The 72,089-nt window shown below is 40.6% G+C and overlaps 2 long non-coding RNA genes across 2 annotated transcripts; one reads left to right on the top strand and one right to left on the bottom strand.

Moving 5' to 3' along the window:
• Positions 1–20,232: 20,232 nt before the first annotated feature.
• On the bottom strand, positions 20,233–21,658 carry LOC149753635 (uncharacterized). Its single transcript, XR_016400202.1, has 2 exons — positions 20,496–21,658; positions 20,233–20,284 (listed from the first exon to the last, which is right to left on the bottom strand). It is a non-coding gene; the product is annotated as an uncharacterized LOC149753635 (long non-coding RNA).
• An 18,044-nt stretch (positions 21,659–39,702) lies between these two features.
• LOC149753634 (uncharacterized) lies at positions 39,703–45,727 on the top strand. The gene is made up of 2 exons (XR_016400201.1): positions 39,703–42,337; positions 44,786–45,727. It is a non-coding gene; the product is annotated as an uncharacterized LOC149753634 (long non-coding RNA).
• The last annotated feature ends 26,362 nt before the right edge of the window (positions 45,728–72,089 follow it).

Below are 72,089 nucleotides of genomic sequence, written 5' to 3'. Positions count from 1 at the left end.
TTAGGGCTCCTCCTAATCTTATTAGGAGTATGGAAATATAACCCACCCTTGGATTAATGCCAAGTGTCCAATTCTTGTGCTCATAGATGCATGACATGTGTCTATTTAATCAATTGATTAATTTTCTAATCATATTAGGATTCCTAATCTCATTAGAAGAATTAATTGATTTGGGAGCATGCATCCTACGACGCCATGTGGACTTTAAAGTCCGCATAGTGTGAACATGACTTAAGTCATATTCATCCTACAACGACATGTGGTCTTTAAAATCCGCACAAATCTTGGTTTAATCAAATTGACCCAATCATGAACCCAAATCAATTTGGGTCGAACCCAATTTGATTTGGCTCATTAAATCAGCCCAATTGCAATCCAATTGCAATCAATTCCACTTAATTCTTCTTCCATTAACTCACTAACACTTAGTGGGTTAATTCAATCACCAATCATATTGATGATTGATTTCTATTATGATTCCAAATCATAATTATGATAGTCTGAGTAATTAAATCCTCTATGTGTGTGTCCCCGTAGGTTCTATTTTGACTGGTAGTAAGAAATATTGAGATCTCCATCTCAATATCACTGAAACTCCTTTCAGTAGACTGAAACGATTTCAGTTCTACTCTTAGAGTTCACTGATCACCAGTAAATGCCTTCGAGTCTCACAATCCACTAGTGACACCTAGCAGTATGTGATGGCAATCCAGCAGAATGGAATATCTGAACCTCTTGGGGTAGTTAGCGTATGATACAGTCCCTCTATCATGGATCCCGACGTGACGGAGGTTATGGATATCTCGTCAAACCCCATCGTCTGTCATATGTCAAATTTATACGACTTCCAGTTTGAGATATGGAAAACTCTTTTTCAAAAATATCTGGCCAGGAATTTATCAAACTCAGTTTCATAAATCACATAGGATCACTCCTAATCTATCAAGGTCGATAGATCCCATCTAGATGCAACCCTATTCCAAAATGAACCTACTGCAGCCAATTCGCACTACAAGAACCCGAATGACTAGGGCCCAAGTTCACATGCTCGTCAAACTATAGCAACCTCACAGTGAATAGCTGAGGCATCGCAGGTCAAAGAACCAGTCATACAACTGCAGCAGAAGTAGTCACTGACGGATGGATAGATATCCATGTGACTACTATCTTTGGTCACGCTCAGTACCTTGTTCTCTAACAAGTACTTGCATAATCACTCCAGTATCTCTACACCGTGGACTTGAGACTCGTCCATCTGACTAAGTGATCTGTGCACTAATCTCAGCGGATCGATCACCGTCCCTCATGATGGATCCATCGATCAGGAGCATTTAGAAATTAATCCCCAATGACACATGCCTTAAATTCTCAACTTCTTGAAATTATGTGTCATCATCTATTAATTTTTTGGATGATTCATGGACACATACAAACATGAATGAAAAATAAATTGCCCAATCTTATTTATTAATAAGTGTCAAATTATAAATTTATGCCCCAGATTACAAATATGCGTCAACCACGTTGGCTTCTAGGGCATACTTCTAACAATCTCCCAATTGCACTAAAGCCAATCAGACATATATTTAAGTTCCATTTTTTCAAGATGGACTTCTAATTTCTTCTGACTCAGCTGCTTAGTGAATGGGTCCGCCACGTTATCAGTGGAGTCTACTCTCTGCACCTCTACATATTTCTTTTCGAGGTAGTCGCGAATTTGATGAAATCGCCACTCTATGTGCTTGGACTTCTGGTGAGACCTTGGCTCCTTAGCCAGTGCTATGGCGTCGTTGTTGTCGCAGAAAAAGGTTATGGCATCTGATGACATGACTCCTAGCTCTTCGACAAACTTCTTGTACCAGAATGCTTCCTTCGCAGCATCCGATGCAGCAATGTACTCTGCTTCCATGATAGAATCTGCAATAATCGGTTGCTTGGAACTTTTTCAATTTACCGATCCTCCATTGCATAAGAATACATATCCAGATGTAGACTTTCTATCATCAGGGTCAGTCATGAAGTCTGAATCAGTATATCCTTCTACCTTTAACTCTGTGCCTCCCTCAAAGACCAAAAACAGATCCTTAGTCCTTCTCAAGTACTTAAGGATATTTTTCACAGCTATCCAGTGCTCCTAGCCTGGATTTGACTGATATCTGCTCGTGACACTCACAGCATGTGCTATATCAGGTCCAGTACATAGCATGGCATACATGAAGCTCCCTATTACCGATGCATAAGAGATCCTACTCATGCGCTGAATCTCTTCAGATGTTTTGGGGCACATCTTTTTGGAGAGATTTATCCCATGCCTTAGGGGTAACAATCTCCTCTTAGAGTTTTTCATGCTAAACCTTTTCAGCACTTCCTCTATGTACATTTTCTGTGATAGGCCAAGCATCCTCTTAGATCTATCTCTATAGACCTTAATCCCCAAAATATAAGATGCTTCACCTAGATCTTTCATGGAGAACTTCTTAGACAGCCATAACTTGACCGATGTGAGCATGGAAATATCATTCCCAATTAGGAGTATATAATCCACGTACAATACGAGAAATATTGTAGCCCTCCCACTGATCCTTTTGTACACACATGGTTTCTCTTCGTTCTTGATGAAATCAAACGATTTGATCACATCATCGAAACGAGTGTTCCAATTCCGAGATGCTTGCTTTAGTCCATAAATGGATCTTTGCAGCTTGCAGACCTTGTGATCACCATCACTGGAAGTGAAACCCTGAGGCTGTTCTATATACATATCTTCCTCAAGATATCCGTTAAGAAAAGCAGTTTTCACATCCATCTGCCATATCTCATATGACCCTGAGGCAGTTTTCACCATCACTGGAAGTGAAACCCTGAGGCTGTTCTATATCCATCTTCCTCAAAACCTGTCAGCGAGTCGACTCCTGAAGTGCGCGAGTCGACTCCGATGGTTGGCAGGTCGACTCTCAGTGGTACACAAGGCAAAAGTCAGAGAGCAGTTTTCGGACTCTGAGATCCGAGTCGACTCCCGCAATGCGCGAGTCGACTCCGAGACAGCGCGACCCCAAAAAGACAGAAGACCGAATTATTGTCTCTGGGAGCCGAGTCGACTCCCAGACAGCTCGAGTCGACTCCAAGGCAGCGCTACATCAAAAAGGCAGAAGGCTGTGTTTCGGAAACTGAGAGCCGAGTCGACTCCGGAACAGTTCGAGTCGACTCCAAGACTGGACGAGCCAAAAGACAGAAGATTGGGAGTTCGGGCTCTGAGCGCCGAGTCGACTCCCAGGATTGTCGAGTCGACTCGAGTGGGCCAAGTTGAAAAATTAGCTCCATGGACTTCATGGGATGAGCCGACTCCGAAAATGGTAAGTCAGCTCCAGAAGTTGGCGAGTCGACTCCGGGTTAAGTCGAGTCGACTCCCAGTCACGGAGGTCACTTTAATTCAAATCCGGAACAGTTGCCGAGCCGACTCCAGAAAAGCATGAGTCGACTCCCGCTACAGCCGAATCGACTCCAGATCGCGCGAGTCGACTCCGACCCCAACGGACATATTGTCAGAATGTGCAGAGTGTGCAGAACGGGCAGAAAAAGGTGTCTAATGGCTAGTTTCCGTGGGGGATGGCTTAAATAGCCACAGAGGACTGTAGCAAGGCAGAGAAGCACTATTCCACTCAAAGAAATCAAGCATCCTATCTCTGCCAACTGGTTTTCAACAGAAAAGAAGGAAGAGCGCCATTAACTCCATCCAGCTACCTCTTTCCAGCATTGAAAGAAGTCTCCTCCTGCCTTCAAGTGGACCAGACATTCAAGAGGAGACTCACAGTTCAAGAAGCCCTACTCTACTCCAACTCAAACGTGTTTGAGGGCTCTTAACTTCTCTCTAGTTTATATTGCTGTATATCTGTTTTTTAGAAGCTCTGTTTTTCTGTTTGTCCTTGTTCTTTCCATCTTGTCTTTGCTTGATTCAATCAGGGGATTGAATCAAGAGTGTAGAGGTTGGTTGGTGAGCCGAGGGTAAAACCAACGTGTAAGGGTTCGATTGTGATCCCGGAAAAACAATCGGGGTGGTTCTAGTCGGTGAGCCTGGGAAAACCGACCGAGTTCGTTGTGAGCTCGTAAAACAACAAGTTGGGTTGTGAGCTTGTAAAACAACCGGCTGTAATCCAAGGGGTTATAGTGAATTCCCAAGTGAGACTTGGGGAGTGGACGTAGGAGCAAGGGTTAGCTCCGAACCACTATAAACATTGTGTTTGTGATTGCTTGTGTGTCTCTCTCTCACTCTCATTTCACTCACAGCACATAGCAACTAATTAATCATGTTGCAAAAGTATTAATTAGTCATCCACAAACGTTTTAATTGCAAAATTATTTTAAAACCCAATTCATCCCCCCCTCTTGGGTTGTCTATCTGGGCAACATAGGTGAATAGGTTTTGTTGGTTAAGATTGTATCTAATCATTATTTGCCACCACCAAACCCCGATCTCCCTCTCTCTCCGTGTATGCATGAACTCGTGAGACTATACTTGCAATCTTGCAAACCGGCTTCGTTTCTGCACTTCTTTGGAGAGAGTTGCACTCTAGAAGTTCTAGATAGGGATGCTGCTTAGTGTCTTATACCTTAAGTATGTAGTTGTTTATTGCACCATTGTTAAGTACCACGTACTTTGCATTGAACGATTATTTGTTTCCAGGGAGGAGAAATAGAATGAAGGTAAATTCCTAGAGAAAAACGTTATTACTTAAGTTTTCAGAGAAAAAAACATTAAAATATTTTTCTGATTATTATTGTGTTTTATCAGTCATTTTTTACATTCACTTTAATTAGAGCCCGCTGCGTTGCACGGGTTACTTGCTAGTTGATCACTAACTTTGCTCGGAACATTTACATCGGTATTCAGAATCTAACTTTTACACTCCTCCCTCATTCAAAAAAAAACCACGGTAAAACTGCTGAAGATGACTTTCAATAGATCTTCATCGGTTCTCTTTCAGAAATTGTCTCCTTCCTTGCCATTGGAAGTTTTCATCATTTTGTTGTTCTGAACTCAAGAAACCAATCGCCAAAATGTGATGCAAGAAAAGATGTTTGACATCTATTAGCGCTATGCGATCTCCTACAAGCAAGCGCTTCCCTGCCATCGTCTCTTCTTACAAGAAGAGATCTCCGGCTCATATTTGGCTCTCGGTCTCTCCAGGACGATCATCTTAGGTACGGATGGTATGAGACTACTCACAAAAGAATGCCTTCCTTTATCCTCCAGTGGCATACTATATTGAGGACCAAATTTAACTCACTCTGCTTCTTATCTTTCTGTATTCCGGATACACTTCACTATCAGTCCAAGAACTTCAAGAACCATGAATAACTACTTCAACCGTTGTACCTGTTTTTAGTTAATCAGTTATCATATCTGTTAGTTGGTTATTCCGTCAATGTAATGTTATAAATAGGACATATCATGTAAGAAAGAAAGTTAGTTAATAAAGTCTTGAGTTCTTTCTCAAGCTTCCTCTGTTTTTCCCACAGCCTTCTTGCCTGTTTCTTTACATGGTATCAGAGCAATTGAGATCGTTCCTCCATGGCTGCTTCCACTCGCAGCGATGCCGGTTCAGCCCCTTCGCCAACCTTGAGTGTGATCGAGGATCCGGCAAGCCCGTATTATTTGCATTACGGTGACAACACAGGTTTGTTACTCACCTCCTTGATCTTGAATGAGGAGAATTACTCAACTTGGAGCAGGTCAATGTTCATGGCCTTAAGTGTCAAGAACAAAGAAGGGTTTGTCGATGGAAGCATTCCTCAACCTCCACAAAATCACCCTCATCATGTGGCCTGGAGGAGGTGTAATATAGTAGTTTCTACATGGATTTTGAATTCGATCCGAAAGGAGATGAGCACCAGCGTAATATACATGGAAACACCTAGGAAAATCTGGCTGGACTTGAAAGAGAGATTCAGTCAAAGTAATGGTCCAAGAATTTATCAACTGCAGAAAACAATCTCGTCTCTCTCCCAAAACCATGGAAGTGTGATCTCCTACTTCACCCGCTTGAAGGGACTTTGGGAAGAGTTGGCAAATTACAGACCCCGACAGCCAAATGAATATCAATCTGAAGAATATGTTATCCAATTCTTGATGTGATTGGATGACTCCTACTCGAATGTTCGTGGACAAATCCTCTTAATGGACCCTCTGCCACCAGTTAACAGGGTGTTTGCTCTTGTGCTTCAAGAGGAAAGACAACGTGAGGTTGCCATGAATCAAAATCCTGAAGCTGCTGCATTTGTTAGCCACTTTAATGACAGGTCGGTCAACTCCTTTCTCAATCAAAAGCAACCTCAAAAACAAAATACCATGGGTCAACTTCACAAGAAGGATAGACCCATCTGCAGTCATTGTGGAAAACAAGGTCACACAAAGGATAAATGTTATAAGCTTCATGGGTTTCCGCCCGGTTTTAATTTCACAAAAGGCAAAGTCTCTGCAGTGAACCAAGCTTCCAGCTGCGTTGTAACACCAGATCTCCTATGTGATTACTCTAAACTAACCATCACTCCGGATCAGTGTCAGAGGATCCTTTCGATCCAACAACCTCAACTGCTATCTCAAGGGATGACCTCTGTCACGAAGGAAGTGCCAGAGCCTTCGGTGAATCAGGTTGGGAACTACAACTGGCAACAAATAGGATCCGAGTACCATCCATTCCAAATTTTTCAGGTAATACTATCTGCTCAATGACTGCTATTGCTCCAAATCAATGCCATGTTCCTTGGATTATAGACACCGGAGCTACAGACCATATGGTGTGCTCCATTTCTCACTTATCAACAATTACGGGAAGTATAAACACTACTATCAGACTCCCTACTGGTGAACGAACATCTGCAATGCATGTGGGAATAGTGAAGATCTCCGAGTTGCTCACCTTAAGAGATGTTCTCTGCGTCCCAAATTTTTCATTCAACCTTATTTCTGCCAGCAAGCTCATAAACTCGTATAACTGTTGCCTGATATTCCTACCAAAATGCTGTGTCATACAGGACCTGTTGAACTGGAAGACGATTGGAATGGGGAGGCTTGTGGATGGTTTATATCATCTTCAAGTAAATAACACACAAGCTACAGCTGGTACTATAAATCCTCCACTATCTCCCTCATTGTGTTCCTCTGCAAATTCAACTGACAGTGCTCATAAGTTTGATCTTTGGCATCGTAGACTAGGCCATTTGTCTTTCCCTCGTCTTTGTCTTTTAAACAAATCTATATCTGAAATGGACATTAGTCTGAATAATCATTGTCAAGTTTGCCCACTTGCTAAACAACAAAGGTTGAGTTTTGCTCACAGTTCCCGTGTCTCAAGTTCAATTTTTGAGTTAGTTCATTGTGATATATGGGGTCCATTCTCCACAGCTTCACTCGATGGTTCAAGATACTTCCTCACAATTGTTGATGACTATAGTAGAAGCACTTGGGTTTATCTCATGCAATTCAAGTCCTAAACTAAGGACATTATTTAGTCCTTTTACACTTCAATTGAGACTCAATTTTCAGCTAAGATAAAGGTCCTTAGATCAGACAATGGTGGGGAATTCAACATGAAAGATTTCTATGCTTCAAAGGGAATCATTCATCAACTCAGTTGTGTAGACACCCCTCAATAGAATGGGGTGGTAGAGAGAAAACACCAACATATTCTCAATGTGGCAAGAGCACTAAGGTTTCAAGCAAATCTGCCTCTGAATTTCTGGGGGGAATGCATCCTAACTGCAGTGTATCTTATCAATAGGTTGCCGACTCCAAAACTTTCTGGCCTATCACCCTATGAGGTCTTGTTTGGTGCGAAACCCTCTTATGATCATTTGAGGGTGTTTGGATGTCTATGTTATGCCTCAACTTTAAAGAGAATTAGATCTAAATTTGACCCAAGGGCCACACAATGTGTCTTCATTGGTTATCCTCATGGCATAAAGGGCTATAAACTTTACGACATTCATTCCAAAAGAGTCTTCATTTCAAGGGATGTCATATTTCATGAATTTATATTTCCCTTTCAACATGATGATTCTCATCTTGTTATCCCTGCATTAGACTCTGCTTCTCAATCTTGTGATAAATTTTTTTCCCCATCTGTCATCACCTATGATCAGGTACACTCAACTAAGCTGCAAGACACTCTTTCTGCACCTAATATTAAACCTATTGTTTCAACCGGCACGCCCAGTGGCACGCTTGACAATCAGGTCCATTTCACTCCTTCTTTTTCACCCCCTTTCACATCAAAGTCACCAACTGTTTCTCTTCAAAATCACCCTCTTAGAAGGTCCTCTAGGCTCAATCCCACATTGATTTCAAAAGCAGCACCATCACCTCTTCCTTTATCTACCCGACAACTTAGACGATCTCTTAGAGTCAAGCAATCTCCTGCATATTTGAAGGAGTATCACTGCAGTTTGGCATCAGCAACTCCTCTGTTTCACTCACTCCATGGTCAGCAAGAGTCCCATATCAAGTCAGGACAGCCTTATGATATCTCAGCCTTTCTGGACTACAACAGATTTTCTTCTTCACACCGAGCTTTCAGTTTGTCTATTTCTTCTGCAACTGATCCAAAGAACCATTTTGAAGCATTTAAGTCCCCTGCATGGTGTGATGCAATGGAAGCTGAGCTGAAGGCACTTAATGATAATCATACTTGGACTATAACTCCTTTGCCTAAAGAGAAGAAAGCAGTAGATTGCAAATGGATCTACAAAACAAAGTTTAAGGCAGATGGGACTGAAGAAAGGAAGAAAGCAAGGCTGGTTGCAAAGGGTTACACTCAACAAGCCGGTTTGGATTACCTTGATACCTTCTCCCCAGTTGCTAAAATGGTCACGATCAAAACATTATTAGCAATTGCAGCAACTAAGAATTGGCATTTATCTCAACTTGATGTAAATAATGCGTTCTTACATGGAGATTTGACTGAAGAAGTATACATGAATTTGCCTCCAGGATATGAACTTCAGGGGGAGAAGGGGAAGAAGATGGTTTGCCATTTACACAAATCTTTGTATGGGCTGAAGCAAGCTTCAAGATAGTGGTTCGCCAAGCTGTCTTCTTTCATCATATCCCAAGGCTTCATTCAGTCGAAGGCTGACTATTCTTTGTTCACACAAAAGGATGAATGCTCTTACACTGCAATTCTTGTATATGTTGATGATATAATCATTGCAGGGAATGACATTTCATATATAGATGCTCTCAAGAAAAACCTTGATGCACAATTCAAACTCAAGGATCTGGGGGTTTTAAAATTCTTTCTTGGCCTTGAGATAGCAAGAAGCTCTAAAGGGATCTCAGTGTGTCAACGAAAGTATGCTTTGGAAATCCTACAGGATGTTGGTTATCTTGGTTCCAAGCTAGCAAAAAGTCCTATGATCCAAAACTTAAAACTCAGCTGCCTTGAAGGAACATTGCTTGAAGATCCCACAGTCTATAGGCGATTAATAGGCAGGTTGCTATATCTTACTGTAACAAGGCCCGATCTGAATATCTCTGTGCAGGTTTTGAGCCAGTTTCTCGGATCACCTCGACAACAGCACTTGGAAGCTGCATATCGAGTCTTGAGATACTTGAAGGCTACACCAGGACAAGGTTTATTTTTTCCGTCAGCTTCCGAGCTTCATTTAAAGGCTTTTTGCAACGCAGATTGGGCATCTTGCTTAAATACGCATCGATCAGTCACAGGATTTTGTGTCTTTCTCGGGCAATCTCTCATTTCATGGAAATCAAAGAAGCAGCACACCATTTCCCGATCTTCTGCAGAAGCAGAATATCATTCCATGGCCTCCACATGCTGTGAACTTCAATGATTAATCAATCTCCTCAAGGATCTTGATGTCCAACATACCAAACTGGCATTGGTATTCTGTGATAATCAAGCAGCGTTGCACATTGCTGCCAGTCCAGTGTTTCATGAAAGAAAACAAAATATATCGAGATTGATTGCCATATTGTGTGAGAAAAGCTTCAACTGGGCATAATTCGAACTCTTCATGTTCCTGGAAGCTTACAGCTTGCCGATTTGTTAACCAAAGCGGAACACATCGGTTTCATACTCTTATACGCAAGATGGGTGTACACAATCTATACACTCTATCTTGAGGGGGAGTATTGAGGACCAAATTTAACTCACTCTGCTTCTTATCTTCCTGTATTCCGGATACACTTCACTCTCAGTCCAAGAACTTCAAGAACCATGAATAACTACTTCAACCGTTTTACTTGTTTTTAGTTAATCAGTTATCATATCTGTTAGTTGGTTATTCCGTCAATGTAATATTATAAATAGGACATATCATGTAAGAAAGAAAGTTAGTTAATAAAGTCTTGAGTTCTTTCTCAAGCTTCCTTTGTTTTTCCCACAGCCTTCTTGCCTGTTTCTTTACATACTACACGCCTAGAATGGTTGGGCTAGATATTTGGGCATGAAGGTTTTCCAAGGAAATGGAGAAGATTGTCTGGCTTCAGCATCCGCGAGGGTAATCAAGAAGAGCCTCCTGCTCTGGATGACTCCTCCAAGCATGCCCTTTTATAGCCACGTCCATATCCTTCGAGAGTGTCTCTATAATATGATGGGTGAGATCACGTGTTCTCACGTAGTAGACCATTTGCGTTATAAATGGAGTAAATGCTTTAGAAACGTATGAACCTTCGGCAGAAAGAGTTGCCAAGATGATGTCCATCCCTTGTACATATATCTAGTTTTAAATTGGCAGGACACAGACTACCTGGTTGTGGGTTACACATTGGATGGAGTTATCTATGCATGTTAACAGAGCCTTCACAGTTCTTGTGGGCTTGGTGGATTTGATAGGTCCAAGATATGTCAATTTGAGTGGTTACAAGTTGGCTGGAGAAGTTGTTAATTTGTATGAGTTTAGGATTCACACCAACTATGTGCACCTCATGGATTGGTTAAAGTTCAAATATTTGCTTTTGGGTACATATAGTGTCACGCCCCAAACCCACCACTCGGGTCGACCACGTGACATGGCCACATAATCCCTAAAGTAAAACACTAGAGATCATGTAAGGTTTAAAAAGGTACAATATTCACAAAATGCCAAAAATTAACAATTAATGTATTTAAATCAAATCAGCTAAAATGTAATGATTGATTACATAATTTCAAATGTCCATAAGCAAAAGATAAATTAACTTCTAACTATCTAGCAGTCTGATTCCATATCGATCTCACTTCTTGTCCCACCCGATGGACTCTACAAATCCAGTGCCTCTGAAAAAGAAAGTAAGTGTAGTATGAGCTTTTCCAGCCCAGTAAGAATCTCAACAGCCACACACAGTAATAATAATAAAATAATCTAAGTAACGAATAAATGTCATTTCATCATTCAAAAAGCTCAACAAACAACAAGTATATATAACCAGTACATATACATAAATCCTTTTTACACATTATGTGATCCACTTTCGTATTACTCTGATTGCCAAATTTTAAGATTTTTCACTTCTGGCTTTAGACTAACCAAGATCATGATCCAGTCCAAGACTGCACAAATCCCACGCATAAGCTCGTGGCAGCTATCCCACGCGTAAGCCCGTGGAGGCTATCCTACGCATAAGCACGTAGAGGCTATCCCACGCGTAAGCCCGTGGAGGCTATCCTACGCATCAGCTCGTAGAGGCTATCTCATGACAAGGTTAGTCCTACCCATTTTACATGTCTAGTTTCACATGTTTAATCAAATTTCAATCACATCACATATTTTCATAAATTCTCAAAAATATGTTAATTCTTTCCAATTTAATTATTTCAATTTTCTTATAATAAACAAAATGCACACCTCATATGTGTCATACAAGCTCATAAAATTAATATCAACATACTGATAAAATATATCCAACGATAAACCCAATATATGCATAAATAGAGATGCTCAGATGTAAGGATTCTTATAAGAAATTGTAGACTGACTCAAACACGGATCCGAATCACAACCTACGAGCTGGGGTGCTGAGTTTCCTGATCAAAACCTTCTTGCACCGCTGACTCTTCCCCTACAACATCAATTATAAATCACAAACTAAATTATTTAATATTTTAATATTCTAACCCATAATTCACATCTACTATGGGGTCCATCACTAGGTCTCCAAACATCTCAATCTCTCTAGATCTAGAGCAGTCAGGGTGGTCCGACTCCCACCCTTGTACCACCGACCTATGTCATCGCCATCCGTGATCGCTGCCATGCCGGCGACGATGGCCGGTCCCGGTGAAGAGACCAAAAGAAGGGGTGGACAAGAGAGAAGGGAAGAAGACCCTTCTCTCTTCACAGATTTTTTTTTTTGGTCCAAGGGTATAGCCATGGTGGCTGCCCTCTCCATCCCCAACCTGACAACACCTCGGCCACCACTGGTCGAACCATCGCCGGCCGCCACTGTTGCAGTCGCCGGCGATGGTGGCCAGCCAAGAGAGGGAGGAAGAAGTGGTCTCTTCCTCTTCTTCTCCCAAGAACCGGCAGGACCCCGAGGGAGGAAAGAAGAGGTTTCTTCTTCTTCTTCCCCAAGAACCGGAAGGATCCTCCCCCCCCCAAATGGCATGGATCCCGGCCAACCCGGCGGCCAGTGGCGGCAGGATCCGGAGGAGAGGAGCCGAAACAGGGGTACCCTGTTTCGGATCCTTCTCCTATGATTTCATCGGCCAAAACCCAATCCAACACAGCCCTAACCCTAGCAAAGGAAGCACAAGGGGCGAGCCATGCTTACCTCGGTCCGATGGGGGTGCTCCGGCGATCTTTCCGGTGAAAAATCGGAGAAGGAATCCCTAAGCAAACTCGGATTAAAACCCATGGATCCAATGCAGCATCACCAAATTTGTGGGGGAGATCTTCGCTGAAGGGAGGAAAGGTTTTATGGCTTCCTCCACCTCCGGCCGGCTCTTGGAACTGCCTCTTCCCGGTGCTCGGTCTCCCTCGGCGAGTCACCTCCTCTCGCCTTCAGCTCCCCCTATCGCTCCCTCTTCCATGATCGTGCCTAGGGCACGATCGTAAATGAAGATGGGCCCGGCTTCTTCGGGCCGGCCCATCAATCCCTTTTTTTTTTTTGGGTTCTCACATTCTCCTCTCCTAAAAAAAAATTTCGTCCGCGAAATTAACGTACCTGGAATACCAAAGAGTTGAGGGTGTTTGGCTTTTATTTCTTCCTTGAGTTCCCAAGTGGCCTCTCTTTCTGAATGATTGCTCCATTGCACCTTTATATAAGGAATGGTCCGACGTCGCAACACTTGATCCTTTCTACCCACAATCCATATCGGGTACTCTTCATAAGTTAGGTCCTCATGCAGACTTATAGGCTCAAAATCTACCACATGTTTCGGATCCAGAATATATTTTCTCAGCATTGAAACATGGAATACATTATGTACACCTGATAAAGCTGGTGGTAGAGCCAAACGATATGCCACTTCTCCAACTCTGTCTAGGATCTCGAACGGACCAACATACCTAGGGCTTAATTTGCCATGAACCCCGAACCTCATCACACCTTTAGTAGGAGATACTTTCAAGAAAACATGATCCCCAACCTAAAACTCCAGTTCTCTTCTCCTATTGTCAGCATAACTCTTTTGTCCACTCTGAGCTATAAGAAGCCGTTCTCTGATCACATGTATCTTATCTACAGTTTGCTATACTATCTTTGGACCCAATACTTTTCTTTCTCCCACATCATCCCAACAAATTGGAGATCGGCATTTCCTGCCATACAATGCCTCAAAAGGAGCCATCTGAATGCTGGCCTGATAACTATTGTTGCAGGCAAACTCAACCAGCGACAAATGACTATCCCATGCACCTCCAGATCTAGGGCAGTCGGGGTGGCTCAACTCCCACCCTTGTACCACCGGTCTATGTCGTCGCCAGCCGTGACCGCTGCCATGCCGGTGACGATGGCCGGTCCCGGTGAAGAGACCAAAAGACGGGGTGGACGAGACCCTTCTCTCTTCACAGATTTTTTTTTTTTTGGTCCAAGGGTATAGCCATGGTGGCTGCCCTCTCCTTCCCCAACCCGACAACACCTCGGCCACCACTGGCCGAACCATCGCCGGCCGCCACTATTGCAGTCGCCGGCGATGGTGGCCGGCCAAGAGAGGGAGGAAGAAGTGGTCTCTTGCTCTTCTTCTCCCAAGAACCGGCAGGACCCCGAGGGAGGGAAGAAGAGGTTTCTTGTTCTTCTTCCCCAAGAACCGGAAGGATCCTCCCCCCCCAAATGGCATGGATCCCGGCCAACCCGACGGCCGGTGGCGGCAGGATCCGGAGGAGAGGAGCCGAAACAGGGGTACCCTATTTCGGATCCTTCTCCGATGATTTCATCGGCCAAAACCCAATCCAACACAGCCCTAACCCTAGCAAAGGAAGCATAAGGGACGAGCCATGCTTACCTCGGTCCGATCGGGGTGCTCTGGCGATCTTTCCGGCGAGCAATCGGAGAAAGAATCCCTAAGCAAGCTCGGATTAAAACCCACGGATCCAACGCAGCATCACCAAATTTGTGGGGGAGATCTTTGCTGAAGGGAGGAGAGATTTTATGGCTTCCTCCACCACCGGCCGGCTCTTGGAACCGCCTCTTCCCGGCGCTCGGTCTCCCTCGGCGAGTCACCTCCCCCCGCCTTCGGCTCCCCCTATCGCTCCCTCTTCCACGATCGTGCCTAGGGCACGATCGTAAATGAAGATGGGCCCGGCTTCTTCGGGCCGGCCCATCAATCCCTTTTTTTTTTTTGGGTTCTCACATATAGCTTTGACGGAGAAGAAGGTTTGTATGAGCAAAGGGTTCATGCCTCTTGTGCATCTCATGTGTTGGGCAAGCATGATTATTTAAATTAGGAAATGCCATGGAAGCTGTTTGTGCTAGCGAAAGATTCATGTTTCTTTTGCAGTTCATGGTTGAGTAAGGTGGAAGGATTTGAATTTACATTACAGTACTGCAAGGATCCGTATGAGTTTGAACAGCCGCCGATCTCGCTCAACCTCCGTAATTCTCACGGCGGTGAACATGCCACAACCCTATTCGAAAACCACTATAAATCTCTCTTTTTTCCCTACGTAGGACCACCACCGAGCCTCTCCTCCCTCCTCTTCCTCCTTCTCCTCATTCTTTGGTGGCCGCTGTGCCGCCCTCGCCGAGCTCCATCCGAAGTTTTTCTCGTGGTCCTGTTTTTCCTTTGTTCCGAAATCGGTTTCGAATTTCCACCTAGGCCGCCGCGAGATCCACCACCACCGCCATCTGCCGGTGAGTTCCTCCGCCATGACTTCATGAGCTATGATGACATACTTATATACACTTCATATAAGATCAATATGTCTACATCAAAGGAATGATATGATTCATATTAAAAACAATTCTACAAATATGTATGCAGTTGGCAAAATCAAGAAATGATTTTCATTATATGGGATTATATAGCTGGTCATATCTGCCAAATCTGGTTGCATGGTTGGACGAAAAAATTAAAAAATATTTTCCAGCACATGGGATTGTATAGCTGCCCATATCTACCTAATTTGGTGCCAAGAGAATCGAGATTTGATTTCCATCAAATCAAGGAATGATTTCCATCACTCTCCCTCAAGTTGGCGCATGGAGGTTTACAACACCCAACTTGTCAATAATGAAATGGAATGCATCTCTGCAAAGGCTTTGGTCAAAAAATTTGCTCACTGGTGAGGAAACAAACTTGGTATGGAGTAGGCCAGACTGAATTTTCTCATGAATGAAATAGCAATCCAATTCGATGTGCTTCAAGTGTTCATGGAATATGGGATTGGTGGCAAGATGAAGAGCAACTTTATTATCACAATACAATGTCGTAGGTGCAAAATGAGTGACACTAAATCATGCAGCAAGTATTTTACCCATTGCATTCATAGGATGTTGTAACTATGGCATGACACTCGGCTTTGGCAGAGGATCGTGAAACAATGACTTGTTTCTTTGTCTTCCAAAAAATAGGAGAAGAACTAAGAAAAATGCAAGAACCAATAGTAGAGAGTTGAGTCATGGGGTAGCCAGGCCAATTTGAGTCACAATAAGTTGTGAGATGAAGGGAACTAGAAGAACAAAGAAGGATGCCTTGGCCATGGGTGCCTTTAAGATAGCAAACCAAGCGGAGGGTGGCATCAAGGGGAGGCTTGCGAGGTTGATATGCATAATTTGACTAAGAATGTGGACTTTGTAAGTGGAAATTGATTTGACAAGAGTAATATATAAATCAGATGGATAAGATATGGTATGATTTTGTCATAGCATAATGTCTACGAGCTTATGCATATCATAGCCTCCACGGGCTTACGCACGAGATAGCCTTCATGAGCTGATGCGTGAAATTTTGTTTAGCAGTCTTGAAATAGGTCATGATCTTGGTTAGTCCAATATCGGAATAATATTGCTATAAAATCTAAAAATCAAGTTAATGAGAAACAGATGGCATGACATAAGAAACTCTTGTTGAACAATTGGTTAGATTTGATATATGTATATATATGTATATTTTTTGCTTTTTTGGTAAGATGATAATGAGGGCTTATGTGTATGTTATTTGTATGAACTTTTCGAGTATTGATATGACATTCATTTTATCTAGTATTGTTTATTTGATTATTACTCATAGTGAAGCGGTTTGGAATTCTTATTGGTCTAGAAAGCTTAAATCCTCCATTGCATTTTTTTCAAAGTCACAGAAGGCATAGTTTCGAATGGAAGGAACGAGGAGTATGTACAACTAGTAGTTAGTTAGCTAGTTATCTCTCTTATTTGCTGATGTTGATGGATATTTGAAACTTTTTAACTAAACTAGTTGATTATTTAATGTTAGTGGTTTTATTAGATTGCTTTGATTATTACAGGTATTATGTGGATATTGTTCATCTTAAGCCTTACATGATCTCTAGAGCTATGCTTTAGGGATTATGTGGCTGTCTTACGTGGTCGACCCAGGTGACGGGTTCAGAGCATGATAGTTATTTATGTAAATTTTCTAATTGTTTGTTATTATCGGATATGTTGGGGTTAACTGTGATATATTTGTTTGATGTCGTTTTTAACCTCTGATATTATTTCTAAGGTTTATTTGTGTCCAAAAATATGAATTAATTTTTGTTCTATTTTTCAATAGAAGATAATTTCTATATCTAGATACCCAAATAAACTTATCAGTAATTTGTACATTATGTAATATTCTATATAACTTAATTTATACATTTCTCAATGAATCCCCTTTGGCCAATTACGGTTCTACTGTCGCATCGTCATCACCTATGACCTCCTTTGTCCTTGAACAAAGCAATTCCCAACGCCACCCGCAAAGAAGGCCTGTTCAAGATAATTTATCTTTAGCTAATAATGCTTCTTAAATTTGCTAATCAAGGAGAGTATAATAGAAATATGCTTAACACCGTCCTATTAAAATTAAATTTTTAGAGCATGCGTTTGAACCTTTGATGTTGCATCCTTATGTCATTCATTAATCAGTTTTTACTATTTAAATTAAATTCTTTTCACTTTCTTCAAGCAAAATATTAAAAAAATTCAAATAGAGCTTTCTATGTACCAAAAAAATGTGCTAGTTGGAGTCCTGTTTTTGCAAAAAAAAATCAGCTTTTGTATCTAGTTATCATCCACATTTAGATATAATATCAGCCTTTTCATGCAATTATCATTTCAAACAAACTTATCATCATTTTGTGAATCATCTATTATTCAATACAATTATAAATTTTGCTTATCTCTACCTCCAGAATTGCAGGATAATTTACTTTTAATGATATTTTTTCCAAATGTTCTTCATCGCTATTGTTATTATCCTTTTATATGGATGGAAATTTTTAATAATGAAAGGGTTGGTAGGTTTGACTACTTGCTAATTGACACTCTGCTTGACAAAACCTCAGCACAAATTCATGCAAGGTTGATATGAAGTTGAAAGTGGGTCTGAAACAATTTCAGCTTTCAGGGATATACAATTAATTGTTGAGGTTGATCTCATATAGGTGAATAGGTTTTGTTGGTTAAGATTGCATCTAACCATTATTTGCCACCACCAAACCCCTGCTCTCCCTTTCTCTCCGCGTATGCGTGAACTCGTGAGACTGTACTTGCAATCTTGCAAACTGGGTTCGTTTCTGCACTTCTCTGAGGAGAGTCGCACTCTAGAAGTTCTAGATAGGGATGCTGCTCAGTGTCTTATACCTTATGTATGTAGTTGTTTATTGCACCATTGTTAAGTACCAAGTACTTTGCATTGAACGATTATTTGTTTCCGGGGAGGAGAAATAGAATGAAGGTAATTTCCTAGAGAAAAAAGATATTACTTGAGTTTTCAGAGAAAAAAACATTAAAATATTTTTCTGATTATTATTGTGTTTTTATCAGTCATTTTTTACAATCACTTTAATTAGAGCCCGCTGCGTAGCACGGGTTACTTGCTAGTTGATCACTAACTTTGCTCGGAACATTTACATCAGTATTCAGAATCTAGCTTTTACACTCCTCCCTCATTCAAAAAAAAACCAAGAAAGAAAATAATAACAATTTTTATACCACGGTAAAACTGCTGAAGATGACTTTCAATAGATCTTCATCGGTTCTCTCTCAGAAATTGTCTCCTTCCTTGCCATTGGAAGTTTTCATCATTTTGTTGTTCCGGACTAGAGAAACCAATCGCCAAAATGTGATGCAAGAAAAGATGTTTGACATCTATTAGCACTATGGGATCGCCTACAAGCAAGCGCTTCCCTGCCATCGTCTCTTCTTACAAGAAGAGATCTCCGGCTCACATTTGGCTCTCGGTCTCTCCAGGACAATCATCTTAGGTACGGATGGTATGAGACTGCTCACAAAAGAATGCCTTCCTTTATCCTCCAGTGGCATACTAGACGCCCAGAATGGTTGGGCTAGATGTTTGGGCATGAAGGTTTCCCAAGGAAATGGAGCAGATTGTCTGGCTTCAGCATCCCCGAGGGTAATCAAAGAAGAGCCTCCTGCTCTGGATGACTCCTCCAAGCATGCCCTTTAATAGCCACGTCCATATCCTTCGAGAGTGTCTCTATAATATGATGGGTGAGATCACGTGTACTCACGTAGTAAACCGTGCGTTATAAATAGAGTAAATGCTTTAGTAACGTATGAACCTTCGGCAGAAGAGTGGCCAAGATGATGTCCATCCCTTGTACATATACCGAGTTTTAAATTGGCACCAAACGGACTACCTGGTTGTGGGTTACACATTGGATGGAGTTATCTATGTTAACAGAGCTTTCACAGTTCTTGTACATGGGCTTTGTGGATTGGATAGGTCAAAGATATGTCAATTTGTTACAAGTTGGCTGGAGAAGCTGTTAATTTGTACGAGTTTAGGATTCACACGCACTATGTGCACCTCATGGATTGGTTAAAGTTCAATTATTTGCATTTGGGTACATATAGGTTTGACGGAGAAAAGGTTTGTGTGAGCAAAGGGTTCATGCCTCTTGTGCATCTCATGTGTTGGGTAAATATTATTATTTAAATTGGGAAATGCCATGGAAGCGCTGTTTGTTCTGGCGAAGGATTCACGTTTCTTTTGCGGTTCATGGTTTTGATAAGGTGGAAGGATTCGATTTTACTTTATAGTACTGTAAGGATCCGTATGAGTGCGAACAACCACCGATCTCACTCAATCTCCACGATTCTCATGGCGATAAGCGAGCCACAACCCTATTTGGAAACTACTATAAATCTCCATTTTTTGCCTACATAGGACCACCACCGAGCCTCTCCTCTCTCCCTTCCCTCCTTCTCCTCCTCCTCTCATAGCCGGTGTGACGCCCTAGCCGAGCCCATCCGAAGTTTTTCCAATGGCCTTGTTTTTTCTTTGTTCTGAGATTGGTTTCTTGCTGCCGCCGCTGCTTCCGCGACCACCACACTGTCTGTCGATGAGTTCCACGCCACGACTTCTTCATTGGCCAAGGAAACTGCCTCTAAGGCAGCTAGGGGGGCACAACCCTCCTTCTTTTCCCTCCTCTGCTTCTTCTGTGTTCACGCTTAGAAATTTTTTTAAAGTTTTATTTCAGTTTTACTATAATATTTCAGTTATATTTTATTTATATAATTCTGTAGGCTATATTGTGTTGATTTTTAATGCTCTTCTTAATTTCCTTTTTTTTTTATGTTAAAGAGAAGAAAAATCATAAACATAATCCTTGATGGTTAAGGATTTCAGGCAGTTCCATGTTGCAGTGCCTTATAAGGACCCTGGATAAGTAAATACAAGAAATGTCACAAGATTATAGTCTTCTATATTAAATGACTATAACATCGTATGACTGTGTGCATTTGATAAGATAGACACTTAACCTCTAAAATATCAGAAAAAAAAGCCTAAATCAAGGTTTGTGAAACCTAAAAGGCTTTTTTTTTGCGAAACAAATCTTACTGATTGGCTCCTCCTGTAGTGAAGATTTACCTTGGCAGCCACTAAATTAGAACCCCCTTTGTAAGGGCCCAAATTATGCCATATGCCTAGCAACCTCCTTCTTGTGCTACCGGTCATTCAAAATTTCCTGTATGGCAGCTTGAGTCCGGGTCTTCTCCATGTTATCTGGATTTAGCACCTTATAATCCTCCCAGTCCTTGGTTGACATGATGGTTGCTTAGTTGCTCAATGATCAATCTCTATTCGTCTTGGCCCTTTCTTGCTCTCCTTGAAGTCATGAAAGTGCTTTTAAATAGGTTGATGGAGCTCTTGAGGACACTTCTTACAGGTAGCTATATCAGGGTAACCACTTGTTAGATGTTGCTTCAGTCGACGTGGGATTCAACACGGAGCAAGGAGAAAATGAATGGGGTAAGGATGGATCGCGGGAAACTCGGAAGGAAGATTGGAATCGATCCAGGTTGGATGAAGGGTTGATTAGTTTGTTCGGTTTGAAGATTTTATTCAGCTGGGAAGAAGTTCATGTGGCTGGGAACAGGGGATGATGAATCGGTTGAAGATGCCGATGGGAAGAGGATGAGGATGCTAGGATTTGGATTCGGAGTGTGGAGTTGGGAGGTTGGTTGTGCTTCCGTTGGCTGGAGATCTGGAAGATGGGCGTGAGATAAGGATAAACTTGGAACAAGATGAGAGCTGGGAAATGTGATCCGAGAAGATAAACTTGGGAAAGAATGGGAATAGGAACAGGGGAAGCGGAACGGCTGGGAAGTTGAGTTCCTAGGATTCTTTTTGATATGGATGAAGGGAAGAAATGATTCGTGAGCTGGGAGTTTGGTTGGATTTGTGAGGTGCGGGAGATCACAAGTGGTCGCTGTGATGTGGAGCAATGTATGCGGATGGGAAGGAAGCAGAGGAGGCTGTGAACGGTGGATAAGAACTGAAGTCGGTTGGGAGATGATGAGGTTTCGGATGCTGGATTTGTTCTGAAGAAGGGATAAGAGAGGCTTTGATTTGCGGTTGGCTTGGTTCTGACTAGGACACGGAGCAGGGGAAGACATGGAAGCTTGATCTCTGAGCACTAAAAAGGGTGACGTAGATACGGGTTCAGCTGTAAACGCGACTTGCACACATTAGTTCAGACATCATCCCAATTAATTCGACTTGACCTGCACACATTAGACTTAACCAATAAAATCAAGCAAAATCGAATTATTTTTAATAATGCAATGATGAAGGGGAACACATTTTCTTATGTTAAATTTAAAATATGTGCAAGAAAAATAATGATAAGTGCGGTATAAAATAGTTAAATATATATATTATTTAGCACTTATCACCTATAAAATGGCGTATTTGGGAGAGTCATCCAGAGCAAGAAACTCACCTTTGGTGACTTGAAGTGATGCTGAAGACATGCTGTCTTCTCCCTTTCCATAGGACATTCCCATGCTTAGAAGCTCTAACCCATTATAAGTGGGCATCTAAGATGAAAAGGTTTAAACAGCATGATATCATCTTTGGGTGTGTTTGTTAACTTTCGAATTGAAATAAACAACTTGAGCTCCCACTTGACATTGTTTAATGTCATATATATATATATATATATATATATATATAATATGTTGAATTTTACTTCCAATTAGAGGGTCATTGGCACTTTCATTGTGATGAAACTTTAATGACATTGGGGCTGTTCAGAAGACATAGAAACAATTGCATGAGGGATGGAATAACAAATATTATGCCTCAATACTCCGAACATGCATATAGCAAAGCGGGGTTTCATTCCTTCTATCTTTCTACAAACCTCAAGTTCTTGGAACATGTCAGTAATCATTCAATGTATAAACTACAAATGATAATTAAGGAAACATGAAATCCTTTATTAAATTCACTTGTGTACTAGCAACTCAATTTAGTCATGCCTGATGACAGCTTTACCAGAGGGAAGGAAAAAAAACAAAAGCAAAATAGCAAATCGATCAATCAATTTGCCAGCAACAGTGTAGTCTATATTCAGAATCTAGCTTTTACACTTTCCTGTAAAAACAAATGAAAAAACACTCTCTAATAACTAGTTCTATACCTCACCAAAACCGCTAAGAAAGATTTGCAGTACTCCAAGAGAAGTCCATCCTTGCCGTGCTTAGGTTTCCATCATTTTGTTGTTCTTTGACTTCAAGTAACCAATTGCGAAGCAAGAAAGGATGTCTGCCATCCTTCAGCACTATGTGGTTACTCCTTGCCTGAGAGTCTGAGACCTAAATGAAGTGCTTCCCTTTCATCTTCCCTTCTCATGAGAAGAGATCTCCGCTTCCCATCTCACAATGGGAATCTCTGGTACAATCATCTTAGGTACGGATGGTATGAGACTGCTCACAAAAGAATGCCTTCCTTTATCCTCCAGTGGCATACTAGACGCCCAGAATGGTTGGGCTAGATGTTTGGGCATGAAGGTTTCCCAAGGAAATGGAGAAGATTGTGTGGCTTCAGCATCCCCGAGGGTAATCAAAGAAGAGCCTCCTGCTCTGGATGACTCCTCCAAGCATGCCCTTTTATAGCCACGTCCATATCCTTCGAGAGTGTCTCTATAATATGATGGGTGAGATCACGTGTACTTACGTAGTAGACCGTATGCGTTATAAATAGAGTAAATGCTTTAGTAACGTATGAACCTTCGGCAGAAGAGTTGCCAAGATGATGTCCATCCCTTGTACATATATCTAGTTTTAAATTGGCACCAAACAGACCACCTGGTTGTGGGTTCCACATTGGATGGAGTTATCTATGTTAACAGAGCTTTCACAGTTCTTGTACGTGGGCTTGGTGGATTGGATAGGTCCAAGATATGTCAATTTGAGTGGTTACAAGTTGGCTGGAGAAGTCATTAATTTGTACGAGTTTAGGATTCACACCAACTATGTGCACCTCATGGGTTGGTTAAAGTTCAATTATTTGCATTTGGGTACATATAGCTTTGACGGAGAAGAAGGTTTGTGTGAGCAAAGGGTTCATGCCTCTTGTGCATCTCATGTGTTGGGCAAGTATGATTATTTAAATTGGGAAATACCGTGCAAGCTGTTTGTGCTATGTGCTAGCGAAGGATTCACGTTTCTTTTGCAGTTCATGGTTGGATAAGGTGGAAGGATTTGAATTTACTTTATAGTACTGCAAGGATCCGTATGAGCGCGAACAGCCGCCGATCTCACTCAATCTCCACGATTCTCATGGTAGTGAGCGAGCCACAACCCTATTCGGAAACTCCTATAAATCTCCCTTTTTTGCCTACATAGGTCCACCACCAAGCCTCTCCTCCCTCCCTTCCCTCCTCCTCCTTCTCTCATGGCCGATGTGACGCCCTAACCGAGCCCATCAGAAGTTTTTCCTGTGGCCTTGTTTTTTCTTTGTTCTGAGATCGGTTTCGAGCTGCCGCCGCTGCTTTCGCGACCGCCACACTATCTGTCGATGAGTTCCACGCCACGACTTCTTCATTGGCCAAGGAAACTGCCTCTAAGGTAGCTAGGGGGGCACAACCCTCCTTCTTTTCCCTCCTCTGCTTCTTCTGTGTTCACGGCCACTCCTCTATTCTGAGCCAAGTAATTGGCTCATTTTCGCCGGCTGTGACACCTCGCTGCTGGCCGTGCCTCCGTGAGTCGCTGGTCGGGCCACCTTCAGGCCATCGGCCATCCTTTCCTCTCCTCTCCTCTCCTTCCTCTCTTCCTTCTTTTCCTTCTTCCTCCATGTTCAACAGGATGAAAAAATTTATATTGGGTCGTGTTCATGTACTTGGGCCGACTTCATCCATTTGGGCCACGTTGGGCCGAGTTCATCCATTTGGGCCACGTTGGGCCGAGTTCATCCATTTGGGCCGTGTTGGGACGTGTCAATTTGCTTGGGCCTAATTCATCCATTGGGGCCGTGTTCATCAATTTGGGCCCACTTCATTCATTTTGGGCTGTGTTGGGCCATGCCTATTGTAAAAACCAAAAAAAAAAAAAGAAAAAAAAAGAGGTTAACGGGCCGGCCCGAAAAGACCGGACCCGTATCCCTCTTATGATCGTGCCCTAGGCACGATCGTGGAGGAAGCCTTGCAGGGGGGAGGCGGCGGCGTGAGGGGAGGCCGGTCATCGGGGGAGGCGACTCGCCGGAGGAGACCAAACACCGGAGTGGAGACGGAGCGCCGAGATCTGGCCGGCCGTGGGGGAAAACTCTAAAGCCTTTCCTTCGGAGAAGACCCTCCACAGATCGGTGATTTGTTCACGGATTCTTCCATCCATCTCTTGCCGGAAAGGTCGCCGGAGCACGTCGTCGGACCGAGGTAAGTGGGGCTCCCTTCCTTATGCTTTATTTTCTGGACTTAGGGCGATGATGGGGATTTGGCCGGTGAGATCGTCGGAGAAGGATCCGAAACAGGGGTACCCTGTTTCGGCTTCTCTTTTCGGATCTTGCCACCGGCCGTCGGCCGCCGGGATTGGCCGAGGTCCATGGCAGTGGGGTGGTCGGGATAGAGGAGATTTGGAGTAGGGTTCTAGGGCTTTGATTGGAGATGGGGGATGGCGGATCCGAGGCCTTCCTCCTCGTGATCCCGTCCCTTCCTCCTCTCCCTCCGCGTGGGTTGGCCACCGGCGGCGACGACAGCGGTCGGGGGGAAGGCAGCTTGGGTTGCCGTCGGGTGTGGGGGGAGAGAGGCTGAGCCACCACCTCGGTGGTTCATCTGTTGATGATGGAGGGGAGGGAAGAAAGAAAGAAAGAAAGAAAGAAAGAAGAAGAAAAAAAAAAAGAAGGAGAAGAGAAAAGAAGAAGAAGAGGAGGAGACCTCTTCTTCTCTCTTTCTCTTGGCTAGCCACCATCGCCGGCGACTGCAGCAGGGGCGGCCGGCAATGGTCCGGCCAGTAGTGGCCGAGGTGTGTTGGGTTGGGGAAGGAGAGGGCAGCCACCATGGCTATCGCCCTTGGATCAAAAAGATTTGAAGAAGGGAGATGTATTCCCAACCATGAAGAGAGAGGAATCATCCCTTTCTCTTGATCTCTTCACCGGGACCGGCCATCGTCGCCGGCATGGCTGCGGCCACGGCTGGCAACAACACAGGCCGGTGGTACAAGGGTGGGAGTCGGGCCACCCCGACTGCCCTAGATCTGGAGGGATTGAGATATTTGGGGACCTGATGATGGACCCCATAGCAGATGTGAATTATAGTTTTGAATATTTAAATATTAAATGATTTAGTTTGTGATTGTAATTGATGCTGTAGGGGAGGAGACAGTGGTGCCAGGAGGTTTTGATCAGGGGACTCAGCACCCCAGCGCGTAGGTTGTGATTTGGACTGTGTTTAAGTCAGTCTACAATTTCTGTAAGAATCCCTACATCTGAGCACTTCTATGCATATATTGATTTATCGTTGGATTTATTTATGGTTTTGATGTTATTGCTTGTGAGTTGATATGATACATATGAGACGAATTTTTAGCAACATATTTTCATTATTATGTTGTTATTGTTTATGAGTTGATGCGGCACCTATGAGGCGTGCATGTTGTTTATAATGAAAATATTGAGATAAATTCATTTGGGAAGAAATAACATATTTTTTGAAAATTTATGAAAATATGTGATGTGATGGGAATGTGATTGAACATGTAAAACTAGACATGTAATATGGGTTGGACTAACCTTGTCATGAGATAGCCTCTACGAGCTTATGTGTAGGATAGCGGCCACGAGCTGATGCGTGGGATAGCCTCCACGGGCTTACGCGTGGGATAGCCTCTACGAGCTTATGCGTAGGATAGCCTCCACGGGCTTACGCGTGGGATAGCTGCCACGAGCTTATGCGTGGGATTTGTGCAGTCTTGGACTGGGACATGATCTTGGTTAGTCCAACGCCAGAAATGAAAAGTTTGAAAACTTTGGAATTTGAGTAATACAGGAATGGATCACATAATGTGAAAAAGGATTTGTGTATATGTACTGATTACATATATTTGTTGTTTGTTGAGCTTTTGAAATGATGAAATGATATATATATTTTGATACTTGATTATTTTATGATTTTGTTGTGTGTGGCTGTTGGGATTCTTACTGGCCTGAAAAGCTCATACTACACTTCCATTTTTTTTCAGAGGCACTGGATTCGTAGAATCTGTCGGATGGGACAAGAAGTGAGCTCGATCTGGAGTCAGACTGCTAGATAGTTAGAAGTCAATTTATCTTTTATTTATGGACATTTGAAATTATGTAATAAATCAGTACATTGTAGCTGAATTTGATTGAATTACATCAATCTTTGATTTTGGCATTTATGGAATTATTGGAATTGTTGTTTATCTTAGGCCTTGCATGATCTTTAGGGCATTGCTCTAGGGCTCATGCGGCCGGTCGCGTGCCGGACCCGGGTGACAGGTTCGGGGCGTAACAGAGTGGTATCAGAGCTTAAGGTTAAGGTATCCTAGGGTTTATGTTCAGGTGAGTATCATTGGAGAATTATGATAGAAAAATTATCAGAGATTTGGTTTATAATCACTTGAGATTGTAACAAGAATGATATTATAATCTAAGGTTTAAGACCACTAGGGACTGTGGCTTTAGTGGCATTAAAGTTTGAGGTTTAAGATTATTGGAAAATGTGACCAGTTGGAATCTGAGCATATGTTTAAGATCACTAGGGATCGTGACAGAAATATATCATAGCTTAAGGTTATGATCACTTTGGACATGATAATTAAATTCAGTGCTTAAGCTGTAAGATCACTGGGCATTGTGATAAAATGTATGCATCGGTTTGGTTTTCGATGCATACGGAAGGAAAGTATAAATTGTCTTTGATCATGATAAGAGAGGTTTGACCTAAGATAAGTGTAGGTTAACAATGGTATATCGAGTATACCATGTTCAGATATTATTTAAATGATTTGAAAGTTCAAATTTGATGTGGGTTTTGATGTGATCATACTTTTGGTTTTGCTGCTAATTATTAGAGTGGGATTTGTACGTTGATTTAGTATTGGAGTAAGCTAAGGAGATTTCATAATATTGAAAGGAATGTTCTTCGAAGTTGAAAATGCATGTGGATTATATCTGATATTGGCATGTTGGATATTGCAAATAGGTCTATTTTCTATAGATGTATTTGATTATTTTGAGGCCATAGAGTATGCATATTGATGGGAGAATTCTAATTATTTGAATTCTCATGTTTGGATTGGGCTACTGGATTTTACTTATAATTGTAGAAGACTATTTGATGTGTTAATTTAAAACTCAAGCCTAGGTTTAAGATTTGAGCAGGGATCTTTTGTCGTTGTTGATGAAGCCACTAATAAATGTCATATTGAGTAGAGACTTCGGTCATGAGATGCTTACATGAATTATCATATATAGCATTACTGATGGATGTTAAGAATCTTGGTGAAGGAAGATCTGGAGATCGATCGAGTTAAATTCTAGTGTATTGGCTCAATGACTCCTAAACCATGGAATTTGAAGTAAATCTTTTTGAAAGAAGATCAACGTAGATTGTTTAATCGAATTGCTGAGGAAATCCACGGTTAACTTATTTTAAATTAAACCTAGATATTTTGAATTCTAAAATGGAAGTGAAGATCATGTAGTGACCATAAACTTGATTAATGCCTTGGGGGTTAGTTATGGTAAGTATACTCTATATAAATCGAGAACAAAAAGATCTAGAGGTTTTGCTCTAGTTCTACTTGAAAATTTAAAATTTGGATTTTCTTAGTCACGATGCAAAATGATAGTTTGGACAGAAATCATTTTGTGACTTTAGAGAATTTGATGAGTTAGATCAGAGTGCGCAGCGGAAGTGTAGTGGTTTGAGTTATTTTGAAACCGATTAGAAAAAGAAAAAAAAATAATAATGATAATACCTTGATCTGAGGGGTATTATTATGGAAGATTTGAGTTAGTTTTCTAGTAGAGGGGAATGTGGTTGATTCTTTGCCTACTGGAAGTAGTTATGGGCTCTCCTATTTTTGATAATTCTAAGAAGAATTTTGGGGCATCTCAAATTTAGCATTCACGGATTGATAGCTCTGTGATTAAGTTTGGGCCTGGAATGTTTTAACATGGATCTCTTATTTGTTGGAATGATGTGGGAGAAAGAAAAGAAAAATGATTATAGAATATTAAGAGCATTTGATACTAAAGATTTCTCCTATTTCTGTCAAGCCAATTATTATCTCTGGGTAGAATTAAGAGAAATTAATTTCTTGGGATATAATTATGGCATTTTAATCCAAGGTTGGGAGTTTGGAATTCTTTTGAAGGAGATCAAAAGAACTTACTACGTGTGGTAAATAGAAAGGATCAAGTTTCGAGATGCTGTAATTTTTGTTTGTCAAAATCTTGTGAGTAGGTACTCCGAGAGGGAGACTATTTGAAATATCAGGAATGATATAATGGATGCATATTTTTTTAAAGTTTGAGGCTTCAAGTAAGTTAATTTCGAGGACGAAATTTTTTTAAGGGGGAGAGAATGTAAAAACCCAAAAAAAAAAAAGAAAAAAAAAGAGGTTAACGGGCCGGCCCGAAAAGACCGGACCCGTATCCCTCTTATGATCGTGCCCTAGGCACGATCGTGGAGGAAGCCTTGCAGGGGGGAGGCGGCGGCGTGAGGGGAGGCCGGTCATCGGGGGAGGCGACTCGCCGGAGGAGACCAAACACCGGAGTGGAGACGGAGCGCCGAGATCCGGCCGGCCGTGGGGGAAAACTCTAAAGCCTTTCCTTCGGAGAAGACCCTCCACAGATCGATGATTTGTTCACGGATTCTTCCATCCATCTCTTGCCGGAAAGGTCACCGGAGCACGTCGTCGGACCGAGGTAAGTGGGGCTCCCTTCCTTATGCTTCATTTTCTGGACTTAGGGCGGTGATGATGGGGATTTGGCCGGTGAGATCGTCGGAGAAGGATCCGAAACAGGGGTACCCTGTTTCGGCTTCTCTTTTCGGATCTTGCCGCCGGCCGTCGGCCGCCGGGATTGGCCGAGGTCCATGGCAGTGGGGTGGTCGGGATAGAGGAGATTTGGAGTAGGGTTCTAGGGCTTTGATTGGAGATGGGGGATGGCGGATCCGAGGCCTTCCTCCTCGTGATCCCGTCCCTTCCTCCTCTCCCTCCGCGTGGGTTGGCCACCGGCGGCGACGACAGCGGTCGGGGGGAAGGCAGCTTGGGTTGCCGTCGGGTGTGGGGGGAGAGAGGCTGAGCCACCACCTCGGTGGTTCATCTGTTGATGATGGAGGGGAGGGAAGAAAGAAAGAAAGAAAGAAAGAAAGAAGAAGAAAAAAAAAAAGAAGGAGAAGAGAAAAGAAGAAGAAGAGGAGGAGACCTCTTCTTCTCTCTTTCTCTTGGCTAGCCACCATCGCCGGCGACTGCAGCAGGGGCGGCCGGCAATGGTCCGGCCAATAGTGGCCGAGGTGTGTTGGGTTGGGGAAGGAGAGGGCAGCCACCATGGCTATCGCCCTTGGATCAAAAAGATTTGAAGAAGGGAGATGTATTCCCAACCATGAAGAGAGAGGAATCATCCCTTTCTCTTGATCTCTTCACCGGGACCGGCCATCGTCGCCGGCATGGCTGCGGCCACGGCTGGCAACAACACAGGCCGGTGGTACAAGGGTGGGAGTCGGGCCACCCTGACTGCCCTAGATCTGGAGGGATTGAGATATTTGGGGACCTGATGATGGACCCCATAGCAGATGTGAATTATAGTTTTGAATATTTAAATATTAAATGATTTAGTTTGTGATTGTAATTGATGCTGTAGGGGAGGAGACAGTGGTGCCAGGAGGTTTTGATCAGGGGACTCAGCACCCCAGCGCGTAGGTTGTGATTTGGACTGTGTTTAAGTCAGTCTACAATTTCTGTAAGAATCCCTACATCTGAGCACTTCTATGCATATATTGATTTATCGTTGGATTTATTTACGGTTTTGATGTTATTGCTTGTGAGTTGATATGATACATATGAGACGAATTTTTATCAACATATTTTCATTATTATGTTGTTATTGTTTATGAGTTGATGCGGCACCTATGAGGCGTGCATGTTGTTTATAATGAAAATATTGAGATAAATTCATTTGGGAAGAAATAACATATTTTTTGAAAATTTATGAAAATATGTGATGTGATGGGAATGTGATTGAACATGTAAAACCAAACATGTAATATGGGTTGGACTAACCTTGTCATGAGATAGCCTCTACGAGCTTATGCGTAGGATAGCGGCCACGAGCTGATGCGTGGGATAGCCTCCACGGGCTTACGCGTGGGATAGCCTCTACGAGCTTATGCGTAGGATAGCCTCCACGGGCTTACGCGTGGGATAGCTGCCACGAGCTTATGCGTGGGATTTGTGCAGTCTTGGACTGGGACATGATCTTGGTTAGTCCAACGCCAGAAATGAAAAGTTTGAAAACTTTGGAATTTGAGTAATACAGGAATGGATCACATAATGTGAAAAAGGATTTGTGTATATGTACTGATTACATATATTTGTTGTTTGTTGAGCTTTTGAAATGATGAAATGATATATATATTTTGATACTTGATTATTTTATGATTTTGTTGTGTGTGGTTGTTGGGATTCTTACTGGGCTGGAAAAGCTCATACTACACTTCCATTTTTTTTCAGAGGCACTGGATTCGTAGAATCTGTCGGATGGGACAAGAAGTGAGCTCGATCTGGAGTCAGACTGCTAGATAGTTAGAAGTCAATTTATCTTTTATTTATGGACATTTGAAATTATGTAATAAATCAGTACATTGTAGCTGGATTTGATTGAATTATATCAATCTTTGATTTTGGCATTTATGAAATTATTGGAATTATTGGAATTGTTGTTTATCTTAGGCCTTGCATGATCTTTAGGGCATTGCTCTAGGGCTCATGCGGCCGGTCGCGTGCCGGACCTGGGTGATGGGTTCGGGGCGTGACAGCTATTGTGGGCCAAATTTGGGTCCAGTTCAATCATTTGGGGCCATGTTGAGATGTGCCTATTGTAGGCCAAATTTGAGCCTTGTTCGATCATTGTGGGCCATGTTCGGCTGTGCCCATTGTGGGCTAAATTTGGGACCCAATTCAGTCATTTTGGGCCATTTTTGGCCGTGTCTATTATGAGCCAAGTTTGGGCCCTAATCATTCTATTGGGACATATCTGGTGTACCTTAGAGGTAAGCATGATATGCAAATCAAAGTTTTTTTCTTTCCTATCTGTTTACACTTCATCCACCAGAATTCCTATAACACATTAATTTGGTTCTATGATCTACAATTGCAAAATTGTTAGTTTGCCCTAAATTGAAACTTACCCTATTATGAAGCAGCACACATCTTTGTGGGCCTTTTATTTTTGGAGGTGAAAGAGTATATTCAACTTTAGAAATTGACGAATTAGTTTTCCTTAAGGTTTTGAATTATAGCCAAAACCAATCTGTTCTAAGGCCAAATTGAAACTAATCCCTCAGTTTAGATTTTGATCACCTGTTTAGGTCCATCTTCCATGGTTTGGGCCAATTTCGGCTGAAACTGATTGAAACATTAGAGATTTTTTTAAAGTTTTATTTCAGTTTTACTATAATATTTCAGTTATATTTTATTTATATAAGTCTGTAGGCTATATTGTGTTAATTTTTAACGCTCTTCTTTCCTTTTTTTTTAATGTTAAAGAGAAGAAAAACAATAAACATAACCCTTGATGGTTAAGGATTCCAAGCAGTTCCTTGTTGCAGTGCCTTATAAGGACCCTGGATAAGTAAATACAAGAAATGTCACAAGATTATGGTCTTCTATATAAAATGACTATAACATCGTATGACTGTGTGCATTTGATAAGATAGACACTTAACCTCTAAAATAATAGAAAAAAGGCCCAAATCAAGGTTTGTGAAACCGTAAGGCTTTTTTTTTTGCGAAAGGATGCTGTATCTGAGCAGCTGAAATGTTGATTCTTGTTAGTACATATGATATCTGACCACAGGGTGCTGGACAGAGCTCTCAAGGCGTTAGCGGTGGTATTGGTGTGCAAGGGCAGTATGCCCCTGCAGCTGTCCTGGGCAGTGGGCTTGCACAGCCACGCCCAACAGGTATGGCTCCACAACCTGTACCTGTTGGAGGTCCAGCTGATCTCCTGCAGGGCTATGCGGTCGACGACGAGGAAGCAATGAAGCTACGAGCAGAGAGAGGGGCCAGAGCTGGAGGATGGACCATTGAGCTGGGCAAGAGGAGGGCAATCGAGGAAGCGTTCAGCAGCATTTGGATATAAACTTCTGGACAAGAGGCAAGGATTGGTCTGGGAATGCAAGCAGAAAAAAGAATGAACTTTATATAAAATATGTTTACATGTTATAAATTCACCACAGCTACCAGGCCTATTCGATGATAATTTATTTTGCATCCCGTCAGAAGGGAGAATTCTGAGATTGTGGCAAAGTTTTGTAAGTGGTTCCTTTGCAAATTGGTTGAAGTATTGTAGTTTTGTTGGCTCATTCAAAATGAAATTTCTATTCTACAGGTATCCTTCATATACTGACATGTAGTGTAACTTTTTCTTGTCCATAACTAAGACAATTAAGTTTGATCTTCAATAAGGTAAGAAGGATGTTTTTATTATTTTTTAAAATTTACCTCTCTTATTTCTCAGTGGTTATCTAAACGACCTAAATATCCTCTTTCACGCATACAACCTTAATTGGTGGGCAGGACCTTAGATCTTTATAGCAACTGTCAGAAATATCTTCTTGTTTGGCGACTACTGATTTAAGAAAACAATGCTCTTATTTTTGGTTATCATTCATTTTGTTGTTATAGTGAGAAATAACAGACATTATCGCAGCCATTATTTCGTTCTTAAGTACTCTCAACAGAGGGTTGAATTGGCAAATAGCGATCATCACCATTAACAATGCATGACTGGTGGTAATTATTTCACGATTAAGCTAAGCTGCTCGTGAACAGCTTCTGTTCAGCTTGTATCCAGTTTCAATCAATCTTCAAATAAATGTAAGCAAGCCAAGTTTGATATTAGGCTTTTGACTCAAAATTGATTTTGTTTTAAACCAAGCCTGATTAGATTCCTCCTACATATATATAAATATACATTTATATACATTTGTATGTGCGCGCGCGCGCGCGTGTATATATATATATATAAATAAAAGCAATGCTACGATCACTTAGAAAATTCTGCACGGTATATATAAATTGAAACTCCTTTTCTAGCAATTCCTTTTCAATCTTAACCATTTGCTTGATTTTTTCCGCACCTTATTTCTAAGCTCTTCCAACAAAATACTCACATCCTTTATAATTGACAACTTACATTTGCGATCGATATCAATGAGCTGGTTCCTGGAGTTCCTAACAAATAGACCAATCATACTCAATCTATAATTCCCTTTATCTCGAGACTATCCTTTCTTCTTTCCTTGTCCCTCCCCCAACCTTATCCATCTTCCTCTTCACTTCTCTAAGATGCAAATATCTTAAGAATTGCTACCTACAGAGCATGCACTATTCCTCATGGAAAACCCAACCAAGACCACCTAAACCAATTCTTGACCATCTGATGCTATCTTTTCACAACTACAATAAGGATTCATATGCAATATCATTGCCTTCACTAGACTTTGGAGTGACACTCTTGATAGTATTAGCTCCTGTAGAAGCTAAATGTTCAACCACCCTAGACGGCCTTTATGAGAATTTAGCCAGGGATCCTACCTACCAGCTTGCTCCGTAGGGCACCATCAGTTGTCACCTTATGTTAAGGGATAAAACCAACATTGACCATGTTTAAATCTGAGATTCTTCAACTGCCCGCTGAGCCATCTGAAACAGATTAAACTATCTCTCTGATGATAGGAACCTCACTGCCAGCATCACTAGAATTCCCAACATTAGCACCACAAGATTCTCAAAAATAGGTTTTGAAGAGCCAGAGCTTTCTTTGGTTCTTATACTCAGGATAGACCTTCTTATACTCTTCAAGTGATAACATAAGATAGTGAAAAGTCTTCATATGCTTTTTAGATATAATGTGATCTTCAAAAATCTCCACAACATCATAAGAACCAATCATGTTAGCAACAATCATCTTATCCCAACAAAATAATGGATTATAAGAGCTTAATCAAGACTTTGAACTTATATTCATGTCCAACACCTTTGTCCTTGATCTTCAGAAGCTGAATGGAAGTAATGGATTATAAGATAGTCTGCTTCACCACCAGAATTAGACCTCTTTTTAGTGTGTCTTAAGGAAACCAGGCAACAATCACACCAACTTGAGCTTTTACAACCCATTTCTTAGATTTATCCATATAGAAAGCTAAGGAAGTAGCAATCTTCTTCTCATTAGTACTACTCGAAGTGAAGCTATTAGCAATATCACATGCCTCTTTAGAATCTGCCGCTCAATACTTCAAAATAGGTATGGAAATAGAAGTAGATCTCACACAACCTTCATTCTTCTTCCCAAGCACCTTTCATCCAAGGTTTCCAATCATCAAAACTACCACACCGGAAGTAGTGGGTAGCATTCCTGTGCTATATGATAGTGATTCTAAAACATGCACCTTTCTTTCGTAGGGTTTGAAAGAGCAATATAGTGCATGAGGCTCTCACCATTGTAGGATCTAGGGAAGGTCAGATATACACAGTCTTACTCTCCTATGCTGAGAAGCTATTTCTATTTTTCTAATGTATGACCTCCATGTCATAATAGAGCAACCTTGCATTTGTACCAAGGCTCATCTTCAAGATTTGAAGTAGTGCAATATTAGGGTTCAAAAAAGAGGAAGTAGATAGAAATTAAGAACCTTTTCTCTTTGGTGAAAAAACAAGTGGTCTTTCTATCTCACTGTTTCTTCTCTCTTGTTTTTGAGAAAATGTCCAACCATTGCCTTTTCCATTAGAGTAAAAAGGATGATGAGAGATCCTGACTGAGATTTGCTAAGTCTAGCACCATGCTTGAATCACTCGGTCACTTCAAGTTTTCTCACTATAGATTAGAAAGTGATAAGAGTTTCTTTCTATACTCCATCCAATACCTTCGATTTTAGTTTACAGTAGGTTAACCCTCGTTGCTAAATTAATGGTAAAATTGTAATATCTTTTTCATCTGTCTTATTAATGTAATAGAAACTCCGTCAAGCTCCATCCTCCTCTCCACTTCCCAGCCCTACCTTCCTTGTCTGTATATTATATGGTGAACCTTTTTATATCAAGCTTTTATTACCCATCTCTCCACCCTTTCAACCCCATCTTCCTTGTTTGCATATTCTAGAACTTTGTATGTCAATTCCATCACCTTTCTCTCTACACCAAGAAAATTGTAACTTAATAGTACACCAATGTCTGACCTAGTATCGTGTGTGCTACCACCCAAATTCAAGCCTGTCCAATTTAGCCAACCCATGAGGTGCACAACAAGTGTAAGCCCACTGCTACTACAGAGAAAAAAAAGACCATTCTTGATGCTTTTTAATGCATATACCGACCTTATATATAAGCGTCAGTATTTAGTGTGGAAATTTTATTTGCCGACCCTCTTAAAAAGCGTCGGTAACAGCAGACGCTTTTAAAAAGCATCAGTAATAACAGATGCTTTGCTGACATCTATAAGCGTCAGGCCATCTCGGGCCATTGCCGATGCTAGCTCAAAAGCATTGGCCATTTCCGATGCTTCAAAAGCATCCAAAATTTTGGTATTGCCGACGCTTTTAAGCATCGGCAATACTTATTCTAATGACACTTTAAAGCGTTGTTAGAGTTAACTTTTTTAAAAAAAGTTATTTAATTTTTTTTTAATTCTATATACATTATTTACCAAACAAATGCATAACAAAAATCACACACATAACAAAAGTCACATGTCACAATCAAATGGATCATTCGAAATATTCATATTGTCAAATATGATTACATTTACATTGTCAAGGAGGAAAGGCCAGCGGAGAGGGGGAGGAGGAGAAGGAGATGCGGCAGAGGAGAAAGATTTGGGGCTGAGATAGGTGAAAGGGGCTGAGGAGGGGGTCAGTCGGTGTGGGTTAGGGATTTGGGGCTCATGGAGGGGGTCGGAGCTTTCTAGGTGGGGGGGGGGGGGATGGAGTCCGACGACTCTTATAAGTGTCGCCGAATTTTGGCTTTCGCCAACACTTATAAACGTCGGTAATTAACCCTTCTGACGCTTATAAGCATCCATCATGGGCAGCTTCCGGTGACACTAAGCAGAGCGTCGGCAGAGCCCATTATTTGCCGACGCTTTTTGGAAGCGTGAGCATGCTTTGTTACTGGGAAAAAATTACATATGCTTCTATCTAGCACGGCAATACAGAGTTAGAAATTTACCAATTCTCTGTAGTGTGCTCATGCCAACAACTTCAATCAAGGTACATACAACCACCCAAAATGAAATTGTTGACCTTACCTATTAGGTGCATAAGACACGTGAATCCTCTATTCACACAAACTTCACCAGCTAACATGTACCCATCCAAATTTAAATCTTTTGGACACAACCAATCCATATTATGTGCAACGAAAACATGAATACTCTACTAACAGACAAGGTCCTCTATCCAACGTTTAATCCTCGGCAAGAAACATGAATTCTCTGCGAACATGATATATTCATGAGCTTTTCCAAGCTTTTGCTGGAGATTGATGCGTTACGAAAGCATTTACTCTATTTGTAACGGAAGCAATTTGCCGAGTAGTCCTCCAATTTCATACAATCTTGAAACATTCAACATTAGAGAGGCAATTTGCACACTTGGCCTCCCTTCTTAATTGTGGGAACACTCTGGAAGGATATGGTGTGCCTATAAAATGGCGTATTTGGGAGAGTCATCCAGAGCAAGAAGCTCACCTTTGGTGACTTGAAGTGATGCTGAAGACATGCTGTCTTCTCCCTTTCCATAGGACATTCCCATTCTTAGAAGCTCTTAAGCCATTATAAGTGGGCTTCTAAGATGAAAAGGTTTAGCTCTTTTCCAATTAGTCCCATACCATCCGTACCTAATATGTTCATGCTAAAGAGACCAATCACGAGACGTGAGGTGTACGTCTCTACTTGTTGAAAGAAAGGAATGAGGAGATATAATTTTAGGTCTCCAATGAGTTTCGAGGAGTAACCACACGGTGCTCAAGGGCAACTTTACGCATGGGAAAGTGGTTACTGGAAATCAGGAGGAACAACAAGGTTGTAGAAAGAGAAGAAAGGGAGCAAGAGGAAAGAAAAAAGAAAGAGAAGAATGAAGGTCTCCAATGAGTTTCGAGGAGGAAGTCTTTGCATGCAATTTTGTTAAGGCATAGAAAATTGTTAATTGTTGGTGCAAAAGTTTTATAGTTGTTGTTATTGTTGTTGATTTTCTTCTTTTTTCGCTTTTTCTTAAGGGAAGAGCGTAATAGCTAGCTATATACTAAATACAGATGTAGAATGTTTTTAGCTTGATCATTTTGCAAATTTGCTTTATTTTGTGCTGCTATAAAACTATCATTTGCCATGCATTAATTTTGGCAGGACCTTGAACTGTAAGAAAATATAAAAAATATAAATAAATCTACCTTATCCTATTAACTTCTAGTTTTAGGACAAGTGGTGATTTCAACATAGTATCAGAGCAGAGGTCTTGAGTTTGAACCCTGTCTTTGCACTCTTTAACTCCATTTTTAAAACTTTCACATGTTAGGGTCATCCATTAAAAAAAAATCTGGCTCACATGTGAGGAAAAGTGTAAGAAAATATAAAATATATAAATTAATCTACCTTATCTTATTAGCTTAAGCTTTTAGGACAACTGGTGATTTTAAGATGAACTGTTAACTGTCATCTTGGGTACTTTTGCTTTTAAAAAATAAAAAAATTCATGTGCACGAGAGAATTTGCTAAAGAATTTTCATACCAACCTTTTGAGTTTATACATTGAATGACCAATATATTTCAAGAACTTCAGGTTGCTAGAAAGAGAAAGAATTGATCTTCTATTCCATCAATCAAATTTTGAGTTTGACGCCTCGCTTTGGTGACCATTGAACTCTACTACAGATGTATAATTGTAATGTATGAATAAGTCAAATTTTGAAAATGAAATAATGAAATATTCATATGTAGAGTATTGCTTGGATAGGGGATTTGCTATTAGTGAGTTCAGAAATTTTTGTGCAAACCATTGTATATTGTTCTCAGGTGAGACAAGAACCCCACTTCCTGATAAGCCTTAATAGACCACCACAAGATATGCATCAAGTATCACTCGCAACTTTCCCTTCATCTTGGTCCATGTGTTAGTGGGACATCCTCTACAGCGATACATCAATAACCAGCGATATATATATAAATGTATGTATGTATGTGTGTGTACGATCACTTAGAAAATTTTGCACGGTATATTCCATTGGCAAGAAAGGAGTCACATGTTGGCCAAATAAGCAATTTTGTCAGATTTCCATGCTATTTTATTATTTGTTTATATCTAAATAAATAAAAATATTTAGATGATATACTTTCTTTAAAGCCATTATATAAGAAAATTCAAGAGGCCCATAAATATCGGTTAACAAATAACAATAAATGAGTACAAGAATTTAAGAGAGATGATGCATGTGGGAACCGTCCCCAACTCAAACAATAACCAAATGGGCCAGATCCTGATGTCACGATAACTATTATGCCCTCAGAATTTATCTGGGAGCACAAGATCTATCTTTAGGAGCAGATCCACCGTCAGAAGGTCTGACAGCATAAACTCTTCCAGAATTTTGATAGCTCTTAGCCCACCGTATGAATGATTTTTGTTCTATAAGCACCCCTTCAAGCGATATTACTTGCTCTAGTGGTTTTCGGTCTTGCTTTTCAAGACTTTAATTAGTCGAGATCAAAAGGCACCTTTTATCCTTGTCATTATATGGGGCCCTAGAGCTTATAGACACACACTATGTATATATACTTAGTTTTTTCACACATTAGTGCAATGAACATTTTCCTTAATTAATATATGTTAGCTTGTGGTTGCTTTTAGTTTTTGGCATGATAGATTCTTGATAAGTGCTATATAATGCATAAATTAATATCTTATTCATAGCACTTATCGTTATTTTAATTCACATATTTTTGTAAATTCAACTAAAAATTGAATTATCTTCATCATTGCATTATTAAAAATAATTCGATTTTTGCTTGATTATATTGGTCCATCTAATGTATGCAGGTCAAATCAAATTCATCTGGGATGACCCCCGAACCCGAATGACACGCACCCCGTGAATCAGATCTTCTCAATTTCCTCTTCAACACATGGCTATCCCTAGTTCACGTTCTCCATGTACCACAACTCCAACCGCAAGTTATTTCAACCATTTATCTCGCGTCCACATCATCCTACATCCAGCCCTCTCCCCATTCTCCGGATCACAGATCTTCTCCTGCGACCGAGTATCCCATGGATCAACATCCAAGCCTTGCATCCTTATCCAGCCAACGGCAGCACTTCCAAACTCCCCAGCTCCCGTTCAGAGTTCATCTCAGCCGTGAACAACAACCCAACGTTTTCCGGACCATCATCCAACTTCGAATCACCTCCCCTGTTCCCTTCCGCATCCAAAGCTTCCACGTTATCCTTTCCTCCCCTGTTCCACGTCACCTCCCAGCTAACCTCGAGTGATTTTCGTATCTAAACTTCATCTCCCCATCGTATCTCTATTCCGTTTGCATCCCATTCATAGTTCGGCATCCAAAGCTCCTTCCATGAAACAGAGCCGCATCTGGATGAACCCAAATCCCAGCCATCCCGTTCCACGCGGATTCAGCTCTTCGTCCCAGCTCCAACCTCTCTCGCATCCGGATATCTCGTGTCCAGCCGGGATGAGCATCACGAACGGATCTCAGCCTTTCAGCCGAAGCATTTCAGTTCATCCAACGCTCTCCACATCTTCCCCTGCTTCGGAACAAACTCCCAGTTCACCTTATATTCACCCACGGATAAACTCTCCCTCTCAGCTTCATCCAGCTTCTCCTCCACGTTCCGGATTAGATCACATCTCCCAGCTTGCGATCATCCTTATCCCAGCAGCTTCTTCTCTCCCACTACATCCACGTCACCAGCAAATCCAAACATTCCCTGCTTCCCTCCCACAACCAATGCTCCACATCACAGCCGTAACCTCCTTCCAAACCAAATCCAGAACCTGTCCTAGCCTCCCTCCGGATCGCGTTCGTGATCTACGTTCATCCCACGACCGCATCAAATCCCCTGTTACGTGTATCTCCCGTTCACGATAGCCTTCATCCACCCACGCCTCCCCTGTTTCACGAGCTTCATCTCCCAGCCTTGCATCCTTATCTCTACTTCGGAACAGAGTTCCAGCATCCCGTTCGTGAGCCATATCCTCCCTAATCATCCACGATTCAAGGGATCAGCTTCCAGTTCCGTTCCCAGCACCTCATCCACGGATGTAGTCCATCTCTTCTTTATCCAAATCCCCTGCATTCTAGAGTCATCTTCTCCGAAAATAAAGCAACCTGTGAGCCACTTCCTCCCAACCGAACTAGCATTCCAGCCGTTCGGATTGACTTCATCTTCCCACGCGTCCGGCTTCACGCATCTTCTCCTTTGATCAGCATCCCAGCAGCCGGATCTAAGATCCGAACCACAGCAGTCCAACGAATCAGTCCAAACTTCATCCCAACGGCAAAGGGTTCATCCTTATCCATGATTCGAAATAAGGAAGAGGAAAGAGAGAGTGCAGCCTATAAAAGGCTCAGGCGTGAACCGAGGAGGGGCATTCTTCTCTTCCATTCATTACTCCCCCACCGGGGGGGGGGGGGGGGTATTCCTCCTCTTCCCCACCAGGGGAGGGGGCTGATCCCATTCCTTCTTCCCCCACCAGGGGGGGAGGCTTCTCCCATCTCCTCAGAGGCCAAATTCACGAAGGGGAGAAGAAGAGTTCGGGTTCACAGGCAAGTTCCCACGGAAGAAGATGAAATAACAGGAGAGACAAGAGTTTGGGTCTTTTGGGAATGCCTTCTCAAAAGAAAGAAAAAAAAATGAAGTGCTGAGGCAGAGGGAGCCGATCGTGATAGAAATGGGAGCCTGCTTCTGTGCCACCGCTACTGTCGCCCACGACTCCATGAAAGGCTAATCTCTTCACTGGGGCCGGATGCAGCCCTAACAAAGGGACACGGGTTTTATATTTTATTTTATGTTCTTGGAGTTGTATGAACTTATTGTTTTTAATGAATATCTTCTTTTATTTCATGTTTAATTTCTGTGATTTTAAATGTGAAGTTTATACAACTGTTCTTCATGATCACTAAGTAAATATAAGATAGTCCATGCTTAGGGAAGATGCGATGTGCTGCCACCTTAGATTAGGGTAGACATTTCATGCCAACTGAAGATGGATTATGCCCAAATTACTTTTGTGAATTTTTAAATGCTTATTAGGCTTGTAGCCAATTTGCATGTTAACCCAAGAACGAAATAAAATATAAATAACCCTTGTTCCGATGTTAGTGGTGAATTCCTTGCCCTAGGTTTTCCCAAACTGATATCCTTTTAATTGCATTTTCTTTTATTAGATTGCTTAGTTTAATAGTCTTCACAAATTCATCCTTTTAAATATTTTTATTTTTAAAAAAACAACTATACCCCAATCCCTGTGGATCGATACCCGTAATCACTATCCTATTAGATACGTGCTATTGCGTGGTCTTTAAAGTTGACTATCAATTCTATTCAACTCTAGTAGATTCCAGGGGGATTCCGGGATCGACTGCGGTAGAATTGGTGGATTTTGACAGTTTAGCATCCTTCTGCAATGATCGGTGGATGTCGGGGGATGATAGCAAGGGCCTTCAATAGTAAGGTAAGCTACTTGTTGTCTCTAGTTAGCCTCTAGCACTAAGTTCATCATCTTGCCTTTGAGTTTAAATTCATTTACTTCCTTAATTCTAGAATTTCTTAAGTTTCTTGCCCAGATAGTTTAGTCTTCAAGTGTGTAAAATTGAAGCTTACACTAGACCTCTTTGCCTGCCCCAGATAACTTCACTAAAATAGAGTGTTTCCTTTTGACCTAATTTAAATAGTTCACATACTGATCAAACCAACCGATGAAAAATCCACCATAAGCACCATCCACATCCAACCAAAACCAAGATTTGATACTAGAACCACCAAAAGATTCCAAAAAGGGAGAAATTGGATAAGAAATTTGGCTCTTGCAAGCATACAAAAATGAACCCGCTAGATTCTATACTTTACTAAATCATCTTTCTAGGGTTTTCCAACCCCTAACATTCCATGCTACAAGCTTCATGATGAAAATAAAACCACTCCAGTTACGACAAAAGATCAAATTTAAGAAGAGCCACCATCACCACCGTCTTGAAACTCCTTTTCTAGGAATTCCTTTTCTATCTTAACCATTTGCTTGACTTCTTCCGCACCTTATTTCTAAGCTCTTCCAACAAGATACTCGCATCCTTTATAATTGACAACTTACATTTGCGATCGATATCAATGAGCTGGTTCCTGGGGTTCCTATCAAATAGACCAATCGTAGTCAATCTATAATTCCCTTTAGCCTAAGACTATCCAAACTTATCCAACTTCGTCTTCACTTCTCTAAGATGCAAATATCTTAAGAATAGATACCTACAGGGCATGCACTCTTGCTCATGGAAAACCCAACCAAGACCATAGTTCTAGCCACCTCATCCTAAACCAATTCTTGGCCATCTGATGCTATCTTTTCACAACTACAATAAGGATTCATATGCAATATCATTGCCTTCACTAGACTTTGGACTGACACTCAATAGTATTAGCTCCTGTCGAAGCTATATGTTCAACCACCCCAGACGGCACTTTGTGAGAATTTAGCCAGGGATCCAACCTACCAGCTTGTTCCGTAGGGCACCATCAGTTGTCACCTTATGTTAAGGGACAAAACCAACATTGACCATGTTTAAAACTGAGGTTCTTCAACTGCCTGCTGAGCCAGCTGAACCAGATTAAACTATCTTTCTGATGATAGGAACCTCACTGCCAGCATCACTAGAATTCCCAAGATTACCACAAGACTCTCAAAAATAGGTTTTGAAGAGCCAGAGCTTTCTTTGTTTCTTATACTCAGGATAGACCTTCTTACACTCTTCAAGTGTTAACATAAGATTGTGAAAAATCTTCATATGCTTCTTAGATATAGTGTCATCTTCAAAATTCTCCACAACATCAAAAGAACCAATCATGTTAACAACAATCCTCTTATCCCAACAAAATAAAGGATTATAAGAGAGCTTAATCAAGACTTTGAACTTATATTCATGTTCAACACCTTTGTCCTCGATCTTTAGAAGCTGAATGGAAGAGTCTGCTTCACCACCAGAATTAGACCTCTTTTTAGTGTTTCTAAGGAAACTAGGCAACAATCACACCAACTTGACCTTTTACATCCCATTTCTTAGATTTATCCATATAGAAAGCTAAAGAAGTAGCAATCTTCTTCTCATTAGTACTACTCGAAGTGAAGCTAATAGCAATATCACATACCTCTTTGGAATCTGCCGCTCAAATCTTCAAAATTGGTATATATGGAAATAGAATTAGAAGTATATCTCACACAACCTTCATTCTTCTTCCCAAGCATCTTTCATGTGTTGTTTTCTGTTGTCTGATTCCTGTTTACCTAAAAATATGCTAAACAGATCGTTGTTAGAACCGACAAACAAAGTTTAATTTAATTTTACTCTTACCTTTTCTACTCGAAGAATAGTGGTCGTAAGAGGTCGATCCACAGGGAGGCGATTGGAGTTGCATTAAAATTAAAACATTCACTCGGATTCAAAATCGATTTTTGAATAACAAAAGAAGAACAATACTTCGGGGATGTTGAATGATTCTTTAGTTTACCAGAGAATGTTTTCTATTTGAAAGTAAACAAAAGACGGATACTTGGAATCGAAGAGCATTTATAAATTTAATGAAATATTTAACTACTCAAAGAAAAACTTTGACATGGATGAAAATAGTGCTTAAGAAGATTGAAGCCTGGAACATAGATTGCATGAAAGAAAAATTAATGGATTGCATAAAAGAACAGAAATTAAACAAAACCTATAACATGGATTGCATAAAAGAAAATTTAATAGCTTGCATAAAAAGGAAAATGCTTACAAAAGTAAGAAGGAAAAAAAAAATGAAAACAAGGGAACAAGTAACCCCTCTCGGTTGAACACTAAAAAAAAATAAAATATTATTTTTTTTCTTCCTTCTTCTCGGAAAACAGAGCTCCTCCTCTGTTTCTTTTGAACAGAGCTTCCCCTCACCAAGCCGAGAACCTCCCCTCCTCCTCTCTGTTTCTTGGCCTCAACCCCAACCGAGGACCCCCCTCCTCCTCTCGTTCTCCCCTTCTTATAGATCGCCAGAGCATGGATCCCTTGATTGCGCATGGAGAGGAGGAGAAACGGCCGCGGGATCTTGGGAGGTGGATCCGGATGAAGAGCGCCGCGGGTGCTTGGATGCGGAGGAGGCTGGACCGGCCGGCGTGATCCATGGAGCTCGGACGCTTGGGATTTCAAATCTGGAAGAGATGTGGAATTCGGAAGCTTTGTGGACGCCGGATTAGAAGTGGGCGTGGGATCCTTTCTTCCCCCTTGTTTCCGCACGGGATGAAGCTGTGGATCTTTGAAATGGGCGACCGAAATCGGTGCTGGGAGGAGCGGATCCGTGGATGATGAATACGGACGGGAGAAGAGGCTGGGATGCTGGGATTTGGGGGAGAATCACGGGCGGCTGAAGCGGCTCCTTGAATCGGCTGGGACGCTGCATATGGGATTCGCTGGCTTCACGAGAAGGAGCTGGAACTCGGAAGAGAAGAAACGGACGGCTGCTGGGAGGAAAAACGGACGGCTGCTGGGAGAAGATATGTTGCTTCGATTGCGTTGATGGTATGGAGGATTGGGAAATTGGCTGGATGGCTGTGAGGCATGGTGGGGATGCGCTGAAGACGTGGACAGCCTGGCACAATCAAGTTGGTGCTGCAAGGGCAGACTGGGAGCTGGAGACGCATCTGGGCTGATCGTGAGATCCTTAGGATGCCGCTGATGGCGTGGAGGATTGGGACGCGCTGGAATGCTGGCTTGACTTGAGCTCGGGCTGCCAGGCATTGGGCTCAAACCCATTGTTATTGGGTCTCTTGGGTTACTTGTACTCAAACACAAATACAATGTTAATTAGTTAATTTTATTATTAATAATTAGCTATAATACTAATTAAGATGGTATGATGATTGCACTTTTGTGCTCTCATCACACCCCCCAACCAGCTTATTGCTAGTCTCTAGCAATTAATAAGCAAACGATAAAATGAGGGCACAAAAGATGTAGTCTAACCCATAACTTTTTATTGAAGCTAAGTACATAAAATCTGAGATACGTACCCACTTTCGTAGAGCATCACGATTGCACTTTGCACGTGCAACAAGCCGTTAAACCCCTAGGTTACCCTAGTGGACGAGTGTTGTCTCGTGAGGGTTTGCAGTGAAGTTACCCACAAACTTCAATCCCAAAATAAAATTTGTTTTATGAAATGAAAGTCTAATTTCAAGTACATAAATGATAAGAATTTCAAAAGCACACAATGTTTTAATTACTAAGTAGCCCAAATTCTAGGCTAGTATGCAATTTAAGTTGAAGTCATTAAGTTTTCCGTTAGGAAGTTGTAAGACTTATTTATACTTGAGTGCTCAGTGAAGTCTGAACCATGCACAAGCTAAGATTTGGGATCTCCAAAATATTGCTAATGCTAGTAGTTTCCAAGAATTGGTCGGACAAGACCTATTTGCTGATTCAAAATCATCTTATCTGCAGGATTTCGAGAGCTATGGATATTTACTTTAATACCTCATGGGCTTTATTTGTAATATTCTAATTTACTCAAATTTTTGCAACGACGGCTTTCACACTATTGTCTTTCTTAAGGTAATATACAGATTTTTTTTTCAAAAAATATGATAATGTATATATTGCGCACTTTTACTCCTGTGATATTCCTCCATGTAGCGAGCAATTAGTCGACAATTCTCGCACCAGTTGGCATGAGGTGTCGGGCATCAAGACTCCCCAACGGACCATGCTCGGGTTCCTCATCACAAGCCCGCTGACCTTTGGCAATAGGTAGCCCTTTTCGATGTACCTAACTAAATCCACAAAATTTTATTATTTTATTTTATTTTATTTTATTTTATATTTTTTTTTGTGAATCAGAAAAAGATGATTCATCAGGATTCGAGGTTGCTACCATATTCTCAACACAATGTCGACCCTATACCTTAGAAATGCAGGTCAGATGTGTTGTGAAATTCAAAGTACTAATTAGTTTACAACTCACTAAAAGGAACTTAATAAAAAGAACTCACTTTGCACTACTTCCGACTAGTCATTGGGCTCTTAGATTTTATATGCCTTGTGTGTTGTACAGAAATTAGGTTTTTTTTATATTTTAAATGCTTAAAAACACCCCCAAACCTAAATCTAACATTGTCCTCAACGTTAAAGAAAATTTAAAGCAGTAATAGGGCAGAGGAGAAGTTACCTGATATGGGTAGGTAAATTGACAATTGGGGCCAAAAACTCCCAAACCTGCATGTTAGTAAATTTTTACAATTTATATAATTTGGGTTGCCTCCCAAGAGCGCTAAGTTTTATCTTCAGCCAGACAATTCTAATTCATTCATGATAGACAGGGTCGGTCAGAAGTGTCTCCTCGACTTCTGGACTTAGATACTCAAGGTATGGTTTTAAACGATGTCCATTGACTTAAAACGACCTACCATCCTTAGTATTGCATATACTACCGCACCATGCAGATGCACTTTCTCTACCGTGTGTGGGCCAGTCCAGCGAGATTTAAGTTTTCCAGGAAATAGATGTAATCGAGAATCATATAAAAGAACTTTTTGTCCTTGGTGAAACTCTTTACGAGTAATCATTTTATCATGCATGACCATCATGCGATCCTTGTACTTCTTAACACACTCGTAAGCATCGTTCCTAATTTCTTCAAGCTCATCGAGCTGAAGTTTTCTATGTTTTCCCGTCTTGTCGAGATCGAAATTTAGGCGTTTGATTGCTCAATAGGCCTTGTGTTCTAACTCGACAGGTAAATAGCAAGCCTTGCCATAGACAATCCTATATGGCGACATTCCAATTGGTGTTTTGTAGGCCGTACGATATGCCCACAATGCATCTGTTAACCTAAGGGACCAATCCTTTTGAGATGGATTGACAGTTTTTTCAAGGATGGTCTTGATTTCTCTATTGGAAATCTCAACTTGTCCACTCGTTTGTGGATGATATGGTGTACCGACCTTGTGGGTGATGTTGTACTTCCTAGCAAGGGCTTTAAAAAGTCTATTGCAAAAATGTTTCCTCCCATCACTAATGATAGCACGAGGGGTGCCAAAGCGAGCGAAGACAGACTCCTTAAGAAACTTGATCACTACTTTATGATCATTGGTCTTACATGCGACAGCCTCAATCCACTTGGACACATAGTCAACATCTAGGAGTATGTACTGGTGCCCAAATGACTTAGAAAAAGGACCCATAAAATCAATACCCCAAACATCAAAGATTTCTACAATTAAGATCGGGTTCAGGGGCATCTCATTCTTTCTTGAAATTTTTTCTAGTCTTTGACATCGGTCACATGCTTTACAATACTCGTGTGAGTCATGAAATAGTGTGGGCCAATAGAATCCGCACTGCAAAACCTTTGCAGTCGTCTTTTTACCACTGAAATGACCACCACAAGCATGGTCATGACAAAAGGAAAGAACTTTCCTTTGTTCATATTCAGGGATACACCGTCTGATGATCTGATCAGGGCATTATTTAAATAGGTATGGTTCATCCCAAAAATACCACTTCACACGAGCTAGGAAACAAAATTGCTCCTGTTTGGTCCAAGAGCTGGGCATTTGTTCGGTAACGAGGTAGTTGACTATGTCAGCATACCATGGAACATTGGTATGGGAAATCATCATTAGTTGTTCATTCGAAAAAGTTTCGGATACAGGTAAAGATTCTGCAGATGACTCAACAATCAGTCTGGACAAGTGGTCAGCTACTACATTTTCAGATCCTTTTTTATCTCGAATTTCGAGATCAAATTTTTGGAGCAATAGGATCCAACGAATGAGCTTTGCCTTAGCATCCTTCTTTGTGACAAGGTACTTAAGGGCGGCATGATCAGAATAAACAAGAACCATAGATCCTATCAGGTAGGGGCGAAATTTATCTAGAGCAAAAACAATTGCCAATAATTCTTTTTCAGTGGTGGAATAGTTGAGTTGGGCGACATTTAGAGTTTTGCTCGCATAATATATAACATGGGGAAGCTTTTCCACTCGCTGACCTAAGACAGCACCTATGGCATAATCAGATGCATCACACATGATTTCGAAAGGACGACTCCAATCAGGACACCTTATGATGGGTGCTGAAGTCAATTCAGACTTCAGTCTTTCGAAAGCAGTTACACAAGTCGGTGAAAAATTAAAAATAGCATCTTTGGCCAACAAATCATATAAGGGTTTTGATATTTTGCTGAAATCTTTGATAAAGCGGCAGTAAAAACCCGCATGCCCTAAAAATGATCGAATTTTTCTAATAGTCTTGGGAGGTGGCAATTTAGCAATTAATTCTAATTTGGCCTTATCCACCTCAATTTCCCTTTGTGACATAATGTGTCCTAAAACCATACCTGATTCTACCATAAAATGACACTTCTCCCAGTTAAGAACTAAGTTTTTCTCTTTACAGCGTTCTACAATAAGTGTCAAGTGGTGTAGACATTCATCAAAATTAAATCCAAATACAGAAAAGTCATCCATGAAAACTTCTAAAAATTTCTCCACCATGTCGGAGAAAATACTCATCATACACCGCTGGAATGTAGCCGGTGCATTGCATAGCCCAAAAGGCATGCGATGATAGGCAAAAGTGCCATAAGGACAGGTGAACATGGTTTTCTCTTGATCCTCACGTGTAATAGGGACTTGGTTATATCCAGAATAACCATCGAGGAAACAGTAATGAAAGTGGCTAGCTAGACATTCTAGCATTTGATCGATGAAGGATAGAGGAAAATGGTCTTTCCTAGTCATGGCATTAAGCTTCCTATAGTCGATGCATACTCGCCATCCCGTTTGGACTCGAGTAGGGACTAACTCATTGCGATTATTTTTCACCACAGTGATGCCAGACATTTTGGGTATGACTTGAACTGGGCTTACCCACTGACTATCAGAAATAGGATATATAATTCCTGCATCTAAAAGCTTGATAACCTCGGTTCGAACTACGTCCTTCATGATTGGATTAAGTCGCCTTTGTGGTTCTCTAGAGATTTTTGCATCTTCTTCTAGATGGATTTATGTTGGACCACAGAAGGACTAATCCTCTTAATATCAGCTATAGACCAACCGATAGCTTCCTGATTCTTCCAAAGGATACTTAACAACTCTCTTCCTATTCTTTAGTCAGATTCGATGCAATAATAACAGATAAGGTGTTATTGTCTCTAAGAAATGCATACTTCAAGTTTTCGGGAAGGTCTTTAAGTTCTAGCTGGGGAGGTTTGACATTGGATAGCACTAGCTGAGATTCCGAAATAGGCAATGATTCAAATTTGGTGGCCCATCTGCTAGTATCCATCACAGGAATGGAATCTAACAATGCATTAACCTCCTGACTTGATTCACAATCTTGACCGAAATTAGCCAAACATCTTTCTAATGGATCAGAATAATTGGACTCTTCAAAAGAACTGCTAGTTATGTTCTCAATCATGTGAATTTCTTCCAAATCGTCCATCTCAGTTGACTGACTACTACTGTGAAAAACATTGAGCTGGACAGTCATGTTCCCAAAGGCTAGAGTCATTATTCCATTTCGGCAACTAATCACAGCATTTGAAGTGGCCAAAAATGGTCTACCTAGGATCATCGGGATGTGACTTTCTGGATTTTTTACTGGTTCAGTTTCAAGGACTACAAAATCCACAGGGTAGTAGAACTCATTAACTTTTATAATCATATCCTCCACAATTCCTTTGGGGTACTTTACAGTCCTATCTGCTAATGAAAGAGTGATGTTTGTGGGTTTTAATTTCCCCAAACCCAACTCTGTGTAAATAGAATAGGGTAACAGGCTCACACTAGCTCCTAAATCTAGGAGAGCTCTCCGAATGATGGTTTCTCCTATTTTAATTTCAACAGTAGGGCAACCAGGGTCCTTGTATTTTGGGGCAATCTGTTGTTAAATGAGAGATGAGGCTTGTGCCGCCATCACAGCTTGCCTAGGAATACTGGTTTTCCTTTCACCGTGGTCAGGTCTTTTAAGAATTTTGTATAGGAGGGGATCTGTCTGATGGCATCTAGAAAAGGTAAATTTATTTGGACATTTTTAAAGACTTTCATGATTTCATCATACTGAGATTTTTTCTTTGAGTCTTGTAGTCTACTAGGAAAGGGGGCCTTGGGTGTGTATGTCTCAATTGGTTTCTCTTCTATTCCTTGTATTTCCTGTTCTTGTGCCTTTTTCTGAGTGGGGCTCGGTTCATGCTTTTCTTCTTTTTCTTGTATAGAAAGTTGGACCTTGTTGTCCACTTGCTTGCCAGACCGTAAAGTGATAATTGCCTAGACTTCATGGGTTGACTTTTTATTCGAATCAATCTGAAACTGGTCTCTTGGCCCTTGATTCTGTTGCCTACTAGGGTTAGGCACTGGCTGACTGGGTAATTCACCTCTCTTCCTATCCCCTAGAGAGTTAGCTATTTGGCTCAGACTAACCTCAAGTTTTGCAATCGCTTGCGCATGGAATTGGTTAGTCTAGGTTTGAGCCATGTTGGTCTGTTGTTGCTGTTGGATGAAGTCTTGTTGCTGCTTCATCATGTTAGCCATCATGGCTTCCAACGATGTAGACTGCTGAGTGATAGGGGCACTATAAGGAGGGACAAGTGGAGCTAATGATTGGTTCATCTGTGGTGGACCTATCCTGAAAATTTTTTTCTGAAAACCTGGTGGACCACCCTGATGCTGAATAGGTTCAGTCTGCCTGTATGAGAAATTCGGATGAAACCTATTATCAGGGTGATAAACTGGGTTGAATGAATTGGGAGTGGATTTCTTAAAGGCATTATATGAATTTGGAGCATTTGCCTGCTCAGCCTTAATGTTGGGTAGACTAGGACAACACTCCACTAGATACTCAGAACTGTTACACAAGATGCATAAGCCTTGTGGCTTATGTTCCACTTTCTTGATGGGATTTGACTCTTTTTGTGAGTTTGAGTTAGTGGAAACCGTAAAAGCATCCAACTTTTTGCTTAGATTATTCACCCCATTCACCAGATTGGACATGACATTTTTGAGTTCGGGATCTATTTTTATTTCGTAGGTACTTGGTTCTCTAGACCCATAATCATTTCTATCTATCTCCTGACCGTAGCTACTCCAATTTTGGGCATTTTTAGCTAAGTCTACAAGGAACTCATAGGCTTGATCAGGGGTTTGGTTCATGAACCTACACTTGTGCATGGATTCAATCATGTTCCTATGTGCTGGAAGTAATCCTTTGTAAAAGAAATGTACTAGATCAGCTTTGTCAAGCCCATGGTGTGGGCAATTGACCAAAAGATCATGGATCATGGTGCGGGCACTTAATTTTTTCAGTCTTTACCATGGGATAGAACTTAGCCATGAACTTCCTAGATAGTTGTTCCCATGATGTGATGGAATTTGGAGCAAGAGAATACAGCCATGCAGCCGTACGATCCTCTAAAGTCATGGAAAACAATCTTAATTTAATACCCTCTTCATCTAAGTTTTGATTTCTAAACGTTTGACAGATTGTCAAAAATTTGTTTAGATGAATATACGGTTGTTTGCTCTCAAACCTATGAAATTTGGGTAACATGTTTATTGTTGCAGCCCGAATCTCGAATTGGGCTGCATTATTAATTGGTAATACTATGCAAGTAGGGGGACTAGCAGATGCGGGTGCGAACAACTCATTCAAAGTTCTAATATGTTCACCCATTATAGAGATTGACGGTTGGCTTACAATTCGCTGATTGTGATGAAAAGTTCTGTCAACCTCAGGATCAAATGGTATTAACTTACCCCTTAATGACCTTCTACCATGCATACATTATCAACAATTCATTAGATTTGACTCCTAAAATGAAAGAAATCCTAAGAGAAGAGAAGGGCTAGACAAAGATGACCACAACCAACACCACACAATAATTTGACTCTATTAGTCTTAGAATTAAGTGAGGTTTAGTAGCTTTTAATCTAGTTGCATAGAGATTTATCAGATTAAAAAGTTCCTGAAATTTTTTTCTAGATTAGACAGCTCCTAATCTTCCTTTCAGATTAAGCTTGAGCTTACCAGTTAAGCGATCCAGTAACTAGTGACCAAAAAAGTCTCGGGATGTGTGGTGGTGCCAGAAGGGATACACCGATACCACAATACCCGTAACAGTTCTTACTGTTGTAAAACTTTCCTAAACATCACCAATTACTAAATTCTCACTAGAGTGGCTTTCAGCCGCTTCTTTTCAAGAGCCTAATTAAGCTCGAAAATCCTAAGACCAACGTCTAATTGATTTTAATTTAATTTGGCTTAGGATATGTATGCAAGGTGGTGATTTTTGGAATAAGGATAGGTAATGACTTTCCGACCTTATCTTTTTAATAGGTTTTGCTCTTAAATTATTTTATGCAAATGCTTAATACTAAATGCAGCAAATATTTAATGATTTTTTTTAAAGTTTATGGAATGTCATTAGGTTGTACTGATTAAATGAGCAAGCAAATTTTTTTTTATATATATATTTTTAATTTTTTAATTGTATGTTTTTGTTTTATTTAAATTTTTATATAGGAATAACTTGAATGTAAACTAAAACTAATCCTTATGCATCAGTCAATCTCCGAATGCTTGTTGAATAAGCTCTGAAGATTACTCCGTGAGGAGTCCCAATAGAGGTATGATAACCTCGGAGGATTGTACCTATCAATTACTAGCAAAAATAATAAATTTTTTTTTAATTTAATTAATTTTTAACTTTTTTTTTTAAATTTCAAATTTCAAATTTCAGAATTCAAATTTTGAATCTAAATTTTTGAATTTTAAAAATTTTTCACTTTTTTTTTAAAATTTTAAATTCCGAATTTCAAATTTCAGAATTTAATAACTACAAAATTATTAACTAAAAATAATCAAAACAAGAGAAATTAATTTAAAAAAACTTACTACCGGAGTGCGTTCACTCCTGGCATCCAAAATTCGAGTTGATTTTCGTGATGGTCTTGCTTCTCGATTTGCCTCCCTGGCAACGGCGCCAAAATTTTGTTGTTCGATTTATGTTTACCTAAAAATATGCTAAACAGATCGTTGTTAGAACCGACAAACAAAGTTTAATTTAATTTTACTTTTATCTTTTCTACTTGAAGAATAGTGGTCGTAAGAGGTCGATCCACAGGAAGACGATTGGAGTTGCATAAAAATTAAAACATTCACTCGGATTCAAAATCGATTTTTGAATAACAAAAGAGGAACATTACTTCGAAAATGTTGAATGATTTTCTAGTTTACCAGAGAATGTTTTCTATTTGAAAGTAAACAAAAGACGGATACTTGGAATCGAAGAGCATTTATAAATTTAATGAAATATTTAACTACTCAAAGAAAACTTTGGCATGGATGAAAACAGTGCTTAAGAAAATTGAAGCTTGGAACATAGATTGCATGAAAGAAAAATTAATGGATTGCATAAAAGAACAGAAATTAAACAAAACCTATAACATGGATTGCATAAAAGAAAATTTAATAGCTTGCATAGAAAGGAAAATGCTTACAAAAGTAAGAAGGAAAAAAAAATGAAAACAAGGGAACAAGTAACACCTCTCGGTTGAACACTAAAAAAAATAAAATATTATTTTTTATCTTCCTTCTTCTCGGAAAACAGAGCTCCCCCTCTGTTTCTTTTGAACAGAGCTTCCCCTCACCAAGCCGAGAACCTCCCCTCCTCCTCTCTATTTCTTGGCCTCAACCCCAACCGAGGACCCCCCTCCTCCTCTCGTTCTCCCCTTCTTATAGATCGCCAGAGCATGGAACCCTTGATTGCGCATGGAGAGGAGGAGAAACGGCCGTGGGATCTCGGGTGGTGGATCCGGATGAAGAGCGCTGCGGGTGCTTGGATGCGGAGGAGGCTGGACCGGCCAGCGTGATCCGTGGAGCTCGGATGCTTGGGATTTCAAATCCGGAAGAGATGCGGAATCCGGAAGCTTTGTGGACGCCGGATTAGAAGCGGGCGTGGGATCCTTTCTTCCCCCTTGTTTTCGCACGGGATGAAGCTGTGGATCTTTGAAACGGACGACCGAAATCAGTGCTGGGAGGACCGGATCCGTGGATGATGAATACGGACGGGAGAAGAGGCTGGGATGCTGGGATTTGGGGGAGAATCACGGGCGGCTGAAGCCGCTCCTTGAATCGGCTGGGACGCTGCATATGGGATTCGCTGGCTTCACGAGAAGGAGCTGGAACTCGGAAGAGAAGAAACGGACGGCTGCTGGGAGAAGAAACGTTGCTTCGATTGCGTTGATGGCGTGGAGGATTGGGAAATTGGCTGGATGGCTATGAGGCGTGGTGGGGACGCGCTGAAGACGTGGACGGCCTGGGACAATCAAGTTGGTGCTGCAAGGGCGGACTGGGAGCTGGAGACGCGTCTGGGCTGATCGCGAGATCCTTGGGACGTCGCTGATGGCATGGAGGATTGGGATGCGCTGGAATGCTGGCTTGACTTGAGCTTGGGCTGCCGAGCATTGGGCTCAAACCCAATGTTATTGGGTCTCTTGGATTACTTGCACTCAAACACAAATACAACGTTAATTAGTTAATTTTATTATTAATGATTAGCTATAATACTAATTAAGATGGTATGATGATTGCACTTTTATGCTCTCATCATTTCCAATAATCAAAACAACACACCAGAAGTAATGGGTAGCATTCCTGTACTATTATGATAGTGATTCTAAGACATGCACCTTCTTTTCCTAGTATTTGAAAGCCCTCACCATTGTAGAATCTAGGGAAGGTCAAATATACACAGTCCTACTCTCCTATGCTGAGAAGCTATTTCTATTTTTCTAATGCATGACCTCCATGTCATAATAGAGCAATCTTCCATTTGTACCAAGGCTCATCTTCAAGATTTGAAGTAGTGAAATATTAGGGTTCAAAAAAGAGGAAGTAGATAAAAATTAACCTTTTCTCTTTGGTGAAAAAATAAGAGGTCTTTCTATCTCACGATTTCTTCTCTCTTGTTTTTGAGAAAATGTCCAACCATTGCCTTTTCTATTAGAGTAAAAAGGATGATGAGAGACCTTGACTGAGATTTGTTAAGTCTAGCACCATACTTGAATCACTCGGTCACTTCAAGTTTTCTCACTCTAGATTAGAAAGTGATAAGAGTTTATTTCTAGACTCTATCCAATACCTTCGATTTTAAGTTTACAGTAGGCTTATCTCTCTTTGCTAAAATAATGGTAAAATTGTAATATCTTTTTCATCTGTCTTACTAATGTAATAGAAACTCCATCAAGCTCCATCCACTCTCCAGTTCCTAGCCCTACCTTCCTTGTCCGTATATATGATAAACCTTTGTATATCAAGCTTTTATGATCTATCTCTCCACACTTTCAACCCCATCTTCCTTGTTTGCATATTGTAGAACTTGGTATATCGGTTCTATCACCTTTTTCTTTACACCAAGAAAATTGTAACTTAAATAGTACGCCAAGGACTGACCCAGTATGGTGTGTGCTACCACCCAAATTCAAGCTTGTCCAATTTAGCCAACCCATAAGGTGCACAACAAGTGTATGCCCGCTGCTGTAGTAACGAACGCTTTGCCGATGCTTATAAGTGTCGGGCCATCTTGGGCCATTGCCGACGCTTAAAAACATCAGCCATTTTCGATGCTTAAAAGCTTTGGAAATTTTGTATTGTTGTGCTAGGGATCAACCCTATGATTGCGGAATACAAGAAATAATAGGAGAAAGAAGAAGAACACGACAGAACAATAGCACACGCACAATACATACAAATTTATGTGGTTCGGAATCTTTTCCTGCTACGTCCACAGCCGCACAGATCAATGTTTCACTATATGAACAAAGGAAGTTATAGAGATTCAAGAGATGAGAACAAGCTTTCTCTCTCACAACAAATAATCTCTCTCAAGACAAACAACACATCGTCTTCCTGATGCAAACAAAGAACAAAAACTATTTTGCCGCCTCCCTTGGATGCTTGGATCTCTTTGGAACCTCTTGTTGATGAGTTCTAGGGTTTCTCTAGGTTGCCACACACTTGCTCCTGTCCCTCAAGAGGTCTATATATACCTACTAATCTCTTGCTTTGATTATGGCTAAAAAAACCTTGACTTGGACCCGGTTCATAACACAGCCTCGCGTGAAAATCGTGCTCGAGTCGACTCCCGCAATTCTGCGAGTCGACTCGGCAACAGTCCACAGAAAAAACCTCTCTGTCTGCCTGTGGGAGTCGACTCCTGCAGGTCTCGAGTCGACTCCAACGCTGTGGGAGTCGACTCCTGCAGATCTAGAGTCGACTCCAAAAATTGTGCCAAGTCTACCTGCATGCCAGAGTCGACTCCAAGTCTGCTGGAGTCGACTCCTGACCCTGCTGAAGATTTTTTCTTACTGATTCAACTCTGAATCTTCTCCAACTCTTTCCGGCTTGTCTTCCCTTGATCATCCACCACCATAGTGCACATGGGGATCTAGAAATAGGGAATGGATCAGGCTCCACAACCCAACATGTCGATGCTCTTAAGCATCGGCAATACTTATTCTAATGATGCTTTAAAGCATTGTTAGAGTTTTTTTAAAAAAAAAATATTTAATTTTTTTTAAAATTCTGTATACATTATTTACTAAACAAATACATGACAACAATCACATACAAAACAAAAGTCACATATCACAATAAAACAGATCATTCGAAATATTCATATTGTCAAATATGATTACATTTACATTGTCAAGGAGGGGAGGCCAATGGAGAGGGGGAGGAGGAGAGGGAGATGAGGCAGAGGAGAGTGATTTGGGGCTAAGATTGGTGAAAGGGGTTGAGGATGGGGTCAGTCGGCGTGGGTTAGGGATTTGGGGCTAATGTAGGGGGTCGGGGCTTTTTGGGTGGGGGGAAATAGAGTCTGACGACACTTATAAGTGTCGTCGGATTTTGGCTTCCGCCGACACTTATAAGCATCGTTAATTAACCCTTCCAATGCTTATAAGCGTCCGTAATGGGTGGCTTCCTTCCAACGATATTAAGCAAAGCATTGGCGGAGCTCATTATTTGCCGATGCTTTTTAGAAACGTCAGCATGCATTGTTGCTGGGAAAAAATTACAAATGCTTCTATCTAGCGGCAATACAGAGTCGGAAATTTACCAATTCCCTGTAGTGTGCTCACGCCAACACTTCAATCAAGGTACATACAACCACCCAAAATGAAATTGTTGACCTTACCTATTAGATGCATAAGACATGTGAATCCTCTATTCACACAAACTTCACCAGCTAACATGTAACCATCCAAACTTAAAATCTTTTGGACACAACCAATCCATATTATGTGCAACGAAAACATGAATACTCTACTACCAGACAAGGTCCTCTATCCAACGTGTAATCCTCCGCAAGAAACATGAATTCTCTGCGAACATGATATATTCATGAGATTTTCCAAGCCTTTGTTGGAGATTGATGCGTTACGAAAGCATTTACTCTATTTGTAACGGAAGCAGTTTGCTGAGTAGTCTTCCAAGCTCATACAATCTTGAAACATTCAACATTAGAGAGGTCAACTTGCACACTTGGCCTCCCTTCTTAATTGTGGGAACACTCTGGAAGGATATGGTGTGCCTATTGATAGTCAACTTTAAAGACCACGCAATAGCACGTATCTGGTAGGATAGTGATTACGGGTATCGATCCACAGGGATTGGGGTATAGTTGTTTTTCTTAAAAATAAAAATATTTGAAAGGAAGAGACTTTGTGAAGACTATTAAACTAAGTAATTGAATAAAAAAATGCAATTAAAATGATATCAATTTGGGAGAACCTAGGGCAAGGAATTCACCACTAACATCGGAACAAGGGTTATTTATATTTTATTTCGTTCTTGGATTAACATGCAAATTGGCTACAAGCCTAATAAGCATTTAAATAAAAATTCACAAAAGTAATTTGGGCATAATCCATCTTCGGTTGGCATGAAATGTCTACCCTAATCTAAGGTGGCAGCACATCGCATCTTCCCTAAGCATGGACTATCTTATATTTACTTAGTGATCATGAAGAACAGTTGTACGAACATCATACTTAAAATCACAGAAATTAAATATGATTCAAAAGAAGATATCTATTGAAAACAATAAGTTCATACAACCCCAAGAATATAGAATAAAATATAAAACCCGTCTCCCTTTGTTAGGGTTGCATCCGGCCCTAGTGGAAAGTTTAGCCCTCCATGAAAAGTTGAACAGTGGCAGCACCGAGAGCTTCCATTTCTTCTTGTCTTCCTCCGTCCTCTGGTTCCCTCCTTCCTCTTTTATCTCCTATGGGAATTCCTCCGAAGGATGAATGGGATTAGTCGGCTCCGAAGAATGCCGTTCTCTGTTCACGCTTGGATCTTATATAGGCTGCATACTTCCCTCTCTCTTCTCCTCTGTGGTTGATCCAAATGGGAGGATAAGGTTGTGGAAAATGATCTGACCCGGACGTTGGGAAGATGAACTCGATCGCAGTGCTGTGGAAGACGTGATCTGTCAATACGGGAGGAAAGGAAGTGCTCTGTTTTGTTTCCGTAAAGTGGAGCGGTTGGGAAGATTGGTTGATTTGCATCGCGGGATAAGATTTATTCCGCGGAGAAGACGTGTGAACGAGAGAATAGGAAATCTGGGAGGAACTCGGATCAAGCTTTGGAGCGGATGTTTCGGGAGGATATGGCTCACGGCTGAGATGCAGACCGGATCAACATGGACGTGAAACAATGGCTGGGACGTCGGGAGATTAAGCCGAAAAATGGGATTTTGAAACAGGGGATTTTGTTTAGACTTGGTCCGTGGAGACTAAAGGAAATGAAGACACGGAAGGGAAGAAGTTTTGTGGCTCTGTTCCTTGGTTCCATTTTGGGTCTGAATGAAGGCTGGGAGTGTGAACAGAGGAGTTTGTTCGTCGACGTGGGATTCAACACGGAGCAAGGAGAAAATGAATGGGGTAAGGATGGATCGCGGGAAACTCGGAAGGAAGATTGGAATCGATCCAGGTTGGATGAAGGGTTGATTAGTTTGTTCGGTTTGAAGATTTTATTCAGCTGGGAAGAAGTTCATGTGGCTGGGAACAGGGGATGATGAATCGGTTGAAGATGCCGATGGGAAGAGGATGAGGATGCTAGGATTTGGATTCGGAGTGTGGAGTTGGGAGGTTGGTTGTGCTTCCGTTGGCTGGAGATCTGGAAGATGGGCGTGAGATAAGGATAAACTTGGAACAAGATGAGAGCTGGGAAATGTGATCCGAGAAGATAAACTTGGGAAAGAATGGGAATAGAAACAGGGGAAGCGGAACGGCTGGGAAGTTGAGTTCCTGAGATTCTTTTTGATATGGATGAAGGGAAGAAATGATTCGTGAGCTGGGAGTTTGGTTGGATTTGTGAGGTGCGGGAGATCACAAGTGGTCGCTGTGATGTGGAGCAATGTATGCGGATGGGAAGGAAGCAGAGGAGGCTGTGAACGGTGGATAAGAACTGAAGTCGGTTGGGAGATGATGAGGTTTCGGATGCTGGATTTGTTCTGAAGAAGGGATAAGAGAGGCTTTGATTTGCGGTTGGCTTGGTTCTGACTAGGACACGGAGCAGGGGAAGACATGGAAGCTTGATCTCTGAGCACTAAAAAGGGTGACGTAGATACGGGTTCAGCTGTAAACGCGACTTGCACACATTAGTTCAGATATCATCCCAATTAATTCGACTTGACCTGCACACATTAGACTTAACCAATAAAATCAAGCGAAATCGAATTATTTTTAATAATGCAATGATGAAAGGGAACACATTTTCTTATGTTAAATTTAAAATATGTGCAAGGAAAATAATGATAAGTGCGGTATAAAATAGTTAAATATATATATTATTTAGCACTTATCACCTATAAAATGGCGTATTTGGGAGAGTCATCCAGAGCAAGAAACTCACCTTTGGTGACTTGAAGTGATGCTGAAGACATGCTGTCTTCTCCCTTTCCATAGGACATTCCCATGCTTAGAAGCTCTAACCCATTATAAGTGGGCATCTAAGATGAAAAGGTTTAAACAGCATGATATCATCTTTGGGTGTGTTTGTTAACTTTCGAATTGAAATAAACAACTTGAGCTCCCACTTGACATTGTTTAATGTCATATATATATATATATATATATATATATATATATATATATATATATATATATATATATAATATGTTGAATTTTACTTCCAATTAGAGGGTCATTGGCACTTTCATTGTGATGAAACTTTAATGACATTGGGGCTGTTTAGAAGACATAGAAACAATTGCATGAGGGATGGAATAACAAATATTATGCCTCAATACTCCGAACATGCATATAGCAAAGCGGGGTTTCATTCCTTCTATCTTTCTACAAACCTCAAGTTCCTGGAACATGTCAGTAATCATTCAATGTATAAACGACAAATGATAATTAAGGAAACATGAAACCTTTATTAAATTCACTTGTGTACTAGCAACTCAATTTAGTCATGCCTGATGACAGCTTTACCAGAGGGAAGGAAAAAAAACAAAAGCAAAATAGCAAATCGATCAATCAATTTGCCAGCAACAGTGTAGTCTATATTCAGAATCTAGCTTTTACACTTTCCTGTAAAAACAAATGAAAAAACACTCTCTAATAACTAGTTCTATACCTCACCAAAACCGCTAAGAAAGATTTGCAGTACTCCAAGAGAAGTCCATCCTTGCCGTGCTTAGGTTTCCATCATTTTGTTGTTCTTTGACTTCAAGTAACCAATTGCGAAGCAAGAAAGGATGTCTGCCATCCTTCAGCACTATGTGGTTACTCCTTGCCTGAGAGTCTGAGACCTAAATGAAGTGCTTCCCTTTCATCTTCCCTTCTCATGAGAAGAGATCTCCGCTTCCCATCTCACAATGGGAATCTCTGGTACAATCATCTTAGGTACGGATGGTATGAGACTGCTCACAAAAGAATGCCTTCCTTTATCCTCCAGTGGCATACTAGACGCCCAGAATGGTTGGGCTAGATGTTTGGGCATGAAGGTTTCCCAAGGAAATGGAGAAGATTGTCTGGCTTCAGCATCCCCGAGGGTAATCAAAGAAGAGCCTCCTGCTCTGGATGACTCCTCCAAGCATGCCCTTTAATAGCCACGTCCATATCCTTCGAGAGTGTCTCTATAATATGATGGGTGAGATCACGTGTACTCACGTAGTAGACCGTATGCGTTATAAATAGAGTAAATGCTTTAGTAACGTATGAACCTTCGGCAGAAGAGTTGCCAAGATGACGTCCATCCCTTGGACATATATCTAGTTTTAAATTGGCAGGAAACAGACTACCTAGTTGTGGGTTACACATTGGACGGAGTTATCTATGTTAACAGAGCTTTCACAGTTCTTGTACGTGGGCTTGGTGGATTGGATAGGTCAAAGATATGTCAATTTGAGTGGTTACAAGTTGGCTGGAGAAGTTGTTAATTTGTACGAGTTTAGGATTCACACCCACTATGTGCACCTCATGGATTGGTTAAAGTTCAATTATTTGCATTTGGGTACATATAGGTTTGACGGAGAAAAGGTTTGTGTGAGCAAAGGGTTCATGCCTCTTGTGCATCTCATGTGTTGGGCAAATATTATTATTTAAATTGGGAAATGCCATGGAAGCGCTGTTTGTTCTAGTGAAGGATTCATGTTTCTTTTGCGGTTCATGGTTTTTGATAAGGTGGAAGGATTCGATTTTACTTTATAGTACTGTAAGGATCCATATGAGTGCGAACAACCACCGATCTCACTCAATCTCCACGATTCTCATGGCGATGAGCGAGCCACAACCCTATTTGGAAACTACTATAAATCTCCATTTTTTGCCTACATAGGACCACCACCGAGCCTCTCCTCTCTCCCTTCCCTCCTTCTCCTCCTTCTCTCATAGCCGGTGTGACGCCCTAGCCGAGCCCATCCGAAGTTTTTCCTATGGCCTTGTTTTTTCTTTGTTCTAAGATTGGTTTCGAGCTGCCGCCGCCGCTTCCGCGACCACCACACTGTCTGTCGATGAGTTCCACGCCACGACTTCTTCATTGGCCAAGGAAACTGCCTCTAAGGCAGCTAGGGGGGCACAACCCTCCTTCTTTTCCCTCCTCTGCTTCTTCTGTGTTCACGCTTAGAGATTTTTTTGAAGTTTTATTTTAGTTTTACTATAATATTTTAGTTATATTTTATTTATATAATTCTGTAGGCTATATTGTGTTGATTTTTAATGCTCTTCTTAATTTCCTTTTTTTTTATGTTAAAGAGAAGAAAAATCATAAACATAATCCTTGATGGTTAAGGATTTCAGGCAGTTCCATGTTGCAGTGCCTTATAAGGACCCTGGATAAGTAAATACAAGAAATGTCACAAGATTATAGTCTTCTATATTAAATGACTATAACATCGTATGACTGTGTGCATTTGATAAGATAGACACTTAACCTCTAAAATATCAGAAAAAAAGCCTAAATCAAGGTTTGTGAAACCAAAAGGCTTTTTTTTTGCGAAACAAGTCTTACTGATTGGCTCCTCCTGTAGTGAAGATTTACCTTGGCAGCCACTAAATTAGAACCCCCTTTGTGAGGGCCCAAATTATGCCATATGCCTAGCAACCTCCTTCTTGTGCTACCGGTCATTCAAAATTTCCTGTATGGCAGCTTGAGTCCGGGTCTTCTCCATGTTATCTGGATTTAGCACCTTATAATCCTCCCAGTCCTTGGTTGACATGATGGTTGCTTAGTTGCTCAATGATCAATCTCTATTCGTCTTGGCCCTTTCTTGCTCTCCTTGAAGTCATGAAAGTGCTTTTAAATAGGTTGATGGAGCTCTTGAGGACACTTCTTACAGGTAGCTATATCAGGGTAACCACTTGTTAGATGTTGCTTCAGTCTATTTACCCTACCTGTTCCTACTTAGAGTCGTACCAGTTGCACTTCCAATGGTGTCAGCCACAACATTGTACCATGCTCCCAACTAATATCAACTTGCTTCTCCTTCTTTTTCAGCTTTATTGCTGCAATTAAATAATAAAAAAATTGAATATTCTAAATAACATGAAAAAATGCATGTTTTTTGAGCATTCGATGCATAGGTTAGGGGTTTCTAAATTACTACTTTTGATATGCAAGCAATTTATAAGTAGTAAAGCATATCTAACAGCTCAGATCATCGATGTGGGATTTCTGTCATCCAATTCAAAAGATATAAATTTATAAGATCTTCTCCAGGTGGGACTCTGTAAGAGTTACACAAAGTATAACTTGATCCTAACTCCTTTTTTTTATAAATATTTATGTTTTTCTTTCTCATTCCATTTCTTTTTTTTCCCCCCTAATTTAGAGTATAATCTTTTGGCATATTATGGATCCTAAAGTGTACCATATCATATTCTTTACCTTTTCTTCTTAACTATAAAATATAAATTTTGCATGCTCTTTAATGCAATACTTGTACTTGCATGTGCGATGCATGGAACAAAAAGAGAAGGATGAATATCAGGGGAGATGCTTTGGGGATGGGAAATGTACTTGCATGTGCAAGGCATGTAATGGAACAAAAAGAGAAGTTTGGATGAATATTAGGGGAGATGCTTAGGAGAGTGTAATTAGGGGATGCGAAATTGGATGAGTCACTTAGATACTAGATATGCTGTTTGTATTTATATTCTTGAGATACCCTTTTTTTTTTGTTTTTTGCGAAAGGATGCTGTATCTGAGCAGCTGAAATGTTGATTCATGTTAGTACATATGATATCTAACCACAGGGTGCTGGACAGAGCTCTCAAGGCGTTAGCGGTGGTATTGGTGTGCAAGGGCAGTATGCCCCTGCAGCTGTCCTGGGCAGTGGGCTTGCACAGCCACGCCCAACAGGTATGGCTCCACAGCCTGTCCCTGTTGGAGGTCCAGCTGATCTCCTGCAGGGCTATGCGGTCGACGACGAGGAAGCAATGAAGCTACGAGCAGAGAGAGGGGCCAGAGCTGGAGGATGGACCATTGAGCTGGGCAAGAGGAGGGCAATCGAGGAAGCGTTCAGCAGCATTTGGATATAAACTTCTGGACAAGAGGCGAGGATTGGTCTGGGAATGCAAGCAGAAAAAAGAATGAACTTTATATAAAATATGTTTACATGTTATAAATTCACCACAGCTACCAGGCCTATTCGATGATAATTTATGTTGCATCCCGTCAGAAGGGAGAATTCTGAGATTGTGGCAAAGTTTTGTAAGTGGTTCATTTGCAAATTGGTTGAAGTATTGTAGTTTTGTTGGCTCATTCAAAATGAAATTTCTATTCTACAGGTATCCTTCATATACTGACATGTAGTGTACCTTTTTCTTGTCCATAACTAGGACAATTAAGTTTGATCTTCAATAAGGTAAGAAGGATATTTTTATTAATTTTTAAAAATTTACCTCTCTTATTTCTCAGTGGTTATCTAAACGACCTAAATATCCTCTTTCACGCATACAACCTTAATTGGTGGGCAGGACCTTAGATCTTTATAGCAACTGTCAGAAATATCTTCTTATTTGGCGACTACTGATTTAAGAAAACAATGCTCTTATTTTTGGTTATCATTCATTTTTGCTGTTATAGTGAGAAATAACAGACATTATCGCAGCCATTATTTCGTTCTTAAGTACTCTCAACAGAGGGTTGAATTGGCAAATAGCGATCATCACACCATTAACAATGCATGACTGGTGGTAATTATTTCACGATTAAGCTAAGCTGCTCGTGAACAGCCTCTGTTCAGCTTGTATCCAGTTTCAATCAATCTTCAAATAAATGTAAGCAAGCCAAGTTTGATATTAGGCTTTTGACTCAAAATTGATTTTGTTTTAAACCAACCATGATTAGATTCCTCCTACATATATACAAATATACATTTATATACATTTGTATGTGTATGCGCGCGTGCATATGTGTGTGTATATATATATATATATATATATATATATATATATATATATATATATAAGCAATGCTACGATCACTTAGAAAATTCTGCACGGTATATATAAATTGAAACTCCTTTTCTAGCAATTCCTTTTCAATCTTAACCATTTGCTTGATTTTTTCCACACCTTATTTCTAAGCTCTTCCAACAAAATACTCACATCCTTTATAATTGACAACTTACATTTGCGATCGATATCAATGAGCTGGTTCCTGGAGTTCCTAACAAATAGACCAATCATACTCAATCTATAATTCCCTTTATCTCGAGACTATCCTTTCTTCTTTCCTTGTCCCTCCCCCAACCTTATCCAACTTCCTCTTCACTTCTCTAAGATGCAAATATCTTAAGAATTGCTACCTACAGGGCATGCACTATTCCTCATGGAAAACCCAACCAAGACCACCTAAACCAATTCTTGACCATCTGATGCTATCTTTTCACAACTACAATAAGGATTCATATGCAATATCATTGCCTTCACTAGACTTTGGAGTGACACTCTTGATAGTATTAGCTCCTGTAGAAGCTAAATGTTCAACCACCCTAGACGGCATTTATGAGAATTTAGCCAGGGATCCTACCTACTAGCTTGCTCCGTAGGGCACCATCAGTTGTCACCTTATGTTAAGGGATAAAACCAACATTGACCATGTTTAAATCTGAGGTTCTTCAACTGCCCGCTGAGCCATCTGAAACAGATTAACTATCTCTCTGATGATAGGAACCTCATTGCTAGCATCACTAGAATTCTCAAGATTAGCACCACAAGATTCTCAAAAATAGGTTTTGAACAGCCAGAGCTTCCTTTGGTTCTTATACTCAGGATAGACCTTCTTATACTCTTCAAGTGATAACATAAGATAGTGAAAAGTCTTCATATGCTTTTTAGATATAATGTGATCTTCAAAAATCTCCACAACATCATAAGAACCAATCATGTTAGCAACAATCATCTTATCCCAACAAAATAAAGGATTATAAGAGAGCTTAATCAAGACTTTGAACTTATATTCATGTCCAACACCTTTGTCCTCGATCTTCAGAAGTTGAATGGAAGTAATGGATTATAAGATAGTCTGCTTCAGCACCAGAATTAGACCTCTTTTTAGTGTGTCTTAAGGAAACTAGGCAACAATCACACCAACTTGAGCTTTTACAACCCATTTCTTAGATTTATCCATATAGAAAGCTAAAGAAGTAGCAATCTTCTTCTCGTTAGTACTACTCGAAGTGAAGCTAATAGCAATATCACATGCCTCTTTAGAATCTGCCGCTCAATACTTCAAAATAGGTATGGAAATAGAAGTAGATCTCACACAACCTTCCTTCTTCTTCCCAAGCACCTTTCATGAAAGGTTTCCAATAATCAAAACTACCACACCGAAAGTAATGGGTAGCATTCCTGTACTGTTATGGTAGTGATTCTAAAACATGCACCTTTCTTTCGTAGGGTTTGAAAGAGCAATATAGTGCATGAGGCTCTCACCATTGTAGGATCTAGGGAAGGTCAGATATACATAGTCTTACTCTCCTAGGCTGAGAAGCTATTTCTATTTTTCTAATGCATGACCTCCATGTCATAATAGAGCAACCTTGCATTTGTACCAAGGCTCATCTTCAAGATTTGAAGTAGTGCAATATTAGGGTTCAAAAAAGAGGAAGTAGATAGAAATTAAGAACCTTTTCTCTTTGGTGAAAAAACAAGTGGTCTTTCTATCTCACTGTTTCTTCTCTCTTGTTTTTGAGAAAATGTCCAACCATTGCCTTTTCCATTAGAGTAAAAAGGATGATGAGTGACCCTGACTGAGATTTGCTAAGTCTAGCACCATGCTTGAATCACTCGGTCACTTCAAGTTTTCTCACTGTAGATTAGAAAGTGATAAGAGTTTCTTTCTATACTCCATCCAATACCTTCGATTTTAGTTTACAGTAGGTTTACCCTCGTTGCTAAATTAATGGTAAAATTGTAATATCTTTTTCATCTGTCTTATTAATGTAATAGAAACTCCGTCAAGCTCCATCCTCCTCTCCACTTCCCAGCCCTACCTTCCTTGTCTGTATATTATATGGTGAACCTTTTTATATCAAGCTTTTATTACCCATCTCTCCACACTTTCAACCCCATCTTCCTTGTTTGCATATTGTAGAACTTTGTATATCAATTCTATCACCTTTCTCTCTACACCATGAAAATTGTAACTTAAATAGTACACCAAGGTCTGACCCGATATCGTGTGTGCTACCACCCAAATTCAAGCTTGTCCAATTTAGCCAACCCATGAGGTGCACAACAAGTATAAGCCCACTGCCACTACAGAGAAAAAAAAGACCATTCCCGATGCTTTTTAATGCATATACCGATCTTATATATAAGCGTCAGTATTTAACGTGGAAATTTTATTTGCCGATGCTCTTAAAAAGCATTGGTAACAGTAGACGCTTTTAAAAAGCATCAGTAATAACAGACGCTTTGCCGACACTTATAAGCGTCAGGCCATCTCGGGCCATTGCCGACGCTAGCTCAAAAGAGTCGGCCATTTCCGATGCTTAAAAGCATCCAAAATTTTGGTATATTGCCGACGCTTTTAAGCATCGGCAATACTTATTTTAATGATACTTTAAAGCATCGTTAGAGTTAACTTTTTGAAAAAACGTTATTTAATTTTTTTTTAATTCTATATACATTATTTACCAAACAAATGCATAACAAAAACCACACACATAACAAAAGTCATATGTCACAATTAAATGGATCATTCGAAATATTCATATTGTCAAATATGATTCCATTTACATTGTCAAGGAGGAAAGGCCAGCAGAGAGGGGGAGGAGGAGAAGGAGATGCGGTGGAGGAGAGCGATTTGGGGCTGAGATAGGTGAAAGGGGCTGAGGAGGGGGTCAGTCGGTGTGAGTTAGGGATTTGGGGCTCATGGAGGGGGTCAGAACTTTCTAGGGGGGAAATGGAGTCCGACGACTCTTATAAGTGTCGCCAAATTTTCGCTTCCGCCAACACTTATAAGCGTCGGTAATTAACCCTTCCGACGCTTATAAGCATCCGTAATGGGCGGCTTCCGGTGACACTAAGCAGCGCGTCGGTGGAGCCCATTATTTGCCTAACGCTTTTTGGAAGCATTAGCATGCTTTGTTGCTGGGAAAAAATTACAGATGCTTCTATCTAGCGTCGGCAATACAGAGTTGGAAATTTACCTATTCTTAGTAGTGTGCTCATGCCAACAACTTCAATCAAGGTACATACAACCACCCAAAATGAAATTGTTGACCTTACCTATTAGATGCATAAGACACGTGAATCCTCTATTCACACAAACTTCACCAGCTAACATGTAACCATCCAAACTCAAAATCTTTTGGACACAACAAATCCACATTATGTGCAACGAAAACATGAATACTCTACTAACAGACAAGGTCCTCTATCCAACGTATAATCCTCGGCAAGAAACATGAATTCTCTGCGAACATGATATATTCATGAGATTTTCCAAGCCTTTGCTGGAGATTGATGCGTTACGAAAGCATTTATTCTATTTATAACGGAAGCAGTTTGCTGAGTAGTCCTCCAAGCTCATACAATCTTGAAACATTCAACATTAGAGAGGCAACTTGCACACTTGGCCTCCCTTCTTAATTGTGGGAACACTCTGGAAGGATATGGTGTGCCTATAAAATGGCATATTTGGGAGAGTCATCCAGAGCAAGAAGCTCACCTTTGGTGACTTGAAGTGATGCTGAAGACATGCTGTCTTCTCCCTTTCCATAGGACATTCCCATGCTTAGAAGCTCTAACCCATTATAAGTGGGCATCTAAGATGAAAAGGTTTAGCTCTTTTCCAATTAGTCCCATACCATCCGTACCTAATATGTTCATGCTAAAGAGACCAATCACGAGACGTGAGGTGTACGTCTCTACTTGTTGAAAGAAAGGAATGAGGAGATATAATTTTAGGTCTCCAATGAGTTTCGAGGAGTAACCACACGGTGCTCAAGGGCAACTTTACGCATGGAAAAGTGGTTACTGGAAATCAGGAGGAACAGCAAGGTTGTAGAAAGAGAAGAAAGGGAGCAAGAGGAAAGAAAAAAGAAAGAGAAGAAAGAAGGTCTCCAATGAGTTTCGAGGAGGAAGTCTTTGTATGCAATTTTGTTAAGGCATACAAAATTATTAATTGTTAGTGCAAAAGTTTTATAGTTGTTGTTTTTGTTGTTGATTTTCTTCTTTTTTCGTTTTTTCTTAAGGGAAGAGTGTAATAGCTAGCTATATACTAAATACAGATGTAGAATGTTTTTAGCCAAGTGTTGATCATTTTGCAAATTTGCTTTATTTTGTGCTGCTGTAAAACTATCATTTGCCATGCATTAATTTTGGCAGGACCTTGAACTGTAAAAAAATATAAAAAAAATAAATAAATCTACCTCATCTTATTAACTTCTAGTTTTGGGACAAGTGGTGATTATAACATAGTATCAAAGCAGAAGTTTTGAGTTCGAACCCTGTCTTTGCACTCTTTAACTCCATTTTTAGAACTTTCACATATTAGGCTCATCCATTAAAGAAAAGTCTGGCCCATATGTGAGGAAGAGTGTAAGAAAATATAAAATATATAAATGAATCTACCTTATCCTATTAGCTTAAGCTTTTAGGACAAGTGGTGATTTTAAGATGAACTATTAACTACCATCTTGGGTACTTTTGCTTTTAAAAAATAAAAAATTTCATGTGCACAAGAGAATTTGCTAAAGAATTTTCATACCAACCTTTTGAGTTTATACATTGAATGACCAATATATTTCAAGAACTTGAGGTTGCTAGAAAGAGAAAGAATTGTTCTTCTATTCCATCAATCAAATTTTGAGTTTGAAGCCTCGCTTTGGTGACCATTGAACTCTACTACGGATGTATAATTGTAATGTATGAATAGGACAAATTTTGAAAATGAAATAATGAAATATTCATATGTAGAGTATTGCTTGGATATGTACAGCGATACATCAATAACCAGCGATATATATATAAACGTATGTATGTATGTGTGTGTACGATCACTTAGAAAGTTTTGCACAGTATATTCCATTAGCAAGAAAGGAGTCACATGTTCGCCAAATAAGCAATTTTGTCAGATTTCCATGCTACTTTATTATTTCTTTATATCTAAATAAATAAAAATATTTAGATGATATACTTTCTTTAAAACCATTATATAAGAAAATTCAAGAGGCCCATAAATATCGGTTAACAAATAACAATAAATGAATACAAGAATTTAAGAGAGATGATGCATGTGGGAACCGTCCCCAACTCAAACAATAACCAAATGGGCCGGATCCTGATATCACGATAACTATTATGCCCTCAGAATTTGTCTGGGAGCACAAGATTTATCTTTAGGAGCAGATCCACCGTCAGAAGGTCTGACAGCATAAACTCTTCCAGAATTTTGATAGCTCTTAGCCCACCGTATGAATGATTTTTGTTCTATAAGCACCCCTTCAACCGATATTACTTGCTCTAGTGGTTTTGGGTCTTGCTTTTCAAGTTTTTAATTAGTCGAGATCAAAAGGCACCTTTTATCCTTGTCATTATATGGGGCCCTAGAGCTTATAGACACGCACTATGTATATATACTTAGTTTTTTCACACATTAATGCAATGAAAATTTTCCTTAATTAGTATATGTTAGCTTGTGGTTGCTTTTAGTTCTTGGCATGATGGATTCTATTCAACTCCAGTAAATTCCAGGGCGATTCCGGGATCGACGGCGGTAGAATTGGTGGATTTTGACAGTTTAGCATCCTTCTGCAATGATCTGTGGATGTCGGGGGATGATAACAAGGGCCTTCAATAGTAAGGTAAGCTACTTGTTGTCTCTAGTTAGCCTCTAGCACTAAGTTCATCATCTTGCCTTTGAGTTTAAATTCATTTATTCCTTAATTCTAGAATTTCTTAAGTTTCTTGCCCAGATAGTTTAGTCTTCAAGTGTGTAAAATTGAAGCTTACACTAGACCTCTTTGCCTGCCCCAGATAACTTCACTGAAATAGAGTGTTTCCTTTTGACCTAATTTAAATAGTTCACATACTGATCAGACCAACCGATGAAAAATCCACCAGAAGCACCATCCACATCCAACCAAAACCAAGATTGATACTAGAACCACCAAAAGATTCCAAAAAAAGGAGAAATTGGATAAGAAATTTGGCTCTT

Source organism: Phoenix dactylifera, chromosome 4, assembly GCF_051530095.1.
Source record: "Phoenix dactylifera cultivar Ajwa chromosome 4, Ajwa_hap1_PhDact_Kaust_v1.1, whole genome shotgun sequence".
In the NCBI taxonomy this organism is placed as follows: domain Eukaryota; kingdom Viridiplantae; phylum Streptophyta; class Magnoliopsida; order Arecales; family Arecaceae; genus Phoenix; species Phoenix dactylifera.
The sequence above is the reverse complement of the archived record's forward strand: the minus strand, read 5'-3'. Positions and strand labels throughout refer to the sequence as shown.